At 53.6% G+C, this 69480-nt stretch overlaps 2 protein-coding genes, 1 long non-coding RNA gene and 2 pseudogenes across 5 annotated transcripts; 1 reads left to right on the forward strand and 4 right to left on the reverse strand.

The window, feature by feature from the left end:
* Positions 1-9389: 9389 nt before the first annotated feature.
* Positions 9390-12344, reverse strand: LOC131499407 (uncharacterized). Of its 2 annotated transcripts, none has more exons than XR_009255857.1 (3): positions 11946-12344; positions 11096-11368; positions 9390-9847 (listed from the first exon to the last, which is right to left on the reverse strand). It is a non-coding gene; the product is annotated as an uncharacterized LOC131499407 (long non-coding RNA). The 2 variants fall into 2 exon arrangements; XR_009255856.1 differs by having other exon boundaries at positions 11110-11368; positions 11946-12335.
* A 2476-nt stretch (positions 12345-14820) lies between these two features.
* Positions 14821-16176, reverse strand: LOC131500156 (paraneoplastic antigen-like protein 8B; annotated as a pseudogene).
* A 4393-nt stretch (positions 16177-20569) lies between these two features.
* On the reverse strand, positions 20570-49750 carry PNMA8C (PNMA family member 8C). 2 transcript variants are annotated; one of them, XM_058706110.1, is made up of 2 exons: positions 48648-49750; positions 20570-20956 (listed from the first exon to the last, which is right to left on the reverse strand). In XM_058706110.1, the coding sequence occupies exon 1, from the start codon at positions 49261-49263 to the stop codon at positions 48649-48651; it is 615 nt and encodes a 204-aa protein (XP_058562093.1). In that variant the 5' UTR covers positions 49264-49750; the 3' UTR covers positions 20570-20956; position 48648. The 2 variants fall into 2 exon arrangements, with proteins under 2 accessions (XP_058562093.1, XP_058562092.1); XM_058706109.1 differs by lacking the exon at positions 20570-20956 and adding an exon at positions 35706-35938.
* On the forward strand, positions 23720-25888 carry LOC131500157 (paraneoplastic antigen-like protein 8B; annotated as a pseudogene).
* CCDC8 (coiled-coil domain containing 8) lies at positions 32461-35339 on the reverse strand. The gene has a single exon (XM_058706107.1). The coding sequence runs from the start codon at positions 34633-34635 to the stop codon at positions 33169-33171; it is 1467 nt and encodes a 488-aa protein (XP_058562090.1). The 5' UTR covers positions 34636-35339; the 3' UTR covers positions 32461-33168.
* Positions 49751-69480: the final 19730 nt, after the last annotated feature.

A 69480-nucleotide genomic window follows, 5' to 3' on the forward strand; every position in this document is an offset into this window, starting at 1 on the left:
CGCACTGCGCCAGCTCCAGCTTGTGGGCAGTTCTGACGGGGACAGGGACCGTGAGCCTGGGTGACCCAGTTGTGGCAGCCCGTGTGCCCACAGGGGCAGGGAGCGACTCTGGCGCTGATAGAAATAGACGCCAGCCACAGCGGGGCCCCAGGCCGCCTTCGGCAATGCCAATCCTGCTCTGGTCCATGTCTGGCCCAGCTGGCTTCACCTGACCCCAAAGGCTGGGATCCAAAGGCTTTGTCCCCAAAGGCTGGGATCTCGGGCTGATGTTATTTGGTCTCCAGAACTACCCACTGCGTGATCCAGAGGTCTGTGGTAAGCCACCCAATAAAAAGAGGGTGCAGCCCGGGGACCCTCCCCGAAGAGATCAGCTCTCACCAAACGACACTTCCTGTCCTCAAAACAATTCTTAGATCCTTGTATTCTTAGAGCTCCAAGGCCAAGGCAACGCGGGATATTCAGCCTCCCATCTTTCCTCCCAGAAAGCGGGTAAGGAGAGACTGAGTGAGAGGTTTCACTCTACCCAACGCTGCCTTTATTTATTTTTATTTTGTTGAGATTTTATTTATTTAAAAAGTTTTTCGTGTTCATTGATTTATTTTTAATGCTTATTTATTTTTGAGAGACAGCGAGAGAGAGCACGAGCAGGGGAGGGGCAGAGAGAGGGGGAGACACGGAATCCGAAGCAGGCTCCAGGCTCTGAGCTGTCAGCACGGAGCCCAACGCGGGGCTCGAACTCGCAAACTGCGAGATCGTCACCTGAGCAGAGGTCTGATGCTTAACCGACTGAGCCACGCAGGCCCCCCGTATATCGTATTATTTAAAAAGAATTTTTTTATTTAAAAAAAAATTTTTTTTAACGTTATTTATTTTTGAGACAGAGAGACAGAGCATGAACAGGAGAGGGGCAGAGAAAGAGGGAGACACAGAATCTGAAACAGGCTCCAGGCTCTGAACTGTCAGCACAGAGCCTGACGCGGGGCTTGAACTCACGGACCATGAGATCATGACCTGAGCCAAAGTCGGACGCTCAACCGACCGAGCCACCCAGGCGCCCCTAAAAAGAATTTTTTTAAACATGTATTTATTTTTTTGAGAGACAGAGACAGAGCATGAGCAGGGGAGGGGCAGAGAGAGAGGGAGACACAGAATCCAAAGCAGGCTCTGGGCTCTGAGCTGTCAGCACGGAACCCGACGCGGGGCTCGAACCCATGAACCATGAGATCATGACCTGAGCCGAAATCAAGAGTCAGACGCTTAACCGACTGACCCACCCAGGCACCTCTAACATTTTATTGTTCTGTAACCTCTACACCGAACGTGGGGCTCGAACCTACAACCCTGAGATCAAGAGTCACACGCTCCACTCACTGACTGTGTCCATCAGGAGCCCCTAACCAAGGCTATCTTTAAAAGTGTGGTAGATTTTATTTTCCAAAGATGCTCACAACAATGTCCACATCCCACATCCTCTTCTAGAGCCCTGTCTCTCTGGCATTTAGAGGTGGATTCTGGGGCATGCCTGGGTGGCTCAGTCAGTTGAGCGCCCAACTTTGGCTCAGGTCATGATCTCGCGGTTCAGGGATTCGAGCCCCGTGTCGGGCTCTGTGCTGACAGCCCAGAGCCTGGGGCCTGCTCCGGATTCTGTGTGTGTGTCTCTCTCTCTCTCTCTCTCTGCCTCTCCCCTGCTTGTCTCTGTCTCTCAAAAATAAATGCACGTTTAAAAAATTAAAATATATTTCTCCTTAAGTTTGTTCCGAGGATTTGGTGAGATTATACACCTAAAGTGCCTGGCCAAGAACATGGGCCAGAGTAAGAGCTCATTCACTATTGGTCATGATTTACCGTGACTGGTGGACAGCTGGATGTTGACAGCCTCTTGCTGACAAGCCCAGTTGGTACTGGGTAGTCTCTCTTGAGCGATTAGGAACCTTCTTCTTGTTCTCTCATCGCCCACCAGTGGGCGCTCTGGTGACGTTACGATCACAGCTCAGTGCCCCTTGTGTGCAGATCCGACTGTTCTGGGGACTGAGGGCTTGCGTGTCTTTATTTGAAGGGCACAGGACTCTCCACGCCTTTGTTAAAAACAAGAAATCGAGCAGAACCACAGGCTTTTATTCCCCTTGTGTTGGTGGGAGAAACGTGCAACGATCTTCTTCCGATTGAGAGAGGGAGGAGGCAAACCCTGCGCGCAGTTACTCCTTTTAATAATAGAAAGATGATGTTATCACCATGGCAACAAATGATCAAAGAAGACGACCAATCGGAATCACAGTCTTCTCCGGGAGGTTATTTTTTCTCAAGAGAGAGCGACAATTTCTAGGCGACTCTCACAAGACTCTCTTGTTCACACGATCCTTCCAAGGACAGTCTTAAACGAACAGACCAGGTCGGTTCCAGGAACGCAAGCCTGGGGACGGCACCAGAAGAGATGGGTGTTCCTGGGAATGGTCACAGTTCGTCACCTTAGGGGGCAGGTTTTTTTCGATGGGCTTGATTATGCAAAAGAGTATCTGTGTGCACCTGCAGGGACGAGAGAACCTCCTCACCTCTTTGTTTACATTTAAAAAAATGATTTTTTTATTAAAAAGACCTTTTAATCCGGGCCCCTGGGTGGCTCGGTCGGTTAAGCGCCACACTTCAGCTCGGGTCATGATCTCCAGGTTCTGCGGGTTCGAGCCCCGCATGGGACTCTGTGCTGACGGCTCAGAGCCTGGAGCCTGCTTCGGATTCTGTGTCCCCCACCCTCTGTCTGCCCCTCCCCCACCCACACTCTCTCTCAAAAATAAACATGAAAAATGTCTTTCCAATTTTATTAATTTATATTTAAGACAAAGAGAGAGTGCAGGGGAGGGGGAGAGAGAGAGAGAGAATCCCAAGCAGGAGTTCACAATGACAGCACGGAGCCCTGAACTCATGAACCTCGAGATCATGACCTGAACCAAAGTCAAGAGTTGGTTGCTTAACCGACTGAGCCACCCAGGTGCCCCTGGCTGCTGCCATTTTGAAGCACTTAGTCTTGGGAGGGTTTGTCACACAGCAAGGGATACGTGACACACCTTTTGGGATCACGATCGGTGAGATCATATATATTAACCGTCTGATACGCTGAAAAATAGGAATTACCTTTATTATCACTTTCTACCTGCTGTGTCCCACCTCCACAGCCAACCCCTTCCAGATTCATATGTTGAAACCCTAACTCCCAACATCGTGGTATTTGGAGGTGGGGCCTTTGGGAGGTAATTCGGTTTCAATGAAGTCATGCGGGCAGGGACCCCAGGATGGGATTGGTGTCCTTATAAGAAGAGAAAGAGATCCCAGGGCTTTCTCTGTTCCTCTCTCTCTCTCTCTCTCTCTCTCTCTGCCATACGAGTGCACGATAAGAAGGCAGCCGTCTGCAAGCCAAGAAGCGGGGCTTCACCAGGAATCAAATCCACTAGCATTTTGATCTTGGACTTCCCGGCCTCCAGAAAATAAATGCCTGTTGTTTAAGCTCCCCCCAGCCTGTGGTATTTTATTAATGAAGCCTGAACAGACTAATACACTGAGTCCCCTTTTCTGCCCAGAGGCTCAGCAGCCCTTGGGGTAACACGCCTCTCTCGTCCACCGCCATCCTTTACATGCCCCGGAACAAGGCCGTGCCCCAGATCAGCCTGAGTGGGCAGGGTCGAGAAAACGTTCTGTTTTCCTAGAATCCTTCCTCGGTTGTGGCAGGTGTAACAACCGCCCTTCCTCTCGCTCCTTTTCCAGCCGGGCTCGGCCCAGAACAGAGATCCTCACATAGAAGCTGAGGGCGATGTAACAGAAGCCACTCTAGGTATTTCCAACCGAGGGAATTGAATGCCGGGGATTTATGACAACAGCATTGGAGAGGCCAGCAGAGCAAGAGCAAGACAAGGACGGTGGGGAGACCGAAAAGGAGGCGTGAGTTCCAGAGGCCAGGAGCCGCGGAAACAATTTTGCTTTAACGGTGACACCGTGTCCCCTTTATGGATGCTCCAGTTCAGTCCTTGCACCTGTGAGGTAGCAGGTCTTCCTGTTTTAGGGGCATCTCCCAATTTCGAAATTTAAAAAAAAAAATTAGAGGGACGCCTGGGTGGCTCAGTCGGTTAAGCGCCCGATTTTGTCTCAGGTCACGATCTCACGGGTCATGAGTTCAAGCCCTGCATCGGGCTCTGTGCTGATGGCTCAGAGCCTGGCGCCTGCTTCGGATTCTGGGTCTCCCTCTCTTTCTCTGCCCCTCCCCTGCTCGGACTCTGTCTCTCTCTTTCTCTCTCTCAAAAATAAGTAAACATTAAAAAAAGAAGAACATGCTGATGAAAATGTTCTAAAATTGATTGTGATGGTTGCACAAGTTGGTAAATATACCCCAAACCATTGAGTAAGTAGATGTTCAAAGGGTGGGTTTTATGGTATATGAGTCATATCTCAATAAAGCTCGACAAAGCTCAACAATGAAACTGCAATTGCTTTAACGTAAGTTTGTGTTTCCTTACATAAACTGACGAGAGGGGACATAGCACGCGGGTGCTTTCTTAACTCCAGAAGCTTCTCTGTCATTTGTGCTCAAGGCGAATTAATTATTATTTTTTTAAGTTTATTTATTTTGAGAGAGAGAGCGAGAGCACGCATGAGCAGGGGAGGGGCAGAGAGAGTGGGAGAGAGAGAATCCCAAGCAGGTTCCACTATCATCACAGAGCCTGACTTGGGACTCGATCCCACCAACCATGAGATCATGACTTGATCCAAAATCAAGAGTCAGACGCCTAACCTGACTAAGCCCCCCAGGCACCCCTGTTATTCCACTGTGTGTGGAGCCCAACGTGGGGCTTGAACTCTCAACGCGGAGATCGGGACCCCAGCCAAGATCAAGAATTGGACATTTATTGGGGCGCCTGGGTGGCGCAGTCGGTTAAGCGTCCGACTTCAGCCAGGTCACGATCTTGCGGTCTGTGAGTTCGAGCCCCGTGTCGGGCTCTGGGCTGATGGCTCGGAGCCTGGAGCCTGCTTCCGATTCTGTGTCTCCCTCTCTCTCTGCCCCTCCCCCGTTCATGCTCTGTCTCTCTCTGTCCCAAAAATAAATAAAAAACGTTGAAAAAAAAATTAAAAAAAAAAAAGAGTTGGACATTTATTTAAAAAAAAATTTTTTTTATGTTTATTTTTGAGACAGAGAGAGACAGAGCATGAATGGGGGAGGGTCAGAGAGAGGGAGACACAGAATCGTAAACAGGCTCCAGGCTCTGAGCGGTCAGCACAGAGCCTGACGCGGGGCTCGAACTCACGGACCGCGAGATCATGACCTGAGCCGAAGTCGGACGCTCAACCGACAGAGCCACCCAGGCTCCCCAAGAGTTGGACATTTAATCTACTGAGCCACTCAGGCGCCCCAAGACGAGTCAATTATAACTGGATTAGTGATGATATCATCGGGGTTAAATTTTACAAGCTTGAGGAATAAGTTCTAGCTCCTGTCAAAACCACTGAGTAATTAAACACACCTCCCTGTAGCAAACATGTCAGCCAAGTTTTGTGGTCTCCTCGGCCTCAAGGTCAAAGATGAAATGCCAGCTGGGATGAACAGAGATGCTTATGGGTAAAGACACCTCTTATTGGCTGGCCGTTGGCTAAGAAGCCAGCCGGGAGACACTATTTAGTCACGAAAATGAAGTCATCTGTACAGATTCAGCTTTCAATCATTCATGCCTTTAAGAATGTTTAAAATTCTTCCTAATGTTTATTTATTTATGAGAGACAGAGTGCAAGTCGGGGAGGGGCAGAGAGAGAGGGAGACACAGAATCCGAAGCAGGCTCCCGGCTCTGAGCTGTCAGCACGGAGCCCAGTCACTCAAACTCGCGAACCGCGAGATCATGACCTGAGCTGAAGTCGGACACTTAACCGACAGAGGCACCCAGGCGCCCCTGTTACGGTGTTAAAGATCAGAAGTGCAAGATGGACCTTTCACAAGCTAAGATCAAGATGTCAGCAGGGCTTTAGCGGAGAATCTGTTCTCTCTCTCCTTGTCTTTTCCAGTTTCTAGAAGCCACATGCTTTCCTTGGCCCGTGGGCCCTTCCTGCAATCCTCAAAGCTACAGGACAGGCCTTTCCCATGCGGCCACTCATCAGGTTCTCCCTTCCTGTCTCACCTCCACTGTTAAGGGTCCTTACACTGGCCACACTTGGGTAACCCAGGATAACTTTCGTATTTTTAGGGAACTTGAGTTAACAGCTTGCATTCATAGGTTCCGAGGAATAAGACTCGGACATCTGCGGGGTCTCTTGTTCTGCCCTGCATAGGGCAGGGTTATTCTTTGGCGTGCGTGTGGACCCTAAGCATCATCCCTGGCCTCTACCCCCTAGATGACGATAACCCTGCCCTTGAACCCAGCTGTGACACCCAGGAAATTCTCATTGCCAAATGTCTCTCAGCGTCAGCGCCCAGTTGCGACTCGCGGTTCCAGGCCCCGGGGACCCAGAGGTGAGCGACACAGGCCAGTTCTTGCTCTCATGGGTTTTATGTTTCCCCGGTCGACCCAGCACATGTATCACACGTCACTGGGAGACGCTGTGTCCCCAGTCGCTCCATGCCAGTCTCCCGTTTATACCTTTGGAACGTGCAACCTATGGGTTGCACGTAATTACAGCCAAGGCTGGATGGAACCTGGGCTCTGGTGACGGGGCTGGGCAGGAGAGCCACACAGGAAGCCATCAGCACAGAGGGGGACATCGGGACCTTCCCTGAGCCATGGAACTCCATGCTGCCTCATGAGTGACAGGTGTCAGCCTCTGACTTTTGTCCTTAGTGCCTCTGCTCTCTCTCTCTGATGGCTTCCTGTCTGCCTCCCTGGGGTCTCCTCTTCCATGGTCTGTGCCCCTCTCGCGGCTGCCCTGCCGAGGCCAGACCCTGACGCTGCTAATCCCACGCTTTTCTCTCTCCTCCCTCCCCTCCCCACCTGCACCTTTGTCCTTAGCCCGCTGCGTTCATTTCCTGGGGCTGCTGTGACGATCACCCCACACCGAGCAGCTTAAAACAACATATATGAATTCTCTTACCGTTCTGGGGCACAGAAGTCTGACACGGGTCACAGGGGGTTTATTTTAGCTGTTGGCCTGGCCGTGTTCCTTCTGGAGGCCCCAGGGGAGAACGCACCTCCCGACCTCTTCCAGCCTCCAGAGGCTCGCCTGCCTTCCTGGGCCGGCGGTCCCTCCACCTGCAGGGAAGCATCTTCCTCTCCTGTCCCACCTCTGCTTCCCTCCTTCCCCCCCACCTTGCACCCCTCTTCCCTTGTATTAGTCTTCTAGGACCGCTGTAACCGAGCGTCCCAAACAGGGTGGCTTGAGACAACAGAAGGGTATTGTCTCATGGTTCTGGAGACTAGAGGTTCAAAACTGAGTCCTTCCTTGCCTCTTCCAGCTTCTGGGGGTGGCCTTGGCGGTCCCTGGCTCGTGGCTCCCGTTGTGTTGCAAGTGGAACCACCCACCCAGATAACCCAGAAGATTCTCTCCGTCTCCACAACTTTTACCGATCTTACCTTTTTATTTAAAAATGTTTAATGTTAATTTTTGTGAGAGAGATAGACAGACTGCAGGCAGGGGAGGGGCAGAGAGAGAGGGAGACACAGAATCTGAAGCAGGCTGTCCAGACTCTGAGCTGTCAGCACAGAGTCTGACGTGGAGCTCGAACTCACAAACAGTGAGAGCATGACCTGAGCCAAAGTCGGATGCTTAACCCACTGAGCCACCCAGGCGCTTCTTATCTTATCTTATCTTATCTTATCTTATCTTATCTTATCTTATCTTATCATCTCAACTCATCTTATCTTATCTCATCTCATCTCATCTCATCCTGAGATCAAGATCTGAGCTGAGATCAAGAGTTGGACGCTTAACCCACTGAGCCACCCAGGCGCCCCCACAACCTTAATTTAAACATGGCCACACATTCCTTTTTGCCATGGAGGGTAACATTCATGGGTCCCAGGGATTAGGATGTAGGTATTTCTCGGGGGTCAGGATTCTGCGTACCACACAGCCGTCTCTCTGAGCTCTAGGCTTGGGTGGCCGAAGGCCTCCTGGATGCGCCCTCCCTGGATGCTCAATGCGTTATTTTTAGTATAAGTATATCCCAAGGGTTGCATGGGATATACTTATACTTTATACCAAAAACAATTTTGTTTTTCAAAATTCAAATTTAACTAGTCATCCTGTGTTTTTTCTGGCAACACAACTACGAAGTTAAAATTGTTATGGGGCACCTGGGTGGCTCAGTCGGTCAAGCGCCCAGCTCCCGATTTCGGCTCGGGTCACGATCTCACGGCGGTGAGATCGAGCCCCCAGTGGGGTTCCGTGCTGAAAATGGCGCCTGCTTGGGATTCTCTCTCCCTCCCTCCCTGCCACTGCTCCTGTGTGCATGCTCTCTCTCTCTCTCTCTCTCTCAAAAAAAAAATTTGTTAGAAATAAAACTTCCCGTCTTGTCACGTCCCCTGCTGTTCGCCATCCCTTCCCACCAGATGGAGCCCTGGTCACATTGATTATCACCTTAGCCTGTCTCCTTAGGAGAGGCGACCTCTAGCATGGCCTCCTGGTATTCGCACGATCCTGGGGTCTATGCCCCTGTGAGTGTAGGCTGGTCCTGGTGACAGGCTTCTAACAAATAAATGGCGAAAGGGACGGGATGTCCCTTCAGGGATTAGGTTACAAAAAGACTGACTTCTGTCCTGGCCACACTCCCTGTCTTGCGGGGCCTGGCTGTCATATTGGGATCTGCCGAATGGACAGGCCCTCGGGCGGGGACTCATGTCTGTGTCCAACAGCCTGCGAGCCCCTGAGGCCTGCCCACGGCCAGGTGAGTGAGTTTGGAAGCAGTCTTCCGCCTTGAGATGACAGCAACCTTTAAAAAAAATTTTTTTTTTTAATGTTTATTTATTTTTGGAAGGGGGGCGGGTAGGGGCACAGAGAGAGGGAGACACAGAATCAGAAGCAGGCTCCAGGCTCCGAGCCGTCAGCACAGAGCCGGACGCGGGCCTCGAACCCACGGACCGCGAGATCACGACCCGAGCCGAAGTCGGACGCTTCACCAGCCCAGCCACTGGGCACCCCAGACAAGTCCTCAGCTCTGTCCCTCCTACATGAACGCCCTTGACATTGGACACATAAGGATGAGTGGGAGAAACACTGTTCCATAGAAACTTCGCTTCTGATGGAAGGAATGATCAGAGGAAGGGTGGCTATTTTGGGGTCCAGAAACAACAAATCTAGAAGAGCCTTGGGCTCTTATTTCAACGTGCTCGTGGAAGGGAAGCGATCCTTTCCTGATGTGACGGAGAAGACCCACGACGATTTATTCTCACCTTCTTGAAGCCGATTCTTCCCCCCACCGGCCCCCGAAGCTGATTCTGTAGATGGATTTTATGATGCAAAATAGTATCTCTCCCACTGCCACTGTGGGAGAGAAAGAATATCTCCATCTCTCTCTCTCTTTCTCTCTCAATGTTTAAAAATTATTTTTGCAGTGGGCATGAGGTCACGTCAGTCACCGATAGTGTTGATTGGCTGATCTAACAGCCACTAACAACTCCTCTCCCATTTACCACCTCATACTAAAGTGGTGAAAAAAGCCAGCTCTCCTTTTTCCTAGACTCCTTTGTAGGGGCAGGTAGGCAGTGACCCAGTTCTGGCCAATGAGTGCGCTGGCCGCTTTTGGGAAATAGGTTTGTGACTGGATAAAAGAGGAGAAGCAGGATAGGAGAGGGCTGTCACCACCCCACCTATCCATTTTTTTACCCTGTTGTGGGAGAAGGTGATGTCCGGAGCTCAGCAGCCATGTTGTGACCGTGAGGCAATAAACTGGAAGGCAAAGAGCAACAATTGGAAGAATAGAACAATTCTGGGTTCTCAATAGCATACTTGACCTGCTAATTAAACCCAGAAGCTTCTTTCCTCCAAAGCTGTAATTGAGAAACTAAGAAATATCTTTATATCTTTATGCCTGCTATCAGTTTGGTTTTCTCTGATTTGTAACCAAAACATCCCTAGCTGACCCGTGCTCACACTCGAGCAGGGCTCCCAAACTCAGATATCCATAGAGAGACCAGGCAGCTGATGTGAGGAAGAGAAGTGGGCCGAACAGGGACTCTAGGCGCCTCTAGATTTTGTTCAAGTAGAAGACAGAACTTTGGGGGTGGCTGGGTGGCTCAGTCGGTTAAGCGTCTGACTTTAGCTCAGGTCACGATCTCCCTGTTTGTGAGTTTGAGCCCTACTTTGGCCTCTGCACTGTCAGCACAGAGCCCACTTTGGATCCTCGGTCTTCCTCTCTCTTTGTTCCTCCCCACTTGCGCGCATTCTCTCTCTCTCTCTAAAAAATAAACATTGAAAGAAAGAAGGAAAGAAAGAAAGAAGGGAAGAAGGAAAGAAAGAAGGAAAGGAGAGAAAGAAAGAAAGAAGGAAAGGAGAGAAAGGAAGAAAGGAAGAAATAAAGAAAGAAAAAAAGAAAAAAGGAAAGGAGAGAAAGAAAGAAAGAAAGAAAGAAAGAAAGAAAGAAAGAAAGCAAGCTTTTTTGACCTTAATCAGCCTCACCCTGGTCAGGGGGTAGTCAAGCGACTCAGTACTGGCTAAAGGTATATAAAAGGAGGTCTGCTGAGGAATTCTGGGAGAAGGTGTTCCCACCCTTAACAAAGAGAAATTTCCTGCTTTCTGCGGTCCCCTGCTTCCTGTCTTTGAACATGGTGTGTGATGTGATGTCTGGAGCTGCTGCAGCTATCTTGTGACTCTCCTCTTGTGAGGAGAGGCCAGGAGAATCACAGACACTGAAACTGACATTGTTGGGCTGCTAATTCAAACCCCAGCAACTTCCACGGCTTGACTTTCTTGCCTGTGTGTGAGCCACTATATGCTGAAGATTCTGTGGCTTGTCCCAGAAAATCTCTTTAATGGTGCACTGGGCTCCCTTTTTTGCCCCGTAATGATTCTCTGCTGTAATTTCACTGCCTGTCTCACTGTTCCCTAGATCTAGACAGGGCAGAAACTGCAGATTCCTGCACAGGCAGAAGGTGCTTTCCAGAAAAGAAGGAATTTGCCCGTGAGGCCATTACAGACCTTTTACCTCTTACCCCCAAGCCAAATCCTAATGCAGGAGCCCGCGCTGGGATGGAGAATTGGAGAAAATCAGCTAGCCCGTTGCTTTCGCAGGAACTCCTGAGGGAGCCACGTGTCCCCCGCTGCATGTGTGGCTTTCATTTTCATGAGTTAGGCAGAAGATGAACCAGGAATGGTCAGGATCTCCGTGCTGCTTTTATACTCTGCCCGGACACTCTCGGATGCTCTTCCCTTCCAGAGGTGGAGCTTACGTCTACTCCCGGTGAGTGAGGTCTGGACACAGAGGCTCACTTTCAACAAACGGAAAATGGCAGGAGTGGCTGCGTGTGGCTTCTGAGGCATTGTATGAGAAGGCATCGAGGCCTCCGTGCTCTCCCTCTGCCAACGCTCGTTCTGGGGGAAGCCGACTGCCGCGTCAGTCCCACGGGGAGGCCTACGTGAGGAGAGGCACTGGCTGTCCAGCCAACAGCCACGGGAGTGAGCCATCTGGGAAGCATGCCCTCCGGCCCCGTACAAGCCTTCGGATGACAGCGGCTCCAAGCCGACATCCTGATTGCAAATTCAGGACAGACCTCGAGCCAGAAGCACCCAGAGGCAGCTCCCAGATTCCTGACCCTCAGAAAATGTGAGATAGGAACCCACATTGTTGTTTTACGGTGCTAGGCTTGGGGACAATTTCCAACCCAGCAATAGGTGACCCGTATAGACTCTTTGTGGTTCCCCGTCCTGGTTCCGGGGAATATGCTGTTAATTTCTTCGGAGCAGTATCACTTAGGGGGATAGAGAATCTGTCATCCTCCTTGTTTTATGATTTTCCCTTCATCCCTAATCATGTCCAAAGATTCCACACCCGTGGATCATGAATGCTGCAGCAACAGAACTCGGAATCGGAGTCGGTGGTGGCTGAAGAAGCCATAAAGCCCACCGAGGAATCTTGGCATTGATAGGACGGATCCGAGACACGTGACTCCCTGCGTGGCCTTCACCCACAGTGAATACAGTGGGGGCCCAGACCCCAAAAGAGGGGGCCGGGGAAGAGAAGAGGAGGTGCCCCGCCCCCACTGCAAGTCCTGGGACCACAGCTGGAGAAAGAGAGAGAAGGAGGATGGAGTTTGAAACAGAATTGGATGGGGGTGCCTGGGAGGCTCAGTCAGTCGAGCGGCCGACTTCGGCTCAGGTCACCATCTCGCGGTTCGGGAGTTCGAGCCCCGCCTGGGGCTCTGTGCCGATGGCTCGGAGCCTGGAGCCTGCTTCGGATTCTGTGTCTCCCTCTCTCTCTGCCCCTCCCCCGCTTACACACACACACACACACACACACACACACACACACTCTCCCTCTCTCGAAAATTAAATGAATGTCAAAAAAATTTTTTTCATTTTAAAAAATAAACAGGATTGGAGGGACTTTTCTCCCACCAAATGTGATTGGGCTGGGCCCAAGAAGCCATTGAGGGATGGTAAAGGAAGACTGTAGGTGGTCCATACAGGTGCGGACATAAAATGAAAAGGTTTCGTGTCTCCCCACTCTGCACCCACTCGATTTCAGAGCTCTCAGTTACATCAGTGTGTACAGCCTGGAGCTGGGGAAGCCCATTTCCAACCTGCTTCCTCGGCCGGTCCCTGTTGGGGAGGGGACCAGGTCTTTCTGCTCTCTCTCCTTCGTCCAGAGAAGATGGATGCAGGCAGAAATGACACAAAAATACTTAAAACCCATATGGCCAGCACCCAGAGGGTCGCTGGCTAGAATCCCTGCTAGAGCACAGACCAAGGACCAGGGGGCCAAGTGGGTTATCAGCCTTGAACGTGGGGGCCTCTTATCTCCAAATTACAAATGCATCCCTGCTCTGGGCCTGAGAAGCCTGGGTGTGGACAAGGCTTGTACTGGGTGAGGCGGCCCGGGGCGGGGAGTGGTGGGTGTGTGTGGGGGAAACAGGCTGCAGATCGGTGACAGGGCAGTCCCAGGGTGGTGGCCCAACCTCAGACACTCCCCTCCCCCTTCGTCCAGAGCACATTGAGACCAGACCAGAAGGCTCCATTCGCTTTACTGATGGGCCCCAGGGGACAGGGACTCCAGGAGAGGAGCCCAGAGATGCTCCGCCCTCCTGCCCCGCCCCCAGGTGGCTGCAGAGGCCACTCAGACCAGGGCCATCGCCCCCTGGGAGGACAGGCTTCCTCCCCAGCCCCAGGGCATCCTGACTGCTGCCAGGTGATCTCAGTCACCGTCCCTTGGAGGTTCCTGCAGCCCTGAGGGAGACTCCTTCCGGCGCAACTGAAGCATTCTGGTGTCCCGAGGTGGGGGTAGGACAGTGCAGTCCGGCCATGGGGACACCCTCAGGCCCCGAGCCTTCCTTAAGACGTGGAGGGAGGGCCCTCCTGGCACGATGGGCCCGTCACCGCCTGGGGACGGGAACTCTGGCCCAGGCACACACGCAGCCCCAGGACGAGGGGACGAGAAACATCAGCCAGCCCAGAACCAGGGTCCACTTCCCCACCCAGACAGCGCCGGGCACCGAAGCAGCTACGCGGGGACAGCAGGTGCTGACCGGACAGCGCAGAGCCAAGAGCCTGGGGGATCAGGGCTGGGCTGCAGCTCCCTCCTGGGGACATTCCGGCCTCTCAACACTAGACCCTGGGCGGCTCCTGCACTGGCTGGACTGGCTCTGCCCCCTCAGGCGCCCCCTCAGGGTCCTTCCCGTGTTTAATTCACTCAGAGAGAGAAACGGGGACCCTTCATCCTCTTAAGCCTCTTAAGCGCTGCAAAGCCAGCGCCTAGGGGTCGGTCAGCCCACGGGACCCGAGGAAGGGGACAGCTGTAGGGACAACGGGGATGGGGGGTGAGGGGACCCCAGGCCTGTTGGAAGTGCGCTGCCCTCACTGCCACGGACAGAAGCCAGAAATCTGGATTTTATGTGATCTACCCAGAGGTGCAAATTTTGGCCAATAATTGAGATGTCTGGGAATCCCTGGGCGGCCTGAGTGGCAGATTCAGCCTGGGACGGTGGCAGGTGGCCGGCCTTGGCCTTGAGGAGCTGGGTCCCTTGCCTCAGCTGTGGCTGAGGGGGGCAGGGCTGGTGTTCTTTCCCTTTCTTCCTCCTCCTCCTCCTCTGCCCCCACCCTTCCCACCTCTCCTCTCTTCTCTTCTCCCATGGGACCTCTCCCCTCCCCTAGGGGCTGCCCCCTGTGCCCCTCACATTCCTCTCTCTGGAATCATCTCCTCCCCCAAGCAGGGAGGATCAACCTTCAGGCCTCGGCTACACGTGGGGAGAGTGGGTGTCAACCCACTGCCCAGCTGGGTGGCGGGGGCTCCATCCCAGATCCCAGGCCCCGTGAGACTGGCTGGAGTGGGGGGACAGTGGCCCACAGACGCTGGCCAGAAGCAGGTCTCCGGAACCATGGGGGCCTCACGCCTTCCGCAGGACCACGGCGTCCACCCGGCGGCCCGCCTCGTCCACCTTCTCGCGGGCTCCGCGAGTGTCCCGGCGCGGGACGGGCAAGACCGCGGGGAGGGCCTCTGTCTGGCCTCGCTTGTCGCTCCAGCCCAGTGACTCCATCACCCAAGCGACTTTCAGCATCTCCCCTCCCCGCCACGGGCCCACGGGGCCCACGGGTCCGCACAGGCCGCCATGGCCACAAACTCGGGACTGTCCGCCCTCTCGTCTCCTGGCTCCCCGCGTCGCTGTCCCTGGGCTCCTGCTGCCACGTGTCTCTCACCGCCAGCAGGGCCACTAAAGCCGGGCCGCGCCCCGCTGGGCGCCAGGCTTCTCGCTGTGGAGGCTGAGGGCCTCGCCCCCCCGGGGCTCTGCCTCCGCCCGCTCCTGCTTGGCTTTGTCCGTCCCGTCACCAGGGCCAAGAACTCGCGGGGACCCGCTCCTCCGCCCGCGTGGCTCTGCAGGGTCCACTCCTTCTTCCTGAGCTCCTTGGCGGCCTCCTGGAGCGGGCGTGGAGTCCTGGATCACCAGCCCCAGAGAGTCGTCCGACTCCCGCCTGGCTCTCTCTCCTGGCCCTGCTGGGCCCACCTGTTGCCTCTGGCTGTGTTTCTGCGAGGCCGGCGGCCCTTCCCTGGGGGGAGCCGGCCTGCCTGGGGGCGGGCCCTGAGCCCTGGGCCTGGGTCTCCCAAGCGAAGCGAAGCGGGAGAGGGGGCGTGCCCCCGGGGCCTCCAGCGCCTGCGGCCCGCCTCCGAGGGCCCCTCATCCAGCAGCAGGCCTTTTATCTGCCTCAAGACCCTTGTGTCCTCCGCGCGGTCGTGACACGGGACCCTCCGGACGCCGCCCTTGCCCGGGATCTGTCTGGGCACGGAGGCGTGATTTATGGCCTCGGCCAACTCCACCGGGCGGCCTCGGCCTTCTGGTCCCTCGCGGCCCTAGTGTTGCACAGCCTGCACGTGCTGGGGGGGAGGGCAGGAAGGCCGGCTGCAAGACGGCTTCGACGGCCGCCTCCTCCAGGCCCTCCGGGATGCCGGTGACCAGTAGGGCCCCGTGCGTGTCCGCGCGCAGCCCCCTGCCCCAGTGGCGCAAAGCCTGGTGGCCATGGTGCCTCCTGCCCCAGGGCGCAGATCGCAGCGGACTCGGGCTGGGCCGCCCTGTGCAAATCCAGCCCTGGAACAGCGCTGCAGGCCTTGGGGTGCAGGTTCCAGCGAATGTGGCAAGGCTGAGAGCTGGGGGTCTCGGGGCTCCCTCTGCCTCTAGCCGGCTGATGCGGAGGCCTTTCTGACGCCCCCTCTCCTGGGCTCTTGGAGGATCCGGGGGTGGGGGGGGAGCTTACGTGTCTTTGCTGGTTTGACCAGGCTCCCTGCAGGCTTGGCCTTGAGACCAGCCTGGGTGGGGTGTCTGGGAGCAGCACCCTTCCCCCCACCCCCTCCCCCCAACTGCTGGCCCCTCCTGGGTTGGATCCCTGGTCTCCCGCTCCAGCCAAGGGTGAAACAGGCACCGCCTTCTTCTTCATTCTGGCAGTTTCTCTCTGCCAAGCCTGGTGCTGGCATCCGTCTCTCTCCGAGGTGGCTGTTGCCATCTCCATGGCAACCACTTTTAGGCTGTTGCCAGGGGCTGAGCATTTGTGTTAAAGAGCTCACCGGGCCCTTTCATGATTCAGGACCGTGCATCTCACCCAGAGAACTGGGTCTCACTGACCCGGGGCCGATCTCCTGGAACCGGGCTTTTAATTGGGGGGGGGGGTTACTCTGCATCTGGGATGAGTTTAATGTTCAGGGCCGGAGGGCAGGGTCTGAATTGAAGCTAAACCTGGGTGTGACAGGGCAAGAGAAGCCTTGGTCAGGCAGGGCTGCATGCCCAGAGGTGGCCGGATGAGACCCAGGCTGAGCGGGCGGGGCTTTGGGCTTCCGGGGAGAGCCCCTGGGACACCACTAATAATCATATCATAGGGACCCCTAGGAGCTCACTTTAATAATATCTCAATAACTGTCCCCATGGACACTCAAAGCGCTGCCCCAGTGTGTTTCAGGGCTGCCACACCCCACGATGCTTCCAGAACGGTCTCCTCAAGCCCCGGGCCTTGCCCCTCCTCTCCCCGGCCCACCCCTCCTCTCTGGGCACACTGTGGTGGTGAGCCAGTCCCAGACCACAGGAGGAACGCCCCTCCTTCTATCTGGGCAAGATATGAGATGTGAAACCAGTGATTTTCTGTTTCTTTTTTAGGTTTATGTATTTTTGAAAGAGACAATGTTTGAGTGGGGGAGGGGCAGAGAGAGAGAGAGAGGGGACACAGAATCTGAAGCAGGCTCTGTGCTGTGCTGTCATCAGAGACCCGACGTGGGGCTCGAACTCACGAACCATGAGATCATGACCTGAGCTGAAGTTGGACACTTATCTGACTAAGCCACCTGGGCGTCCCTCTTTTTTTTGAGGGGGGGGAGGGAGCACGTGAGTGAAGGGCAGAGAGAGAGAGAGAGAATCCCATGAGGATCAGAGAGAGAGAAAGAAAGAGAGAGAGAGAAAGAGAAGCGGGTCTTGCCCGAAGCAGGGCTCGAACTCCCGAACCGTGAGACCATGACCTGAGCCCAAGTCAGATGCTTACCCGACTGAGCCACCCAGGCGCCCTCAGTGATGTCTTTCTCCTCAGCCTACCTGTGGCCGAGATGCCAGTCTGCCCAAGCATGGGTCTGTCTTGCAAACACCGTGTCTGACAAATTGCTCGCTGATGGTCTGCTCCAGCGGGGGCAGTGAGTGAGACTGCCTTCACTGGTCCCCTGTTGGTATGAGACCTGGGGTCCCTGGAGGGAAGCGAGAAGCCCCAAGAACGTATGGCAAGTGGTGGTGCTGGGTCTGAGAAATCGGGAAGACCCTTTTCTTTATCCCTCCAAGCCCTGTCCCAGCCCTTGGAGCCAGAGGTGTTATCTGCCAGGCACGGAGAGCCCCACTGTGCACCTTCTCTTGGGGCAGGGCTTGCAGAATGTTTTAGGGGGCACATTACACAGCACTCGTTGGGCCCCAAGTGCAGAAACCCAAATTATCCTGGATTAAGCAGAAAAGGAATTCATCGGCTCGTGTTACTATAAATGTTCGGGTTGATTGGCTTCAGGCATGGCTGGTTCCAGGGCCCTTTCATTCATTTTTATTCAGCCAGAGACTGAGGACCGACTCCCATTGGACCAGTTGGGTCACGTGCCTGCAATCACAGGGATTGGGAAGGGGAATGAGTTCTCTGATTGGCCAGGCTTGGGTGTGTGAGGGTTAGTGGTCCCCACAGGAACCACCTGGTCCGTGGTGGGGGAGGGGGTTCCCACAATCACATAGAGACGTGAGCATTAGCAGGGAAAGGCCTGGATTCTCAGGGAGAAATGGGTCGGAAGAGCTGAAGCCGGTTCTGGGTCAGGGAACAGCGGCTCCCTCCCCAGAACGGCTGCGCATCTCCTGGGTGAGGGTCACTGCTCTCCCTCCCTCAGGAGGTGACACTGAGCTGAGCCTGAAGGGAGGAGGTGGCCCTCTGCGGGGTAGCTTAAGGGAAGAAGTGCCTTCCAGGTGGCTGGTTTACAAGGGCCCCAGTGGCCAGATCGAACGGTTGGTGGGGGGGCGGAGTGTGGTTAAGGGGGGGAGTGCCAGGGCCAGGCCCGTGGGGACTGGTGGATGTGACCAAGGAGCACAACTTTGTTGGGTCGCCAAGGTCAGAGCTGGAAGCTTCTTTTCAGTTTAGCTGCTGTGTGACCCTGGGAAAGTTAAACAACGTCTCTGAGCCTTGCTTTCCTCCTTCGTAAGTTACTCTGAGCTGCTGCGTGGAGTTAGGCGCCTGGCGGCTGCAGCGCACTCCTAGGACGCAGTAGCGCTTTGGGTAGAAGGGCTCCGCGGCAATCCTCTCCGTTATGATCCATTTTCGTCTGTCAGGGAGCCTGAGGCCCCTGCAGGAGGGATGTGCTGGCTCAGCGCGCCCTCTGGTGGGCGCTTGGGGACACAGCTCAGAAAAGAAAGAAGCCAGAGCTTTACAGATCCTTCCTCCCTCTCTTCTTCCTCCTCTCCCCTCCTTTCTCCTGGCTTTCTTTGCTTATCTTCCTTCCCCACACGCTCTCACAGAGCCTGCTCCCGCCTAGCGGGAGACCCAGCCACGACTGAGATAGCCCAGGCCCTGCCCTCCTGGGGTTCACAGTCCCTTAGGCGGTGGGGTGGGGGGACACAGGGATCCCTCCCGAGGGGAGCTTCACGTGCGACCCCTGTGCTCCAGGCTGGACAGACCGCCGGGGAGGAGGGCAGGACTGCAGTGTGCAGGGGCCTCAAGGGCCGCCGCGAGGAGGGCACTGGAGCCATAGAAAGGGGAGAGGCAGGGTCAAGTTTGTGACGCCTTGTGGAGGACGGGTGTGAGCTCCCTGCCCCCCACCCCACCCTAGGGCGAGTTCTGGGTGGCTCTGCTGGGATTGAGGGAGAGTCTGGCAGGCCACTTGGGGCGGGCTCTGTCCTTGCACGGGCAGGAACGACCTCCTGGCTCCCATAGCGGGGCGAGAGTGGGCGAGGGATAGCGGACACTGGGTTTCTGTGTGTGTCTCTAGGTGTGTGTGATGTGTGTTAGAGGTGGGTGTGTGTGAGGGGTGCAGGGGTTTTTGTAAACGTGTTGGTCTGTGTGTCAGTGGGATCATGTCATGGGCAGGTGCGAGCCCAATGTCTCAACTTGAACGGAGCAAACCTCTGACACCAGCCCGCTTGGGTCCCCCCCCCCCGCCCCGGGGCGAGATAGATCTGATCCTTGAACCTGAGACCACGGTGTCCTGCCTGGGACCCCCTCCCCCAACTCTGTCCCCCGTCTTGGGCAAATGGCAGGTCCTACAACGGCGGGAAGGGAACAAGGAAGGAGCCATCACCTTGCACTCATTAGACAGACAAATCTTCGAAGGCTGGATGACGTCCCGCGTTGGGAGAGGGGGTCGGGGCCCTGGAATCCTCAAGCGCTAACGGTGGGGACGTGAACGGGGACAGTCCTTGCACTGGGTGGCTTGGGGGACTTGGGAGAGTGAGCAGTCCACAGACCCTACCTCCCGGCAATCTGCATCTGGGACGCGTGCCAGGGACTGCCCCACTCGGCCCAAGAGGATAGGGCGAGGGTGTGGATCGTCACGTCTTTAGCAGCGTGCCATAAAACCACAACTTTTGCCTACGTTCACGGATTCTGCGGTCAACAGAGCTGAAAGGGCGCCGTTGGGAACAGCTTCTCTCAGCCCTACGAGGTCTGGGGCCTTGGTCGAGGTGACACCAACATCAAAGGTCTGGGAGCCCTTGGAAGCTTCGTCTCTCCTGTGTCCAGGGCCTGGTGTGGGGTGGCCTGACCGGAGGACTGGCGTGCCTCCAAGTGGTCTATCCGTGTGAATCAGGCGTCCTCGCAGCCCAGCAGCTGAGTTGCACACAAAAGCCTTCCGTTGCTGGCCTTGGAAGCCCCAGGACATCCTTCCCGCCACACGTTATCACTGGGGGCAGCCGCAAAGCTCGCCCAGGTTCAGGTTCAAGGAAGGGGGATGCGGACCCGCACCTCTAGGGACGACCCGGAACTTGCAGCCGTGTCTTAAAACCATGATCGGTGTCTCGCCTTGGAGGAGGGGACGATAAAAAGGTAAAATGGGCTGAGTTCTCGTTGTGCAATTCCACCCGGCGGGCAGAATTACAGACGAGACGTATTAACGACGGTCCCTCTGAGACACGTTACCCACAAGGGCTCTAAGCAAAGGACGCTTTGAGTAACCAAAGCGGGGAACAGCTCTCAGACAAGTTATCCAGGGGCGCCCGGCTGGCTCAGTCGGTGAAGCGTCCGACTTCGGCTCAGGTCACGATCTCGCGGTCCGTGAGTTCGAGCCCCGGTTCGGGCTCTGTGCTGACAGCTCAGAGCCTGGAGCCTGTTTCCGATTCTGTGTCTCCCTCTCTCTCTGCCCCTCCCCCGTTCATGCTCTGTCTCTCTCTGTCCCAAAAATAAATAAAAAACGTTGAAAAAAAAAATTAAAAATAAAACTTCTGGGGCGCCTGGGTGGCTCAGTCGGTGAAGCGTCCGACTTCGGCTCAGGTCACGATCTCGCGGTCCGTGGGTTCGAGGCCCGCGTCGGGCTCTGTGCTGACGGCTCGGAGCCTGGAGCCTGCTTCCGATTCTGTGTCTCCCTCTCTCTCTGCCCCTCCCCTGCTCGCGCTCTGTCTCTCTCTTTCTCTCAAAGATGCATGAAAACATCAAAAAACTAAATTAATTAATTGATTAAATAGCTATTATTTTCCCAAATCAACCAATTCAAGAGGAGAACGGCGTTGTGTTACGTTCTTGCAAATCTCCTTCGTGTCTGATTCAACAGAGGTTACTGGACCCTCCTACCTGCTTCTGCATTCAGCCAGTTGCAACATCGCCACGCCGCGTAGCCTCTGGAGAATCCCACCGAACACTGGGGAGAGACTGAGAGTGAAAAAGGCAAATAACGCGTTAGTCCTCTCGTGACCACGGGTTTGATCCCATGGGCCCCCTGAAATGCCTCTGGGAACCCCTAAGGGTTCCTGGAACACACTATGAGAACCCCTGTCTCAATGGTTGCTTTTACCACTTAACAAGTAGGCTCGGGTTTTTTGTTTCGTTCTGTTTTCCTTCCCCTCAGACACAGGGAGGTGGGAGAAGAATTGTGCCAAGCATTCGATATGCCCTTCTCTTCCAGCTGTTTCTATGGGAACCGTGGAGGCAACAGCCAGGGCTGGGCAGGACATTCGGGCTTCCTATCGCCCTGCCTGGCTGGTGCCCGTGTGATCGTTCGCTCACAGGGCTCAGAGTTCAAGGCCTACTCCGATCCTGTGCCCTGGAGCTTCTGCAATGTTTCCGTTTCTTGGGTGCCACAGTCTTCTTCCGGAAGTTTCTGAGACTCTCTAATTCTCTACTTGGCTTCTGGGACCATGTCCCCACCCACTCTGCCCCACTTCCCGTCCCCCCCCCCCCCCCCGCCTCCCGGGAGAGAAATGAATGGGGCCAGCTTCTGGGGGGACACAGCAGCCAGAAAGTGGGGTGAAGAGGACAGATGATCGCACCTGCCGTTCATGACCAAGTGTGGATGTAGAGGTAAGGGGAGGGGAGGCCAGATGGAATTACTTGGAAGTGGGGCACAGACACTAGAATAAAAGCGGGCATGGTCAGTGGCAATGAAAACCGTGTTTGGAAAGACGTGTCGTGGGGGCGCCTGGGTGGTTCAGTCGGTTAAGCGTCCAACTTCAGCTCACGTTGTTGGACAAGTGAATAAAATACGCCAAAGGTGGCCCATGGGGCTAAAACAAACTCTGGTCTCTAGCTTAGAGACCCCTCGTCTGGATTCTTCTTCCTTTGTTTGCTGCGTGCGCGAACCCTCCCCCCCACCCCCCCGAAATATGGAGGCTTACAACTATAAATTACCCTTCCCACTCGCATTCGGGGCTCAGATCTTTGGAGAAACGGTCTCCTCTGAGCCCGCCGGTGTTAAATGAATCTCCGATCCACCAAGATCTCTGAGTGCCGCTTGGTTTTTCCGCCAGCGTTCCATCCAGCCTGGTTCCGTGACAACTTCAGGATCTCACGGTTTGTGGGTTCGAGCCCCGCATCGGGCTCTGTGCTGACAGCTCGGAGCCTGGAGCCTGCTTCGGATTCTGTGTCTCCCTCTCTCTCTGCCCCTCCCCTGCTTGCGCTCTGTCTCTCTCTCTCTGTGTCTCAAAAATGAAAAAAAAAAAAAACTTTTTAAAAAATTAAAAAAAAAAGATGCATCGTGTTTATGTATAAAGCAGAGTTGGATTCTGGGCTCAGATCCTTGTAAATCGATTCTGCACAGACGTGAATGCCTGGTGGTACATCTGAGGGGCATGGAAGATATGAAACAAGTCAGGGCTGTTCATGGGCGTCCCAGCAAGGAACCTGCTTGGGATTCCTTCTCTCCCTCTCTCTCTCTCCCTCAAGAATAATAAACTAAAAAAAATAATTGTTTCAAATTGATGATACGTAAATGGTCGTATTGTGTACATTTCAGGATACATGAAATCCATTCTTTTTTAAAAAAAAATCATTTTATTTTATTGTTAAGATAGGGCGGGCAGGGGAGGGGCAGAGAGAGAGAGAGAGGAGGACAGAGGATCCAAAGCAGGCTCAGCGCTCACGCGGGTCTCGAACTCAGGAACTGAGCCGTGAGGTCGTGACCTGAGCTGAAGTCGGTTGCTTACCCGACTGAGCCGCCCAGGCACCCCATGAAGCCTGTTCTTAGAATGAAATGAAATCCCCCTGCTTCCTTGTATTTACTGAAGGCGGCCAGAACAAATTCAACATTACACATGTGGCTTGCATTTGGGGCTCCAATTAGATTTCTGTTGGACCACTTTGCTCTGGAGACAAGGGTCCCATCCACTGGGGGATCAGGAAGGTAAGAGAAGGGAAAAGCAGGGAAAATAGGAAGGGCTTCAGGGGGGTTGGTAGGGAAGTGAGTAAGCAGTTTGGTCCCCCCCCCCGTTGCCATGGTAACATTGCTATAAACTCTCTTCCTACATAAAAGAGAAAGAAAAAAGAACAAAAAAAGCCCAAGGTGTTTGGATGCCTCGTTTTATTTAACAAATGCTTATATAATGCTAAGTTCTCAATAAATGATTTCCACGGCGGTGACCTTCTAGGGAACACCCACTCTGGGTCAGCATCTGTTCCAAAGGGTTTTCATGGATCGTCCACTTTAACCCCCATCAGAGTCCTAGGAGGTAGGGTTCATGGTTATTGCCGTATAACAGAGGAGCGGAACCCAGGCCTGGGGGCAGTTCAGAAACCTTCCCGGGATTGGGGGAGGCGGGGGGACTGGAGAAGGAGAACCAGGATAGACATGGGACGGCTGGACCACAGAGCCTGATTTACATAGAGTGGGCAGATAAACGACGTGAAAGAAACGTGTTTAGAGTACCTGTGATATTCACACCCGTGAATGGCCCCCGGCCAGGGGCAAATGCTTTCTCTGGGAACCGGAATTCAGGTCTGATCTCACTGAAGATCATACACATACAAAATGATATAGATATATATACACACACACGACTGATTGTAGGTGCCATTTCCGACCCAGGAATACGAGCAAGAATGAAGCGTGGTCTCCGGGAATGAGGTCTGTATACCCTCATGATATATACATCTCACATGTGAAGCCCGCGGACCCTTACTGATGCCTGGGTGACACCCGTCATGCTGAACAAGGCTCCTTCCCCGAGAATGAGTCCTGGTACCACTGTGTGAGGCCAAGGCCTCCTAGACTTCGGCGTCACATCCTGACTTCCACCTGTACACAGGGGACGGGATTACATCCGGCTGAAACCTGGACTGTCCCGAAGGGGACCATGGAGGTCCGGTCCTGACGTCTCGCTGTCCCCTGTGGATTTGGCCTTTTTGGGCTCATCAGTGCAGGTGGGACCGCCCGTCTCCACGTCCTTTCCTCCTGTCCTTTGGAGCAGCACTTGGGACCCCAGCCACGCTGACTCCCGCTCCAGCCCGCAGCGTTACCACGGAGACCCGGCCCAGCTGGGGGAGGGGCGCGCCCATCCGCGCAGGCGGAGGACCTAGAAGTCAGGTCGCCTCGCCACTGCTCGGATTGGATTGGAGAGCAGGTGAGCGCCCAGACTCGGCCGGGCCCGTTCCCCTCCCCTCGCCGCTAAGGTGGCCACGGCGCCGCCCTCCGGGGCACCTGAGCAGGAGCCGCGTCACTCAGGCCGCTGTCAGGGAAAAAGGGCATCGCAGCGGGCTGGCGGCATCCCTGAACGTGACACGTAGCCCCTCCCCCCCCGCCCCCCCCCCCCCCCCCCCCCGCGGATCCTCCAACAGCCCAGGAGAGGGGGCGTCAGAAAGGCCGCCGCATCAGCCGGCTAGAGGCAGAGGGAGCCCCGAGACCCCTAGCTCTCAGCCTTGCCACATTCGCTGGAACCTGCACCCCAAGGCCTGCAGCGCTGTTCCAGGGCCGGATTTGCACAGGGCGCCCCAGCCCGAGTCCGCTGCGATCTGCGCCCTGGGGCAGGAGGCACCATGGCCACCAGGCTTTGCGCCACTGGGGCAGGGGGCTGCGCGCGGACACGCACGGGGCCCTACTGGTCACCGGCATCCCAGAGGGCCTGGAGGAGGCGGCCGTCGAAGCCGTCTTGCAGCCGGCCTTCCTGCCCTCCCCCCCAGCACGTGCAGGCTGTGCAACACTAGGGCCGCGAGGGACCAGAAGGCCGAGGCCGCCCGGTGGAGTTGGCCGAGGCCATAAATCACGCCTCCGTGCCCAGACAGATCCCGGGCAAGGGCGGCGTCCGGAGGGTCCCGTGTCACGACCGCGCGGAGGACACAAGGGTCTTGAGGCAGATAAAAGGCCTGCTGCTGGATGAGGGGCCCTCGGAGGCGGGCCGCAGGCGCTGGAGGCCCCGGGGGCACGCCCCCTCTCCCGCTTCGCTTCGCTTGGGAGACCCAGGCCCAGGGCTCAGGGCCCGCCCCCAGGCAGGCCGGCTCCCCCCAGGGAAGGGCCGCCGGCCTCGCAGAAACACAGCCAGAGGCAACAGGTGGGCCCAGCAGGGCCAGGAGAGAGAGCCAGGCGGGAGTCGGACGACTCTCTGGGGCTGGTGATCCAGGACTCCACGCCCGCTCCAGGAGGCCGCCAAGGAGCTCAGGAAGAAGGAGTGGACCCTGCAGAGCGACGCGGGCGGAGGAGCGGGTCCCCGCGAGTTCTTGGCCCTGGTGACGGGACGGACAAAGCCAAGCAGGAGCGGGCGGAGGCAGAGCCCCGGGGGGGCGAGGCCCTCAGCCTCCACAGCGAGAAGCCTGGCGCCCAGCGGGGCGCGGCCCGGCTTTAGTGGCCCTGCTGGCGGTGAGAGACACGTGGCAGCAGGAGCCCAGGGACAGCGACGCGGGGAGCCAGGAGACGAGAGGGCGGACAGTCCCGAGTTTGTGGCCATGGCGGCCTGTGCGGACCCGTGGGCCCCGTGGGCCCGTGGCGGGGAGGGGAGATGCTGAAAGTCGCTTGGGTGATGGAGTCACTGGGCTGCAGCGACAAGCGAGGCCAGACAGAGGCCCTCCCCGCGGTCTTGCCCGTCCCGCGCCGGGACACTCGCGGAGCCCGCGAGAAGGTGGACGAGGCGGGCCGCCGGGTGGACGCCGTGGTCCTGCGGAAGGCCGCGGGCCGCGGGAGCCGCCGGGAGCGCATTTCCAGCCTGGCCGAGCCCGAGCCCCCCTCCACGGGCGCGGGGACCCGGCGGGGCTGACGAGCGACGCCAAGGAAGGCGCCTGGGAAGGCGGGAGGTGCGGGCGCGCGGGAGGCGAGCGGGGCGCGGGCTCGGAGGCGGCGCCGGAGGCCGCGGGGAGCGGGGAGTCGGGGCCCGAGGCCGGGGCGTCCAGGAGGCCGCGGGCCAAGCGGGCGCCGCCCCGTCGGGCTCGGGCAGGAGCCGGGGTGGGGGCAGGGGAGGCGGAGGCGGAGGCCGCGGCAGGGTGGGGGTGGGGTGGGGCTGGCGTCGCTCCCGAGGGGAAGGCGGTGAACCGGGAAAAGAAGGGGCGCCGGGGCCCTTGCGGAGGCCGGCGAGGCCAGGGGTCAGCTGCTCACCCTCCCCCACCCCCGTCTCCAAGTCGGCCGGTAGTGAGAAGGGTCGTGGCGGCCAGAGGTTGCCCCCCAGTGCCGCTAGGGGAACCCGGAGACGCGCGGCCTCACCCCCCCATCCCTGCAACGCCCTCCCGCGACGCCCTGCGACAGAGGCGGGCTCCTGGCTTCACCCTGGGACCCGCGCTCTGCTGAGCCACCCGCCGCCGGCCTCCCGGGTCCCTCTCTGTCCCTCCTTTGCAGGTGGCGGGACGATCCCCAGGGAAGAAGGGGAGAGATTCGGCCCCTCCGGAAGGCAGCAGCCCCAGGTGATGGGCCGGTGTCTCGGGCCACCCAGGTGGCACCCGGTTAGCATGGGGGGGGTTGACAGTGGGGGGACATGGGGCAGTGGGGAGGCCAGCCATGCCAGAGAGTTCCTTCTGGCTCTCCGTGAGGCCCTCATGGTTCTGGAGACCTGCTTCTGGCCAGCATCTGTGGGCCACTGTCCCCCCACTCCAGCCAGTGTCACGGGGCCTGGGAACTGGGATGGAGCCCCCGCCACCCAGCTGGGCAGGGTTGACACCCACTCTCCCCAAGTGTAGCCGAGGCCTGAAGGCTGATCCTCCCTGCTTGGGGGAGGAGATGATTCCAGAGAGAGGAATGTGAGGGACACAGGGGGCAGCCCCTAGGGGAGGGGAGAGGTCCCATGGGAGAAGAGAAGAGAGGAGAGGTGGGAAGGGTGGGGGCAGGGGAGGAGGAGGAGGAAGAAAGGGAAAGAGCACCAGCCCTGCCCCCCTCAGCCACAGCTGAGGCAAGGGACCCAGCTCCTCAAGGCCAAGGCCAGCCACCTGCCACCGTCCCAGGCTGAATCTGCCACTCAGGCCGCCCAGGGATTCCCAGACATCTCAATTATTGGCCAAAATTTGCACCTCTGGGTAGATCACATAAAATCCAGATTTCTGGCTTCTGTCCGTGGCAGTGAGGGCAGCGCACCTCCAACAGGCCTGGGGTCCCCTCACCCCCCATCCCCGTTGTCCCTACAGCTGTCCCCTTCCTCGGGTCCCGTGGGCTGACCGACCCCTAGGCGCTGGCTTTGCAGCCCCGGCTTAAGAAGATGAAGGGTCCCCGTTTCTCTCTCTGAGTGAATTAAACACGGGAAGGACCCTGAGGGGGCGCCTGAGGGGGCAGGGCCAGTCCAGCCAGTGCAGGAGCCGCCCAGGGTCTTGTGTTGAGAGGACGGAATGTCCCCAGGAGGGAGCTGCAGCCCAGCCCTGATCCCCCAGGCTCTTGGCTCTGCGCTGTCCAGTCAGCACCTGCTGTCCCCGCGTAGCTGCTTCGGTGCCCGGCGCTGTCTGGGTGGGGAAGTGGACCCTGGTTCTGGGCTGGCTGCTGTTTCTCGTCCCTTCATCCTGGGGCTGCGTGTGTGCCTGGGCCAGAGTTCCCGTCCCCAGGCGGTGACGGGCCCATCGTGCCAGGAGGGCCCTCCCTCCACGTCTCCAGGATGGCACAGGGGCCTGGGGGTGTCCCCATGGCCGGACTGCACTGTCCTACCCCCACCTCGGGACACCAGAATGCTTCAGTTGCACGGGAAGGAGTCTCCCTCAGGGCTGCAGGGACCTCCAAGGGACAGTGACTGAGATCACCTGGCAGCAGTCAGGATGCCCTGGGGCTGGGGAGGAAGCCTGTCCTCCCAGGGGGCGATGGCCCTGGTCTGAGTGGCCTCTGCAGCCGCCTGGGGGCGGGGCAGGAGGGCGGAGCATCTCTGGGCTCCTCTCCTGGAGCCCCTGTCCCCTGGGGCCCCTCAGGAAAGAGAATGGAGCCTTCTGGTCTGGCCTCAATGTGCTCTGGACGATGGGGGAGGGGAGTGTCTGAGGTTGGGCCACCACCCTGGGACTGCCCTGTCACTGCTTTGCCCCCAGTGTCCTTCCATGGCCGTACCCCCACCCAGGCCCCTGGCCTAACTGCAGCCGTATAAATCCTGCCATGCTTCGACTTTTCTCTGCCCCCACTCCTGGCCTCCTTCTCCACCTCCCACCTCAGGGTGCATGCTTCACCCTGCTCTGTGGCCTGTTGCTGTCTATGCCCAGCACCCAACTCCCACACTTCAGCTCAAGGCCTGTCCCCTGGCCCTTGTGCCATCGATCTGCCATGGACCCAGACTGAGGGGAACTATCTCCACTCCTCCCTGGGGGTCCTGCCTCCCTTCGGAGTCCTCATCCATACATGGCTACGGGCCACAGAGGGGCCCTTTTAGATCAGTCTGATGTGTGATTCGGTGTCTCCCTTCCCCAAACCCTTTAGAGTTTTTTTGTCCCCACAGATTAACATTTGGGGTCTATTCCTGCCTCAGGGCCTTTGCACCTGCTGCCCACCCCCACCCCCACCCCTTCCACAGCCTGGAATGCTTCTCCCCAGGATGTTTGCACGGCTCCATCCTTCACTTCATTCCAGCCTTTGTCCAACTGTCCCAGTCCCAGGGAGGGCTTCCCCGACCACCCCGCGAAAAATGTAACCCTCCCCTCACATGCCCCCTTTTTCAGAGCTCTGACAGCCACCTGCCACACCCACGCGTTTCCAGATGACCCACTGACTGTATCTGTCGGGGGGGGGGGTCGTGGAGGGAATGGGTGACGCGGCCATCGCGGGCCAAAGTGCAGAAGGACAGGGGAGGTGGCCCAGGGGCCCCCGGGGGAGGTACCGCCGCAGCCCGGAGCCCAGGTCGCCGCGCTGAAGGGTTCCACCAAGCAGCAGACTTCCCCGAGGAGAGACCCGGGAGCCCCGGGCCCGCGTCCCTGCCGCCCACGCCGCAGCGCGAGCGGCTCCCGGACACCGTCCCCCGCCCCCCGCCTTCCCGCTGTCCCCCGCGCCCGAGGGCCCGCGGCCCCGAGGACACCGAGGACACCTCTCGGTGGCGGCCGGGAGGAGGCGGGAGGGACGGGGCGGGCCGCGCGGGACCCGGAGCCAGGCCCGGTGCTCGGCGCTGGCGCGGCGGCAGGACGCACGCCAAGTGCAGACCCTTGCGGAGCGTTGTGGGCCCGGGGACGGACAAAAGACGCTGCCGGAGAAGTGCACGCGGATGCACGACACCGGGAGGCCGCGGGGCGAGCATGCGCGGCGCAGGGTTTGCGATCGGCGCCTAGTTCGGGGGCCGGGGGGCCAGGCAGCCCTCGCTGACAAGGCGACCTTTGAGCGAAGAGCCGAAGAGGTGAGGGCTGGGGCGGGCGGGCGCCCGAGGGAGGCTCCCTCGGGAGGCGCGAGCCCAGGGGGCGCTCACGTGGGATCACGGACCCCACCGGGGCCGGCCTCCCGCGCTGTTTGTGTCCCCGCGGGGTCACTTGGTGGGGGACAGATTCGGGCCGTCGTGTGCGTCCTTATTGGATTCTGCGCACAGACTAGGCGCGGGGGAATTGGAGGAAGGCAGGTTTTCACTGCCATTTCCCAGACGAGGAAAGTGAGCTCGAAGCCGGATTCGTCCTCCTCCGGGGCTCCCTCGCGGAACCGCGGAACCGTTCCAGCCCACGTGGCCGCGGTGTCCCTTTATCCCGTCCCCGACCCCACCTCGGCCCGCACGCTCGGGCCGGACCCGTCCGCCCCGTCGGCCAGCTCGGGTCCCGGCACTGCTGGGAATGGGGTGGGCTCCCACATCTTCCGGAGGGGAGGTCGAGGGCTCCAGGGCCGGCCGGCGCCGCCCCCTGCCCACGTCCCACCGCTCGCGAGAGGGGAGAGCGCCCGCACGACCTGCGGCTCCCGCGCCTCCCGCCAGGGGGCGCCCCAGGACCGCTGGTTAAAGGCGCGCGGCGCGGGCTCCCCCGGAGGGCGCCGGAGGCTGCAGCCACTGGCCCAGGACCTTAAAGGGCCAAAGCTCCACGTGGCCTTTGAACGTCAGGCAGCGGCCCGTCAAGGGAGGTCCCGAGATCAGCAGCGTCAGCCTCCGCTGGAGCTGGAGATGCATATCCTTGAGCCCACCCCAGACGGAAGGAATGACTTGGGGTTGGGATCCTGCAGTCTGTGTCTTAGAAGGCCTTCCAGATGATTCTGATGCACGCCCAGCTTGAGACGGGTCTGCTGTGGGGTCTGATTATCTCCCGGAGCCCTGGGGGGATCCGTTCGCAGTCCCGGGTGCACAGTGGAATCATCTGGAAGCCTTAGGGCTCTGGATGCCCCAGCCACACCTGCGCCAGTTCGGTGAGCGTCTCTGAGCGTGCGGGCTGGGCGGGGGGTGTTTGAAAGCTCCCGGGTCATTCCACACCAGCCAGGATGGGGAAAGCACCGTCCCCGGGGCCCCAATCAGGGCTGAGATGTCTCGTGAGGAACTGACCGCCTCTGATGTATAACAGGAATAGGACAGATGATGTCCGTTGGGGGCGGATTTGAATTCCAACACATTATATCTCCTTCAGTCCTTCACCAGCCCTGGGAGGAAAGCTTCGTATCTATAAAGATCCCCCTTTCAGATGAGTAAGTAGGGGCACAAAGAGGTTAAGTAACCAGCCAAGTTTGCACAGTTTGTAAGGGTTGGTGCTAGGGGTGACCCAGGCTCCAAATCCCTCCTTACTCTGTCCCCCCAAGACAGGTTTCTCCTGTCATATCACACCACCGTGTTGCAGGGTGGAGGTGTTCCATTATTTTTCCCTTTGGGGACGTCTAGGGGTGGCTGGGCACATCCAGACAAAGCCTGGTCTGGAGACGACATTCTAGTTTTCTGGGGCTTCTCTCCAGGACAATCCTGGTATGTGTGAAACCACAGCCCTGGAGGCATCAGGTGGGTTGCATTTGGGGACTGGGCCCTTCAAGCCGTAAATGAAATCCCCTTGGATTATAAATAGTATTGGGGCACCTGGGTGGCTCCGAGGGTCAAGCGTGGGAATCTTGATTCCGGCTCAGGTCGTGATCTCACGGTTTGTGAGTTTGAGCCTCGTGTTGGGCTTAGCCCTGACGTCGTGGAGCCTGCTTGGGATTCTCTGCCTCCCTCCCTCTGCCCCTCCCCTTTGTGCGTGCTCTCTCTCTCAAAATAAACAAGCTTAAAAAAAAATAGTATAAAAACCCTGGTAGAATTTCAGGTAACCCCAGGGACCTCTGCTTTCCGGGCCTTGATGTATGCTCGTGCCTGTAACGCTGGGGTGTGAGCGACAAACCGAGAATCGGCGGGTGTTTGGCTTTGCCCCAGACCCCTGAGCCTCTCCTGGTGTCTCTGGCAATCTCTGCTCCCACCTTCTGTCACCTCCCGGCAACCCAAGCCGGCTAGGCCCCCCCGTGGTCACATGGCTGCTGTTCTCCCAGACGGGCAGCAGTCACAGACCCCAGGCCACCACCACCTGGATGCCGGAAGGCTGGGCACTCCAGGAATGGCTGGGTCCAGCCTGGTTATTCCCTCGCCCGCAGCCAAGTCCATCCCTCCCGGTGGGGTCCACACCCTGTCTTTCTTCCAAACCCCACAGGTGCAAAGGGCCTCTTAGCAGCGACTACTTCCGGGGAGGGAGCAGGTGACAGCATGTCATTCTTTAGTTCCAAAACAAAACTGAGAAGCTCAGGCCAGGAGTGCAGGCACAGGACAGGGCTGGCCTTCAGGCCTCCCTGCTCCACGACCTCCCTTTCCTCCGGCCTTCAGCTAGGCTGGGGTGTGGCCGTTTGCTGGTTTTCCCTGGTGGAGCTGGGGTTGGGGGACACAGAGAGATGCCCGCCAGTGCCCACGGGGCCTTAGCAACCCAATCTCTCCCTGATTATAAGCGCCAGTCACAGCCCACTACATGCTACGCCGCAATCCTGCTTTTTGGACTGTTTCTATTGCAAAGAGTTTTTTTAACGTTTATTCATTTTTGAGAGACAGAGCGCGAGCGGGGGAGGGGTGGAGAGCGAGGGAGACACAGAATCCGAAGCAGGCTCCGGGCTCCGAGCTGTCAGCACAGAGCCCGACGTGAGGTTCAAACCCGCGAACCATAGTGATCATGACCGGAGCTGAAGTCAAGGACGCTCGACGGACTGAGCCACCCAGGCGCCCTGCAAAGCGTTTCCAATGTGGCCTGTGGCCAGTCTGCCCCTGGGGATGTTGGTGGGGCTTAATGGAAACAGATTCCTGGGCCGCACAGCCACCTTCAGCGAATCCGCAGCTCTGGTGTGAAGGGACCCGGAATCTGAATTGTGGACAGGGTCCCCTTCTTCTCTACCTTGTAACCAGGGTCAGGTGAAATGTGTAAATTGCAGGCCCTGGGCCCGAACCCAGGGGGCACAGCCGGGGGCGGGGGATGGGGGGGGCGGGGAAGGGAGGGAATGGCCCGCAAAGTGACATAAACACAGGTCACCATCTTAGAGGGTGGGACTGGAGGGGACACAAGGGAGTGACAAGATCACCCTGGCGCATTCCTCAGTGGCCAGGCCCAAAGCCAGGAAAAGATCGCTTTGTAAACATTTTTATTTGCATGTTGGCTTGCGCCCATTTTTTAAGTTCAAGGAGGCCGTCAATGCTAAGTGCGCAGGCAGAAAGGAGAGGGGGAAAGGGGAGGGGAGGGAATTTCTCCCCAGCCTTCCCCCCCTCCCTTTTTTTTTTCAAGCCAAGCACCTAAAGCTGCATATGAGCAAGTTCAGATCATAGGTGATGCAACTCTTCCCCATGGGTCTCTTTCTTTACATTTTTTGGGTGTCCAGAAAGAGTCTGTATTTAAAAACGCTCAATGCATGAACGAATTTTAGCAAGAAAGAGGGATGTGGGGTAGAGGGGGGAGGTCCATGGCCTGGCCCTTGCTTCACCTCCATTTTCTTTCTTTTTTTTAAATTTTTTTTATTTTTTTAACGTTTATTTATTATTGAGAGACAGAGCGCAAGCAGGGGAGGGGCAGAGAGAGAGGGAGACACAGAATCCGAAGCAGGCTCCGAGCTGTCAGCACAGAGCCCGACGCGGGGCTCGAACTCACAAACCGCGAGATCATGACCTGAGCCGAAGTCGGATGCCCCACCGACTGAGCCACCCAGGCGCCCCAACCTCCATTTTCAAGTACGGAGGCAGGAAGAGCGTCTCCATCCAAGTGCGGGAGAGGAGGACCGTGCCTTGCGTGGCCGAGAGCGTGGCCGGTGGCGGTGTGGTCTGGGGCACCCTGCCCTCACCTCACAGCTGGTCTTCTCGTTCTCCCTGCTCCGCTTCTGCTCTGGCCTCTGCCCTCAACACCCTAAGGCTCCTGGCCTCGCCTGCCCTGGGGACTCTCTCCGGCAGGGTTGGCAACCGAGGAGTGTGCCAGAAGGCTCTCCGCCGCTTGCGAAACCATGAGAAACGTCCAGGAGTCTGGAACCTCACTGTCTTGACCTGTTTCCGGGCCCTAGCTCCCTGGGTTGCCCCTGTGGCCACCCGGGCAGCTGAGGCTTCAGCTTCCTGGACAACTGGGGCCTCTGCCCTCTGATTATCTGCAGCCCCTTCCCTCCGATTATTTGCAACCTCTGCCCTCTGGACAGCTATGGCTTCTGCCCCGGGATTATCCTCAGCCTCTGCCCCCTGGACGGGTATGGCTTCTGCCCTCTGATTAGCTATAGCCTCCACCCTCTGATTACCTGCAGCCTCCGCCCTCTGATTACCTGCAGCCTCTGCCCCCTGATCGTCTGCAGCCTCTGCCCCCTGATCGTCTGCAGCCTCTGCCCTCTGATCGTCTGCAGCCTCTGCCCTCTGATCGTCTGCAGCCTCTGCCCTCTGATCGTCTGCAGCCTCTGCCACCTGAACTGTGCATGCTGCTGCCTCCTCCCTCCTATGACGGCGGAAAGAGGCCCAGTTGATTCTGGGCCTCCATCGTCTTGGGGCAGTCTCGGGCGCCTGGCCGCCTCCTGCGTTGCCCACATTATCCCCCAGGCTGGCGCTGCCTGGCGCCCATGCCCCGTCCCTCTCCACCCTGGGAGAGGCCTGCCGGGCCTCGCCCACCTCGGGGCTGGACCTCGGCGCCCAGCCCTTCACCCTCCGCTTCAGCTTCCCCCAGGACACCTGGCTGACGTACTCTCGCCACCTGTCCGCCTTGGACAGCTGCGGCCTGGGGTTGTCCTCAAACATGGGCACCGGCAGGTTCACGCGGCGGCGGGCAGGTGGCGCGCTGGGCTTCTTCTCCCCTCGCTGCAGGAAGGCTTCCACCAGTTCCTCGTCATCCCCGCTTTCCAGGTCGCTCCCCAGAAATTTGCTGCCCAGGTAACTGACAGGCATCTTGCGCACCCTCCTGCCGCGCCCCGGGCCGTTGTGACCCTTGTCGCCCTTGCGTCTGGAGGTCTCGAAGTCACTGAACTCGCTGTCGCTGGCGTTGCTGCTGTCATAGGTGCCCACGACCAGCCGCGGGGGAGGGGTCACCATTTGCGGGACTCTCCTCCTCACTCGGGGCTCCTTGGGCTTTTTGGGGGGCTGGGGCGGGTGTGGGGTGCTCTTCTCGATGATGCGGGCCACGTCCTCCAGCGTGCGGCCTTCTTCCTCCAGAAACTGGGTCAGCCGCTCCCGAAATTCGGCCTCCTTGGTGGCCGGCTTGGAGATGACCCTCCACACGCCCCCGGCCAGCCTGACCTCCCGGGGGATGAGCAAATAGTCGACGTCCTCCCCGATCTGCAGCATCCCCACCGTGGAGTCCTCCTCCCTGCGGAACACCTTGCCAATCTTCTTAAAGGTCCCCACGGGTTTCAAGGCTTCCACGAGGACATCCAGGTCCACGTCTTTGCAGACATCTGGGACGCTCCACAGGATCAGGCAGTCGGGGGATGGGAGGAAGCCCCAGGGGAACCAGCCCCCCACGTGGCTTTTCTCGAGGGTCTTTAAGATCTCCAGGGTGAAAGCTGGGGTGGGGGCAAAGACCCCAAACTACAAGTAGGCCTGGGTCTTGGGGGTGGGGGGTCCTAGCCGAACTGCCCGGAGGGTCTCACCTCTCCAGCCAAGGAGGAGCCAGCCCCTCCTAACTTCTCTGCCCGCAACCGAGTCCAGTCTTGGTCAAGTCCGGCTCCCCACCAAGGACTGGCGGGAATCAACCCCGGGGATGCTTACGTGGGCCGGGGGTGAGATGGGTCCTGAGGCTCGAAGCCCACCGGCCAGCTGCGAACGCGGTGTCCGGGCTCCGAGTTGGGGCGCACGGGCTGCCCCGTGGCTCTTCCTGCCTCGGGGACTCGCCTGCAGCTTGGGAGAGGACTTCGCAGACAAAGACGACTCAGCCGTGGCTGTTCAATATGGCCGAGGCGCTCGGAGGCCGCAGCCCAGCCCCCCGGGAGGGTCTCCCGCCCCCAGGCAGGCGGCCACCCCCGTCCAGGCTGACCTTGACGCGCCTACAGCCTCCCAGCCCGTGCGCTCGGCACCGAGGAGCGCGCGCGCGGGCAGGAAGTTCCTCCTCGCTCTCTCCCCGAGGGTGAGGCCCACCTTCCCCCTTCTCATCTTACACTCCCCGACTCGGGAAGACTGACAGGGGGGCTGTCCACTCCCTTCGGGGCGCCCTCGCTCCCCTCCCGCACAGGGGTGTGGCCGCGCTGCGGGCCTCGCTGGGGCCGTCGCTTCCCAGCCCATCGCCCGCCGAGGCCCACGTCAGCACCTTTCCCCAGAAAGGCGGCAGTTCCCCAACCTGCCATTCTAAACGTGCGGGTTCCAGCCAAGCCCTGGAAGGTGGGTGCGCTAACGGGGCAGTCCTTTTGAAGGCCACTGGCGGTGTCCGTTACCCTTTCGCACCATGGGACTTTGGGTACCTGCCATGCGTCTTGGCGGAGGAATTGGTACCAGGGCCTTCTTGTGCCAGCCTCCAGCGTGGGACTCCGCACACAGTAGGGGCTCAGTAAAGATGTTCGCGTGAATGAATGGACTTCAGTGTTCATCAGGAGGGACTGGCCCGGTTGACCGGTTCTCCCAGTGAAATACTATGCAGCCACGTAAAAAGAAGTAACTAGTGGAAAGAAGGATGGTCAGGTTTCGTATGTCCTAGGTACGGTTGTAGGTGTTTTCTACGAATCAACTCATGACATCCTCGCTGTAACACTATGATGTAGGTAGAGTGGTGATGACTCTGATTTTATAGCTGAGAATGTAAAATCCCTGCCTCAAGGTCCCACTACCGGAAACGATGGGACCTGGCTTTGAATCTGAAACAGTATGATGTGTGTGTGTGTGTGTGTGGGGGGGGGGCAAAGGACCTAGGTGTGTGCATGTACTCCTCACAGGGACAAACACTGACAGGGGCTCCTGGGTGGCCCAGTCGGTTGGGCGTCCAACTTTGGCTCAGGTCATGATCTCACAGTTGGTGAGTTCAAGCCCTGCGTCGGGCTCTGTGCTGGCCGTGTGCAGAGCCGGGAGCCTGCTTCCAGTTCGGTGTCTCCCTCTCTCTCTGCCCCTCCCCTGCCCCTGCTCACTCTGTCTCTCTCTCTCTCTCTCAAAAATAAACATTAAAAAAAAAACAACACTACCAACAGTGACTGTTTCTGGGGAGGGAGACTGGGGATCCCCAGAGGTGGCAGAAACCTGCATTTTTTACTCTTTATCTTCTTGCTTGAATTATTGCTTGGATTTTTAGCTGTCAGAAATGTTCCAAAAAAATGTTCACTAAGTTAAATTAACTCAAAGGTCCTCAGACTCAGACGGACATAGTAGGTCGGGATCCCTGGAATGTGGGGCCCAGGATGTGCCCCACACAGGGGGCCCCACTCAGAGAACTCTGAGGCAGGTAGCCGAGCACGAGTACGCATCACGGTGGCATTGGTAATAGTAACATTTAACTTGCGTGGAGAGTTTCCTTGGAAGCAGGCACCCTGCTGAATGGGCCCAGAATGAATTCTCAGAGCTACAAGGTCACTGGACCCTTGCAAACAGCTCCTTGCTTCCCTCTCACCGCCTGCAATCCTTCCCAACCCGGCAGCTGGAGGGATCTTTTAACAACTTAAGTCAGCGCCGTCTCTATTCTTTCAAAAATCCTCCAGTTTACTCAGTAAAATCGAAGTCCTCACCACCGTCCACAAAGCCCTAGCACACCTCCTCCTCTTTCCTTCTCTCCTCCTCGCCGACTCCATCACCTCCAGACACACCTGCCTCTTCGCTGTTCATCAGAGACACCAGCCTCAGGGCCTTTGCACTTGCTGCTCCCAATGCCCAGAATGTCATGGGCCCACCTTCTCTTGGCAATTTCCTTCTGCTCAAGGTCATTCTACACTCCCTACACCTGCCAAATATAGGGTGGCCTCTACCCTCTCCAAGGTCCTTCATCTCAGGAATCCTTAACCCTTTCTTTGAAAAGAAATGTTTTTTAATGTTTATTTCTGAGACAGAGCATGAGCAGGAGAGGGGCAGAGAGAGAGGGAGGCACAGAACCCAAAGCAGGCTCCAGGCTCTGAGCTATCAGCACAGGGCCCGACTCAGGGCTCGAACTCACAGACCGCGAGATCATGACCTGAGCTGGTCAGTAGCTCAGCCGACTGAGACACCCAGGCGCCCAACCCTTCCTAAGTGCTATGGGTCGCATTTCAAGATAAAGTTTTTCAGTGCATAGAATTGCGTCCACTGGGACTCCTGGGTGACTCAGTTGGTTAAGGTTCCACTTCCGCTCAGGTCATGATCTTGCGGTTGGTGACACTGAGCCCCGCATCCGGCTCCGTCCTGACAGCTCAGAGCCTGGAGCCTGCTTCGGATTCTGTGTCTCCCTCTCTCTCTACCCCTCCCGCTCTCGCATTCTGTCTCGCTCCCCAAAATAAATAAACACTAAAAAAAAAAAAAAGGAATTACATTCACTGGATTACAAAGGAAACCAATTATAATGAAATATACAATCTGTTTAAAAAGAAAAATTTCAGCAATAGTTAAAAAAAAACCTGTGAAATAATGACATAAATACAAAGTGTAAAAATGAACACATGTAATTAAAAAAATTTTTTTAACATTTTTTTTTTTGAGAGAGAGCGAAGGGGGGCGGAACAAGTGGGGAAGGGGCAGAGAGCAGGAGACACAGGATCCGAAGAAGGCTGGGAGCTGTGAGCACAGAACCCAATGTGGGGCTGGAACCCACAAACCGTGAGATCACGATCAGAGCCGAAATCAAGCGTCGGCTGCCTAACCGATCTGAGCCACCCAAGCGCCCTATGAATACGTGTGATTGTATTTAACTCACGACGTGGGATTTTATTTAATTCTTGAAGGAACCAGGCAGATGTGTAGAGAGAGGGAAGGGAAGGGAGATGCTCGGCGGGCGGGGGTTGGTGAAGATCTCCGCGAGGCCTGTGCGCAAGTATTGGCTCGTTCGGGTTGTTTTCGCCTTTGCAGAGCCAGGCCGTTGGGCTTTGCCGGATTTTCTCGCTCACACCAGCTCCTTCCCGGCGGGCGCGCTCAGGCCCCGCCCAGCCTCCCACCGCCCCGCCCCTCCCTGGTGCGAGGTTTGGAGCCTCGCGAGCGGTCTCCCCGGCAACGAGGAGACGCGCTCCGCAGCGCGAGTGTGCCCACGGAGGGGAGGGGAGGGCTGGGGCGGCGGGGGCGGGGCAGAGCCTTTTCTAGGCTTCATCTCCTTTCTCTAGGCCCGATTCCCCAATCAGCCTCCCTGAAAAGCCACCCGAAACTAAGAATCCCGAGGCCCCCCGTTTGAGAAATACTGGTTTAAGAATCCAAGTCGGAAAAGTCAAGACTTGCGAGCGGAATGACCTCTCGCAGATGAGACATTTGGTTTCTGTAATTGGTAAAAAGCTTGAGGGCGGGGGGGGGGGGGGGGGGGGCGGGGAGGGGAGAGGAGGGAGGGGAACGTTATCTTAGAAATGAAAACCGCAAACGGTCAAGGCTCTTACAAAAATTGCCAACCCTGGGGCGCCTGGGTGGCTCGGTTGAGTGTCTGACTCTTGATTTTGGCTCAGGTAGTGATCTGGTTCAAGCCCAGTGCAGAGACTGCTTGGGATTCTCTCTCTCTCTCTCTCTCTCCCTCTCTCTCGTTCCTCCCCCGATTGTTCTCCCTCTCTCTGTCTCTCTAAAACAAACTAAAAAAAAAAAAAAAAAAAAAAAAAAAAAAGAAGAAGAAGAAGAGAGAAAATGAAGTTAGAGAAAGGTATAAAATGAAAAACAAGTCTCCCTCTGCCAGCCTCCGGCCTCCCCCTGCCCCAAAGTAACCACAGTGAAATACCTCTGTACTTTTCCAAAAAAAAATAATAATAATTATTATAAATCAATAATAATAAATAAAATATAATAAAAATAAAATATATATAAAATATAAAATATAATAAAATATAATAAATAAATAAAGCTTACATGTGTAATTATAGAATTTCCCCCCGGGGGAGGGTGGATTTTCCACATCATTCTGAATTATTTTTATCATAGTACTTACCACTTCCTAGTATTTTCTTATTTATTTGTTGTCTCACACTATTAGAATACATGCCTCGTGAGGGGTGGGCTATTTTTCTAGTTTGTTCGCTGTTAAATTCTCAGAACCTGGAACAGTACTGACAGGTGCTTCAAATATTAAAAAAAATTTTTTTAAACGTTTATTTATTTTTGAGTCAGAGAGAGACAGAGAGAGAGAGACAGAGCACAGCGAGGAGGTGGGCAGGGAACAAGAGAGAGGGAGACACAGAATCCGAAGCAGGCTCCAGGCTCTGAGCCATCAGCACAGAGCCCAACGGCGGGGGGGGGGGGGGGGGGCTCTAACTCATGGTCCACGAGATCATGACCTGAGCCGAAGTCGGACACTCAACCGACTGAGCCTCCCAGGCACCCCAGGCGCTCAAAATGTTTGTTGAGTGAATGAACGAGAGGATTGCACCAGATCTATTAACTATAAATTTTGCTTTTTTCACTTCATAGCCTGTCTTGAAGCCTTTCTGTATCTGTGTATGCAGATCAATCTTGATTTTCTTTTTTTGTGACAACTCCCCCCTTCGTCGGTGTGCCCAAAAGCAGGGAACATGATGATACGGATAATTATTCACTTTGGACACCTACGTTGTCTCTGTCCCTATGCATTTTTTTTCTTTTCCTCCTTAGAACCCCTCTTAAAGTATTTATTCCCATTTTTCTGATGAGAAAAGATGAGGCCAAAGAAAGCCACACAACTAGTAAGTGACAGAGCCTTGAAACACTCAGGTTCCTTACGTTCCACCCCCTGTACCTTTAACGGCTCCTTTATTTTCTCAGTTGCCTGTGGCAGGTTGCGGATGGGGAACAAGGTTGGTGGGCAATCCGCGAAGACTTCCTCCCCCACCGCCCCGGGCTGCCCCAGGTGACATTTGTAACCTTGGCACAGTCACTAGACTTGTCCTCCGTCTCAAACGCCCAGAAATCAGATCCCTGTCTGGGATGAACAGGATGTTAATTACCTACAGTTTTTAATCAATGGGTTAATTGACAAGACGTAGTAGGTGCTCAACAAACAAGGCAGGAAACAGCCTTGTGATCCCCGTTCTGACCACCAGAACCAGCCACATATCGGGCCACTCCTGCCTCTCCCCTCTTCAACCCAGAATCTGGAGCTTGTTTGGCAAGTGTAGAAGCAAAGCCAGCAGTTAGAATAGCTGTACTTTTGAAAAATCATTCATTCATTCATTCATTCATCCATTCACGCGACACGTTTCTCTAAGGCAGTGATTCGCAAATCTGGTTTGCACATTAGAATCACTGGGGAGAGTTTTAGAAATCACTCAATTTCCCGAGCTCACCCTTTTGGATCAGAATATCTCAGGGTGGGGAGCGGGGTACTGTGTTAAAAAAAATAATCTTCCTGGGGCGCCTGGCTGGCTTAATCGCGTAAGCGTCCAACTTCAGTTCAGGTCATGATCTCAGGGTTCAGTTCAGGTTCATGATCTCAGGTTCAGTTTGAGCCCCTCATCAGGCCCTCTGCTGTCAGCGTGGAGCCTGCTTCGGATGCTCTCCTTCCCTCTCTGCCCCTCCCCCACTCACAATCTCCCTCTCTCTCTCTCAAAAATAAATGAATAAACACTTTAAAAAATCTCTCCAAGTGACTCTGACAGAGGTGATGGGTGGTGGGGCTGGGCAGAAACAGGGGAGGAACTTGGAAATACCACACAGCACCTGCAAAGAGCCACGTTGGACATTAGGGTTTCTCCCATTTGAGCAACATAGAGGGACCCTTAAAAGAGGGGTGGGAGTTGCAGAGATCTTGTAATAGTTTGAATAGTGGCTACCGACAGATTTCAAGTCCAAATCCCTGGAATTTGAAATTGTTACTTTATTTGGAAAAGGATCTTTGCAGATGTAATGAAGGATTTTGAGATGAGATTACCCTAGATTATCTGGGTGGGGCATCAGGAGTGTCCTTTTTTTTTTTTTTTAAAGTTTATTTATTTTGAGAGAGAGAATGTGAGCAGGGGAGGGACAGAGAGAGAGGGAGAGAGTGAGAGAGAATCCCCAGCAGGCTCTGCGCTCCCTACAGAGCCCAATGCAGGGCTCGAACTCATGAACAGTGAGCTCATGACATGAGCCGAAACCGAGAGTCCGTCGCTTAACCAACTGAGCCACCAGGCGCCCCAGAAAACGCCAGGAGCCACCAGAAGCTGGAAGAAGGAAGGAAGGATCCTCTCCTAGAGGCTTCACAGGGAGCTCAGCCTCGCCGACACCTTGGTGTTGCACTTCTGGCCCCCAGGACCACAAGGGAATAAACTGCTGCTCTTCTGAGCTGTCCGGTTTGTGGTAATTTGTTACCACAGGCGCAAGGAACAAATCTAGACCCCGGCGGTGTGGCAGGTAATTCCCCAGCCTCGGATGAGGCAAATTCCAAATGAAAACATCCACGTTTTCTTCTGTGACCTTGTCTTTCAAGAACCATCATCCCCGAAGTGAAGGTGTTACCGTTGTAGTCTCCTGACCCCCAGAATCAGGTACGGGTGTTACCTGCTTCTATGACTCTCTCAAGAATAAAGAAACATTAAAAAAAAAAAAAAAGAAAAGATATGGAAGACTCAATCACCCCCCAGAAAGTTCCTTAGTGTCTTCCGTGGCATCCCCCTTCTGCCTACTCCCAACCACGGATCTGATTTCTGTCCCTAGAGGGTTCCTTTTTCAGGAGTTTTCTTTTTTCTTTTTTTTTAATTAAAAAACTTTATTCTTTTTTTTTTTTTTTGAGAGAGAGAGAGAGGGGGTGGGGAGGGGCAGAGAGAGAGGAGAGAGAGAGGGAGACACAGAATCCAAAGCAGGCTCCAGGCTCTGAGCTGTCAGCACAGAGCCCCACACAGGGCTCAAACGGACGAACCATGAGATCATGACCTGAGCTGAAGTCGGACATTTAACCGACTGAGCCCCCCACCCCCCACCCCGCCGCCAGGCACCCCCAGAGCCTGTGTTGTTTTTTTTTTAATTTTTTTAACATTTATTTATTTTTGAGACAGAGACAGACAGAGCATGAACGGGGGAGGGGCAGAGAGAGAGAGGGAGACACAGAATCGGAAGCAGGCTCCAGGCTCTGAGCCATCAGCCCAGAGCCTGACACGGGGCTCGAACTCACAGACCGCAAGATTGTGACCTGAGCTGAAGTCGGACGCTCAACCGACTGAGCCACCCAGGCGCCCCCAGAGCCTGTGGGTCTGTATTCTCTCTGATGCAAAGAAACTGTGGCATGGGTCATATTAGCCCCACTTTACCAATGAGGAGACCGAGGCCCAGAGAGGTGAAGTCACCTCCCTGAAGGCACACAGCTAGTCGGTGGCAGAGTCAGGATTTGAACCCAGGTCTGTCTGCACTGCTCTGAAGCCTTGGACACTCTCTCCGTCATGTGTCCCGTTGATGCTGGAGGCGCGGGTCGGGTACTGTCTCCTGAGGGGTATTACCTCGGTGTATTCGCTACTCTGTTCGGGTTCCAAAGCAGCCGCTTGTCATTACCCAGAGACCAGATTGTCTTCTGAGGACGCTGGAGACACATTTAGTTCAGGAGTCTGAGATGTAAAACCAGGCTAATGCGTTCTTTGTCCGTGCGAAACACAACAGTCACCAGACCCAGGATCCCAGTGGCCAACGCTCAACAGCTTTCTCCCTCTTAGCCGCTGTGCTAAGTCGTTTACAGGTCTGCATGGGTACACTCCTCCCCACCCTCGGGGAACTAAGTTACCACTACCCCCATTTTATAAGTAAGCAACCTGAGACACAGGAGGTCACGTGGCTTGCCCAGGCCCATGCTCTGGGAAGCGGAGGAATCGGGACTTGAACCCAGGCCATAAGTCCAACTCTGTTCTTCACCGTACACGGGACAGATGCATTTGCTTCCTGAACTGGCAGGTTGCCTAGTGAGCCAATGCGAGGAATTTCAGATTCAGTTCCACTATTGACGTGCATGGATATTTGTCTGTGTTCTATGTGTGTTATCGTAACAACTGTGTCTTTTATTTTCCGTATTCTTTTTTAATGTTTATTTATTTCAAGAGATGGAGAAGGGGCAGAGAGAGAGAGAGAGAGAGAGAGAGAACCCCAAGCAGGCTCTTCGCTGTAGGTGCCGAGCCCGACGTGGGGCTCGATCCCACTACCGTGAGACCATGACCTGAGCCGAAATCAAGAGGCAGATGCCTAACCGACTGCGCCACTGAGGTGCCCTATTTTCTGTATTCTGCCACTCTGATGTCTGGGGCCTTGCTGACTCTTGAGGGGCTGCCCCGCTGGGGTTAAGAAATTTCTAGAGAAAGTAAGCAGTGCCGGCCTTGGAGCATGTTCCTTAAATGCAAACCGACCAGCCCAGAGCCCACACCCCCACCTATGTCCTTTATCAGGCCCTCACACTCTGGCACCACCCACCTGCTCTGTTCACCCCAGGGCCAGGTCCCGGACAAGAAGGGACAGCCCCCACACCCCAGAATCTGCTGAAATTATTCAACCTAGCCAATCATAATACTGCCTACCCTGTCTCACCCATTCCTTCCCGCAGAAACCACAATAAAAGCTCTTGCCCACGGTTTCCCCTGCTCTTCCCTCTGCCTCCTGACCAATGCTGGTGTTTCGTCATATGGCACCCCATGGTGTGACATGTCCCATCCTCTTGATAGAATATGGAATGTAACAAACTATCTTTTCTTTCTTTCTTTCAAAAAAATTTTTTAATGCTTTTCATTTTTGAGAGAGTACAAGCGGGGGTGGGGCAGAGAGAAAGAGAGACAGAGAATCCAAAGCAGGTTCCGGGCTCTGAGCTGTCAGCACAGAGCCCGACGCGGGGCTCGAACTCACAAACCAGGAGATCATCACCCGAGCCGAAGTTGGACGCTCAACCGACTGAGCCACCCAGGTGCCCCTATCTTTTCAATGACAGCCATCTCCTTATCTCATGGCTTTACCGTTTCTGAATGAAAATACAACCTATAGGAAAACAGTCACACGTGTATATGCATTTCTTGAGTACCTACTATGTGCCAGATACAGTGCTGGGCCCAGAGGATATAGTGGGCAACGAGATAGACCCAGCTCTGCCTTCTGGGAGCTCATAGTCTTACAAGGAAGACTGGCATTCAACAGATCTATACAAATAAATTAATCACCATCGGGAGACATACCAAGCCAGAAAAATACAGGGGAGCTATAAGGAGATAAACTAGGGGGAACAATCCATCCTGGGGGTGGCCTGGAAGGCTTCCTGGAAAAAGGGACCTAAGGGGGTAAGAGTCAGTGGGAGTCATACAAGAGTGTCCCAGGCAGAGGCAATAACACGGGGCAAAAGTTCTGAGGTGGCTAGGAGTGTGTCTGGGGATGGCTAGTGTCGTCAGATGGTGTGCTGAGGTGGGCGGGTTATGAAGATGTCGAGCTTCTTTCTGAAGGGGGATGGAAGTCAAGGAGGAGTGTGGGCAGAGGAGTGACCACACAGACAGATGTATCACTGTAGAAGGATACGACAATTTCCAGAAAACAGAGGGAGCCCAGCAGCGAGAGAGCGGGGAAGAAACACCCCGACCTCTCTTTCTCCTCCCGCCCCCCTGCCTCCGCTGCTGCCTCCCATTGGCTGATCCCATCCGGAAGTCATGGGCAAAGGAGCTTGGGTAATGTAGTGCAGGGTGGTCAGTCTCCCAGGGCGCAGAGCAGGGTGCAGAAGCACAGAGAAGCAATCTGGGGAACCCATGGGGAGTCACCAGCGCCAGTCCCATGGGAATCGGATACAGCTTGGCCTCTCCAAGGTTCAGAGCCCTCCTTCAGGATCCATGGTCCTCAGGGAGCACTGTTGGAGGAGCCGCAGAGAGACCCAGCCCTGCGTCAGGAGCACAGACTGTCCACAGAAAGACCCGGGCTTTGGTCCTTCTTGAGTTTTCCTGTGTGGTTCTGGCAGGTCACCTAACCTGAGCTTTGTTTTCCTTATCCGTAGTGTGAGTAGTACAACTCATCATCCCTAACCTTCTGAGGTCCAAAAAATTCCGAGAGCTTTGCATCACCCCTCCCCCCCCCCCCCAAGAAGGAGGAAAACATTTAGAGACAAGATCTAGGAGGACACGGGGCTAGTTATAGTCTTAATTTATTTCCGTTAATGTCAAAATCCTACATTTCCCTGCAGAACACTAATATAATAGGCTTGATTATGGGAGGTGCCCAAACCTGTCCATGGGGTGAATTACACAGTATAAAACGTAGACACTGTCTCACTTTTCTGAAATTCCTGAATTCCAACTCTCTGAATTCTGAAGTACCTCTGGCCCAAGGGTTTTGGATAAGGGATTGTGGATCCATAGTGCCATACCTTGGGGGTTGGGAAGATACAATGAATTAATGAGTACTGAAAACTGGGCACAGTCCCTGGAACACAGCCTGGATCTTGTTTTTATCCCAGATAAACCATTTCACCTTTTCCCTCAGCCCCTGGGAGCCACTGGGAGAGAAGAGCGTTGCGTGTTTTGTGTTCCGTTGGCCATGAGATAGGATGACGCCCCTTACAAAAAATCATCCAGCCCTGGAAAACTTCAGGCAACTCATGGACGCAGTTTTCAAAATGCTTTTTTAGGGGCATGTGGCTGGCTCAGTCGGTTAAGCATCTGACTCTTGATTTTAGCTCAGGTCACGATCTCTCGGTGGTGAGATCGAGCCCTGCATCAGGCTCTGCGCCCACAGCCTGCTTGGGGTTGGTTTTCTCTCTCTCAGCCTCTCTCCACGTGCGCGCTCTCTCTCAAAATAAATAAACTTAAAAAAAAAAAAGCCCTAAATGTTGTTTTGGCAGCTAGATTGTTTTTCCAAATGAGATCTCCCATGGATTCCCCCCACATATCAAAGAGCATACTGTGTGTGCATCCGAATACGTTTATTTTACACATTCATATTTGTACAATAGGGCCTGAGCCGCAAAGAACAATGAAGCGTTTTAACTGAACCCGCTTTCGAAAATGGGGGTTTACAGAGGCCAGCCGCAGGCTTCTCTCAGCCAGCGTGTCCCATCCCCTGGGGAATTTTCGCTCAGGATTTGCTGTGTGCCAGCCATGCCTCGAGTCACAGATAACTGGCTTCAAACCGTAACAGTTCTGCACAACCGCTTGCTTTGCTCTGTCCGGAAATTCTTCCGGAAAACCTTGAGAAGCGGTAGATTCGGTTTCAGGGGCAACGTTGAACGACCACTCAACGTCGTGGATCACAAATATGAACGGTGGAGAGGAAACACGTGAAACTCACAATCAGCACAAAGAAGAGCCCTGACACTGCGATTAGACGGTAAGAAATGTCACACTGTCCCTTGTTACGATGCAATGATTGTGCCTTGACGGGAGACCAGCATGCAACAAACAAACGTGAGGTCTGTGTAGCATTTGTTCCAGTTGGGACTCCGCGGAAAAGGAAACGGTGAACACAGTAGAAGGATACACTGTGAGTGGCTTTGCCCAGGCTGGAAACTTACAAGGGCGAAAAAGATCAATAGAAAACTACAAACTTCTAGACCCTGGATGCACTTGGCAAGAAGATCAAATACACACGTGGGGAGGGCAGGGAAATCTTTACACCATAAAGGGATGTCGAGGCTGCTGGTGCAGAGTCAGCTTGGGGAGTTTACAGAAATCAGAGTCTTTCGGGTTTTGGGTTGTCACTGCAAGCGAACTCTAGAAACTCCTTCGGTCTTGACACTTGCTGGGAATGCAAGGACCTGAGAGGAATTTCTGACCGCCTGCGGGGGGGTCCTGCACCCTGCACCTTGGCTGCCAAGGTGAAGGGGTGGGTAGAGAGAGAATCTCCACCTCTGGGCTCTGCTAAGGGGGCCACGGGGGGCAGCCCCATAGAAATGAGAACAGAGGTTGGATGCTGGAAGTCAAGGACATTTGGATGTCACCTGACTAATTTTGTTGTTGTTCTTCACCGTCACGGGGGGACTCAAGGTTCATGTCGTTAATCGATAACCCTTGAAGGTGACCTCTTTAATTATTTACCTCCTTTTGGACTCTTTCCTGGGAGTCTTGCCTTTTGCTCTGTAGAGCCGAGCGCCCCCTCTGTGCAAGTCAGAGCTTCTGGAGGTGGATCTGGGGAGACCCACATCCCAAGCCCAGGCGCCAATCAGAGCAGAAGAGTTCCCCGTCTGACCATCCCTGTAAGGGACACCGAGCGAGTACAGAACAGCGACAGCTTTTGAGAGTCAAGCGCCAGAGCACGGAGCTCCTCAGGTGTGGCGAGCAGGCATCTCACTTTGTCAGGCATGGTTTCTGCTTGCCGTGTGTAAAACAGGGTGGTCCACCCTGGATGACTTTCTGCCAGAGGCACATTCAAGGTACATCCTTTTAAAAGACAAAACAACAACAACAACAACAACAACAACAACAACAAAACCAAAAACAACCCCCCCAGCAAACCAACCAAAAACCAAAAACCAAACGAAACCGCTGAAAAACCAAAATGGGTCTAGACTTTGCAATGGCGGGATTTCCAGCAGGGCTCAAAGCCAGAAGGTTCTGGGTGTCTTCCTGGCAACACATGCTTCGCTGTCCCCCAACCTCAGCCCACAGAGAGGGGACGGCGGTGCTGAAGGGGACAGTGGCCTTTCCCCAGAGCAGGGAGCTCCCTGACACGTTCCTCCTTCTTGGCTTTTCCTCAATTCTGGCGCGAGACCTCTTGCACAACCTTGGACTCCCGGGCCCTGTTTCTCCTCTCTGTTTCCTGTAAACACCTGCTCACGCGAGGTGGGGGAGGGGGAGGACGGCCCTCGGTCTCCAGGGAGAGGCGCTTCTGGGCTCGGCCTGTGACCTCGCGGCCGCTCCCTTGGGGTCTCCAGGTTGTCAGACGTTGTTGGAGGGTCTCTGAGACCCTTCTTCACCCAGAAGTTACCCTCAGCCCCCTCAACTGATACTCCCGCACATACCCAGGTGTTCCCCCCACACTTACATGTTGCCCCCCGCTACGCCCACATCCCGTTCATACTCAGATGCCACCCACACATCCAAATGGTACCTGGGTCACTCGTATGGTCAAGCGACTCAGGTGTTCCCCGCACCTACTCGGATACTGAATTGGGAGTGTCGCCAGGGCAAGGCGTGGGTCCGTTTGTTCCCGGCTGTATGGCCAGTGCCCGAAGCTGTGCCTCGGACCCCGTGGGTGCCCAGAAAACATTGGTTGAGTGAGTGAGTTTGCGCAAGCAAATATTACCTACATCCGCTCAAACGGCACCCGCACCCACTCAGATGACACCCACCTCCCGCTCTGCCGCGCCCTCCCCGCTCCCCGGGCCCGCGCCCTCCCCATGTCACCTCACAGCTTGTCAGATGCATGGTGCCTTCGCCGGTTTTTCTTATGCTTCCTCTTGCCTCTCTTGTCATCTCCAGGCTTGCTCGGCTTCTCCGTGGAGTCCAGAGGCGGCGCCGCATCCGCCCTGGCGGTCCCAGCCCCGGGCTGCTTCTCCCCGGCCCCGGGGGGCGCGCGGCACTTTCTGGCAGGTGGCTCTCTGGGGCCCGTCACTGCGGGGCACAATTCCTGCCTCAGGACCCGGGCCATGTCCTCCACCGTCCTGCCCTCGCTCTGCAGGAAGAGGTTCAGCTTGGTCAGGAATTCAATGTCCTGCTTCCGGGGCATGTAGACCACCCTCCACAGGCCGCCCTTGCCCTTGATCTCCCTGGGGATGACGGCATAATTGAGGTCCTCCGCCAGCCTGATGATGGCTGCCTTGGACCTCTCTTCTTCCAGAAAGGCCTTCCCAGCCACTTCGAACTTGCCCAGAGGTCTCAGGGGGGCCCGTATGATGTCTTCGAATTCCTCGTGGTCGCAGTCTTCCGGGATATCCAGGATCATCAGGGACTTGTAACTGTCCACCTCCAGAGCCTTGCACCCGTGCTCCAACAGGGCGATGTCCTTCACCCCGAACAGCATCCTGCCCAGCTCGCGGAGGCAGCAGTATGCCCGCTGGGGCACCCCCGAGCTGCCTCGGGGATCCGGAAGGCGATCCAGGATGCCACGATCCCCTCGCAAAGGCTGAGCCGGAGAGAGGCCGCAAGGGGCCCGGTCGGTCCCTCTAGTCGACGAGGCCCCTGGCCCTGCCCACAGGGCCCCGGGGTCCAGGTTTCTTGTAAACCTTCCCCTGAGGGGGCTCTCGGGAGATCCCGGGGACTGAGGCCGAGTGAAATGGAGGTGCCGTCTGCCAGCCGGCTGGGGGCTCCCCCCCCAGCCTGGGCAAGGCCGCACCGAGGAGGGCCCGGAGATGCGCTGTCCTTTCTTGGGGATGGTCTCCAAAGGTCTCGCCGGCCCTGGCGGTCTCAGCGGATCTGGGAGGCCGGATCTCCCTGGGGCTGCTGCCACCGGGGTGTCGTGGGTGGGGGCCCAGAAGGCAAGCTGGCTGGCCCAGCGGCCGCCCTCAGTGCCCCGTGGCCCGGAGAAGACAAGGATGTGGCTGTGGCCGCGGCACTTGTTCCCGCAGTGACGTCACCGGCTCGGGCGCCCCAGAAGGTCTCCATGGCAACCGCTAGAGCATCGCCTCTGCCATTGGCCGGGGCCAGCCGCATTGAAATCGGAGTCGGAGGGGGTCATTCAGGGGTGAGGGGTCAGCCCCCTGCCTTCAACAGCACCCTCCCTTCTCCTTGGAGAGAATGGCTGATTCCAGGGAGAGGGGACAGAGGAGATACAAGGTTATCCGGGAGCATCTTTTTGGGGGGGTCGAGAAAGTCAGGAAATGGCCAAAGAATGAGGAGAACAGGTGGAAGGACCGAGAGCCAGCTCGGAGGGCTCCCGCTGGCCCCATCTGGGACAATTTGAGCACCGAGGTGACAAATGAGACCATAACCCCCTGATAAAATCAGAATCCAGGAGTCTGTGTAGACACAAACACGTGAGTAAATGGGAAGTGTGGTGGAGGAACGTGGGCTGTACGTTGGCTCATATAAAACTTAGGGACCAGGGGAGGATTCTGTTTCGGATTCTGTGTCTCCCTCTCTCTCTGCCCCTCCCCCGTTCATGCTCTGTCTCTCTCTGTCTCAAAAATAAATAAACGTTAAAAAAAATTTTTTTTAAACTTAGGGACTGAAAAGAACATAAGTCTCTTTACCTCGGAATGTCTTTGAAGGACACACCCACTGCAACATTCAGGGCACCGCACTGGCCATTTTCTCTCAAAATGGTTCAGGAGGGAAACAGAATGCTTTGTGCCCCACTTGCAACTTTCCTGTAAGTCTGTGATTGTTTCAAAATACATACATTTTTTGAAACAGGCTCCAGGCTCCGAGCTGTCAGCGCAGAGCCTGAGGCGGGGCTCGAACCCACCAACCGTGAGATCATGACCTGAGCCAAAGCTGGATGCTTAACAGACCGAGCCACCCAGGAGCCCCTCAACTGTATTTTTAAAAAAGAAAACAAGAGGGGCCCCTGAGTGGCTCAGTCCATTAAGTGTCCGACTTGGGCTCAGGTCACCATCTCCCCCCCACCCCACCCCACCCCGTTCCTGAGTTTGAGCCCCTGCATCAGGCTCTGCGCTGACAGTGAGCCTGCTTGGGATTCCTCCTCTCTCTCTCTCTCTCTCTCTCTCTCTCTCTCTCTCTCTCTCCCCCTCCTCCACTTGCTCTCTCTCTCTCTCTCAAAATAAATAAATTAATTAAAAAAAAAAAAGAAAAAGAAATGGCTTGCACATACGATCACCTTCACAATGTCCATTCGCCCCCCTCCCCAGCCCAGTAATAAAAGCCATAAAGTTTGAGTTGGATTGACTTCCTCCGAACCCCCAGGTCCAGACTGGGCCAATAAGCTTGGACTAATCATCATAATCCCACCCCCCTGCCACAGTGATTGGTTCAGAAATGGTCACCCAGGTAACCCAGGCCTAAGCCAATCAGCGTGTTTCATCTCCCAGCTCACAGAGAATGGTTAAGGGCTGGATACCTCAACCCAGTCCGATCAGAATGAAGTTTAGGATGAAAACAATTATTTTTATGTTTATTCCATTTTTTGAGAGGGGCAGAGCGTGAGCAGGGGAGGGGCAGAGAGAGAGGGAGACATGGAATCTGAAGCAGGTTCCAGGCTTCGAGCTGTCAGCCTAGAGCATAGAGCCCAGGAGAGGGGGCTCGAACCCACGAACTATGAGATTATGACCAGATACACTCCGCCAGGGGCCCTCAGGTTCTTTCACGTCCTCGCCAACACTAGCTACTGTCAGAACTTTCCACGTGGGCAACCTGGGTGTGTTTCTCAGCGCAGTGTCTGGGGAGTGGAGTCTCGTTGTGTTTTTAACTTGAATATTCCTGATGGCCAGTGGCGTTGACGATATTTGAGAGAGAGACAGAGAGCGAGCGGAAGAGGGGCGAGAGACAGAGAGAGAGAGACAGAGAGAGAGAGGCTCCACACTGTCAGCACAGAGCCCAGTGCAGGGCTCGAACTCATGAACCGTGAGATCATGACCTGAGCCAAGTCAAGAGTCGGTCGCCCAATGGACTGAACCACCCAGTCGCCCCTTGTTTGTTTGTTTGTTTGTTTTAATTAGATTGTCATCTTTTCCTTATCGATTTGTAGTTCTTTATGTAATCTGCATATTGTCTTGGTTGTTTGAAGCTGATCGGACCTGGACCTTCTGTAACTCGCATCCAAAATGCAGCTTTAGGGGCGCCTGGGTGGCGCAGTCGGTTAAGCGTCCGACTTCAGCCAGGTCACGATCTCGCGGTCCGTGAGTTCGAGCCCCGCGTCAGGCTCTGGGCTGATGGCTCGGAGCCTGGAGCCTGTTTCCGATTCTGTGTCTCCCTCTTTCTCTGCCCCTCCCCCGTTCATGCTCTGTCTCTCTCTGTCCCAAAAATAAATAAAAAACGTTGAAAAAAACCAAAATGCAGCTTTATTAACACAGAAAGAGTCACGAGTATTTACTGCATACAACCTTTTGCTTTGTCTTTTTCACACCTTGGAGTTGTCGTGGCCACGATTATATTGTAATATATGACGTGGGCACAATATTGGGCTGGCGTTTATTGTGCGATTTCTCTCTCTCTCGCTTAAGTTTCAAAGACACTTCTCCAGCTCTCAAAGTATTCCCCCCCCCCCCTTGGTCACCCTGGGAGCAGACTGGACAAGTAGAATGTGTGAACTTGAGGGCAGGACTGGCGGGGACCCCAGGGGTGACCCGGGATGTGAAAAGTCCTTTCACTGGAAATCAACCTGAACTCCAAATTTGGCCCCTCCGTGAGACTTTAGACCCAGCACCTCACAACGGCACCCTCGTCCCCCCGTGAGTGTCCGCACTGAATGATGGAGTGTTACGTCAGCGAGAACGCGGGGCGGCACCTGGTGATAGGATGACCTTGGACAACGTCTTGGCAAAGGTCCATTGTTAGTTGGAGGGAATCTTTCAGGTCCGAGGCCACTGACGGCAAGCCTCAGCCTGGGAAATGGGACTTCAGGCCGGTTTTAATTTGGCTCCGTCTACTTCTCAAAAATTTGAATCGATAGCTAACTTTTCAATTCCCAATTCAGACGAAAAGACAGATTTCTGGCTTTCCTTCAAAATAAGAGAATCTGGGGGTTCCTGGGTGGCTCCGTCGGTTAGGCGTCAGGCTCTCGCTTTCGGCTCAGGTCATGATCCCGGGGTCAGGGGAGCCCCAGACGCCGTGCTTGGCCCCATGCTGGCCGCGGAAACTGCTTAAGATTCTCTCTCTCTTGAGGTGCCTGGGTGGCTCCGTCGGTTAAGTGTCTGGCTCTTGATTTCAGCTCAGGTCGTGATCTCACGGTTCGTGAGATCAAGCCCCCGTGTCAGGCTCTGTGCTGACTGCACAAGCCTGCTTGGGATTCTCTCTCCTCCCCTTTCTATGCCCCTCCCCGGCTCACACACACTCTCTCTCTCAAAGTAAATAAATAAAACTTTAAAAAAAAGAGACAGAGAGAGAGTCTCTCTCCCTCTGCCCCTCTTCCCTACTCGCATGTACTCTCTCTCTCTCTAAAATAAAAAAACAAATGCCATCACAAATACTATGACTAAATTACTAAAACAGTTTCTAGTACTTTTAACATTCACTGGTTAACTTCTGTATCAGTCAGGATAAATTAGGTTCTGCGGCTAGTAACAGCTAAGCCCCCACATCCCGGTGGTTTGACATAAGAAAGCTTTATTTTTTTCTCACCGGCAAAGTGCAAAGTCGGCTGTGGGTCCAGGTGCCTCTCGGGACAACCTCCTTCGTGCCGTGGTTTAGTGACCCAGGCTGCTTTGATCTCCATGTCACGTGTGTTCCCATGGTCACCACAGCAAGGGGAGAGAGAGCACGGGGGACGCACTCGCAGGAGCATCCGGACGTTTCCACTGGGAGGGGACACAGGTGACTGTTGCTCTCCTTTCATTGGTCAAAGCAAATCACAGGACCACACCGAAACTTCAAGGGCGGGTGGGGGAGGGAAGGTGCCATCACCCATGGACCCGGAAGTGCAGGGCACTTGGAAATAACAGTAACACAGGAATGCCCCCCCATCCCCCAAAACTCTCATAATGTGTCCGGCACCAGGCTAAGCTTGGCACATGTATCTCATTTTGCAACAGCCCGATGACATGGATACTATTAATGTCCCCAATTTTATAGTCAGGAAAACTGGGGACCAGAGAAGTTAATTCAGTTACCTAAGGCCACACAGCTAATGAATGGCAAAGCCAAGGCTTCCTTCTTCAGCGCCCTGACTCCCGGGCCCAAACATCCGACCTCAGACAACATCACGCCGTCCCCTGAGAAAAGGGGGTCTGGGGGGTGTCACCTGGCTTAGTTCCTGCTCTTTTCAGGCAGTTGGTGTGTGATGTTGGGCAGGCGGCTTTCCTTCTCTGGACCATGTGATTTTGTTCTCATTTAGTCAAGCTGGGTTTACGCATTTCAGAATTCCTTTCCCCCAAGTGCCTCTGGCTTAGAGTTATCTGCAAGAGAGATCTGCATGGGGTTTAGGTGGCAAGATGGGCCTTATGGAGGGAAGGTCTGCGCGAGCCCCAGGCCTCACATTGGTTCCTGCACGCTGTCACTGATCTGCCGGCTCACCTTGCTGGACTGGGACACCTTCAGACCTCAGCTCCACCTACTCCCGCTGGCTTTTCCTTTCCTTTCTGTGAATTTGGCGCCAGCCCCCCCCTCCCCCCAGCAGCTCCGTGGGGGGCAGGGCACCAGCTCTTCCCATAGATCATGCAGAGAATTGAAGCCGGCGGTGGGGCTTTCCGTTCATTCTCATGGGTTCCAGGTTGTCCTTGTGGGCTGCAGTTTCCCAACTCCCGGAGTCCCCCCTTCTCGGCGGGGGATCCGCTCCGTGGGTGCCTGAAACCGTGGATGGGACCGAACCCTCGGATACTATGTGTCTTCCTATCCACACGCACCTACGGTAAAATTTAACTTGTCAGTTTCGCACGGGACGAGGTCAACAACAAGGACAGTAAAATAGGACAATTAGAGCAATCCACTGTAATAAAAGTTATGTGGATGTGGTCTCTCTCTCTCAAAATGTCTTATAATTATACCGCGCTGGCCCTTTTTCTTCCTTCCGCGGGGGGTTGAAGCGAGAGGAATGGTACAGGCGTGGTGAGGCTTGGGCACCACGAAGGAGGACCGGCTGCTTCCCCATCGCGGTTGATTGTGGGTAACTAAACCCGCAGACGGTGGGCCCGCAATTAAGGGGCGACTGCTGTATCCATCTGACTGACCCACGGACACTTAAAAACCCACTTACGATACCGGGGCACCTGGGTGGCTCAGTTGGTTAAGCCTCTGCCTCTTGGTTTCAGCGCACATCGTGATCTCACAGTCCGTGAATTCGAGCCCCCCCGGCAGGCTCTGCGCAGGCTCTGGGTGCCGGCGGCTCGGAGCCTGCTTGGGATTCTCTCTCTCTCTTTCCCTCTCTCTCTCTCTCTCTCTCTGCCCCTCCCCCACTCGTGCTGTCTCTGTCTCTCAAAATAAAATTAAAAAAAAAAAAAAAAAAAAAAAGCTTCCAACTCATTAAAAACAACAAACCCCAAACCCAATACTAGCTACAGAGGGACAGACCTCGCACATAGATACATTTTTAGCAACACCCCCCCCAGCTCCCTATTTGGTAACTTAAAAAAAAAAGTTTCCTTTCTTTATTTGGAGAGAGAGAGAAAGCGCCAGTGAGGGAGGGGCAGAGAGAGTGGGAGCCAGAGAGAATCCCAAGCAGGCTCCGCACTGTCGGGGGGGGGGGGAGGGGGGGAGGGGGGGAGGGGAAGGGGAGGGGGAGGGGGGAAGGGGGAGGGGAGGGGGGGAAGGGGGGAGGGGAAGGGGAGGGGGGAAGGGGGAGGGGAAGGGGAGGGGGAAGGGGGGAGGGGAAGGGGAGGGGGGAAGGGGGGAAGGGGGGGCCTCAAACTCACCAACTTGAGATCATGACCCAAGATGAAGTCAGAAGCTTAACAGGCTGAACCACCCAGCTCCCCCCTCCCACCCTCATATTTAGTAACTTTTGATGTTCCCACCTCTCCTTTCTGGGTCTGCCCTCCCCCCAGCTTCCTCCACGTGGACGATTGCCCCAGTCCCGCGGGTCCCCAGAACGAGGGCCTCACCCCGGGTCACTCACAGTGCACCTGCCTCGCCTGAGCACTGACTGATCATAAACAACCAGGACTCTTCCTTTATGAAATGGCACGTTTGGACGAATGCATGGCCTTTCAAGTTTTCCGGAAAAGAAGGAAAATGTGCCCTCTCATCTAGGGGTGAAAGGAACCAGCTGTTCGATAGGCCTTTCTTCGGCGTCTCGGATTTTGGCATCCAAAATTCACGTTTGGCTGCATAGCACAACGGTTCATTTTAACACAAAGATGAGTTTTCCCTCAAAGTATGAAGTACAATCAGCAACCAAAACTATCTGCCCCCCCGGGGAATGGAAAGCGGTGCAGCCACTATGGAAGGTCCTGAAAAAACAAACCACCGTGGGGGAAAAAAAGGGCGGGGGGGGGGGGAGCCTGGGTGGCTCCTCGGTTAACCTGCTGACTCTTGATTTCCGCCCAGGTCATGGTCTCCTGGTTGCAAGATCGAGCCCCGCAAGGGGCTCTGTGCTGGACGTGCAGCCTGCTAAGATTCTCTTTCTCCCTCTCCCTCTGTCCCTTCTCCAGGAAAGGAAGGAAGGAGGGAGGGAGGGAGAGAGAGAAAGGAAGAAAGAAAGAAAGAAAGAAAGAAAGAAAGAAAGAAAGAAAGAAAGAAAAGAAAGAAAGAAAGAAAGAAAGAAAGAAAGAAAGAAAGAAAGAAAAGAAAGAAAGAAAGAAAGAAAGAAAAGAAAAGAAAGAAAGAAAGAAAGAAAGAAAGAAAGAAAGAAAGAAAGAAAGAAAGAAAAGAAAGAAAAGAAAGAAAGAAAGAAAGAAAGAAAGAAAGAAAGAAAGAAAGAAAGAAAGAAAAGAAAAAGAAAAGAAAGAAAAGAAAAGAAAGGAAAACTACCATAGGATCCAACAATTCTACTGCTGGGTATTTATCCAAAGAAAATGCAAGCACTTAACTAGAAAAGGTGTCTGTACCCCCAAGTTCATTGTGTATTGTGAAATACACAATAGCCAGGCTGGAAACAACCTAAGTGTCCATCTAGTCATTCATATGTATGTTAATATATATGAATATTCATATGCAAATGAATATTCATATACAAACGAATATTATACATAGGACTATAACTCAGCCATTAAAAAGAAGGAAATCCTGGGGCGCCTGGGTGGCTCAGTCGGTTAAGCGTCCGACTTGGACTCGGATCATGATCTCGCGGTCCGTGAGTTCAAGCCCCGCGTTGGGCTCTGTGCCGACAGCTCAGAGCCTGGAGCCTGTTTCCGATTCTGTGTCTCCCTCTCTCTCTGCCCCTCCCCTGTTCATGCTCTGTCTCTCTCTGTCTCAAAAATAAATAAATGTTAAAAAAAAATTTAAAAAGAAGGAAATCCTGCCATTTGCCACAGCAAGGATAGATCTGGAGGGCATTATGCTGAGTGAAATAGGCAGAGAGAGAGAGAGAGAGAGAGAGAGAGGCAGAGAGAGGCAGAACAAGAGAGAGAGAGAGAGAGAGAGAGAGAGAGAGAGAGAGGGAATACCTTATGATCTCGCTTATATGTGGAATCTTAAAAACACAAAAACAAACAAAAAAGAAACACCAAAACTGAGAACAGTCTAGTGGTTTCCACGGATGGGGATTGGCTAAGGTAGTCAAAAGGTACACACCCTTCCTCTTACAACATAAAGGAGTCCTGGGAATGCGAGGTCCAGCATGGTAACTGTCGTTAAGAACACTGGACCATATATCTGAAAGTTGCTAAGAGGAGATCTGGAAAATTCTCGCCACAAGAAAAAAAAATTGTCGTTAACCATGTGCTGTGAGGGATGTCAAGGAGAATCTGCCGTAGATTCGTGAGTCCTTGGGGTGCCATTGCCATCGCCACATCCCTGGGCTTAGGCACATTCCAAATTGCGAAGCAGGAGGCAGAAAGGTCCATTGATTCGATCCCCCGACATCGACTGAGAAGTTTCCCTGTCCCAGGCTCTGGGCAACGTGCTGGGCATACTTGAGTGAGTGAGACAAGCTCTGCTTTTAGGAGCTTGGTCTGGTGGTTGGGACAGGCTGGGTCAGCCTGTTGACAGTCAGACAGAGGAGCCCTGTAATTATCATGAAGATGTGTTCTGATCCCCGGTGTGGGGCATAAAATACAGAATTCGCTAACCGGGGCATGTTTTGCCACAGTTTAAAGTTCCGCGGGGGCTTGGAGCCACGAATCTTGCCTAGGCTCATCCAGGAAAGCTTCCTGGTAGAGCTGGGATCTTGAAGGATGCGTATAACCACAACAGATATATTAGTTTTTATTTTTTACTTATCTTTTTTAATTTTTTTTTTTAACATTTATTTATTTTTGAGACAGAGAGAGACAGAGCATGAACGGGGGAGGGTCAGAGAGAGAGAGAGAGGGAGACACAGAATCTGAAACAGGCTCCAGGCTCTGAGCTGTCAGCACAGAGCCCGACGCGGGGCTCGAACTCATGAACCGCGAGATCGTGACCTGAGCCGAAACGATACCACTTGGATTAGATACCCAACATAGATGGATCCGGAGTTTGAAGGTGGATCAGCGGCTGCCAGGGACTGAGCAGGGGGAGAAGGGGGACCCTCTGCTTCATGGTGTCGAGATTTCTTTGTGGGGGATGACAGTTCTTGCAACTAGACGGAGGGGATGGTTGCACAAGATTGTGAATGCACTAAAGGCCACTTCACGTGCAACTTCAAAGGGTTCGTTTTCTAGTATGTGACTTTCACCTCGGTTAAAAAAAATTTCTTTACTGACTTCGTTTTTGGCTTACGTGGTGGTGGGTTCATTCACCACGATGGGGAAGCTGTAGGGAGAAACGAGCTGTGGGAGATCAGGAGTCCCATTTTTAGAGGTCTTAAATTTGATATGCCCAGCAGACAGCCAAGCAGAGTTGGGCACGCGAGCCAGGAGTTCAGGGGAGACATAGGGTGGGGTATAAATTTAGAAGCCATGGGGACATGGGAGGAATTTTAAGCCACGGAGCTGGATGAGATCATCTAGACGGAGGGTGTTCAGAGGGGAGAGAAAATGGTCGAGGCCCAACCCCCCAGGCCCCACTAGGGGTCAATGTCAGGCAGAAGAGGAGGAATCGTGGAAAGGGATTGTACAAGAGGAAGGGCAGGAGAACCCAAAGAGTGTGAGTTTGAAAAGCAAAGAGAGCATTAGCCCAAGATTGCAGTTAGACCAAATATCCATTCATAGAGGACAGTTTAGCATCCATAGTATGGAACAAATTGCTGTGTTAAGAAAAAAAAAATATATATATATATCTATCTCAGGAAGGGCGTCTCTCTATGCTGACATGGAAAGATTCCTTTTCTGTGAAACGATATGCTGAAATCCTCAAGAGGTATTGCTTACATAATAAAGCAAGGTGTATGATGCCATGGTTTTAAGTTTTTTATTAAAAATTTTTTAATGTTTATTTATTTTTGACAGAGAGAGAGAGAGCACAAGCCAGGGGAGGGACAGAGAGAGAGAGGGAGACACAGAATCCGAAGCGGGTTCCAGGCCCTGAGCGGTCAGCACAGAGCCTGACGTGGGGCTTGCCTCCACAATCCGTGAGATCATGACCTGAGCCGAAGTCGGACATTTAACCCGCTGAGCCGCCCAGGTGCCTCTCTCTTCAATTCATCTAAAGATTCAATGCAACTTCCCTGAAGTTCTCCCAATGACAGTTTAGCAATGCCTGTGATGTTTCCTTTGGACATGTTAACGCTCCTTGAGCACGGTAAGAAAATGCATTTAGTACACCACTCAAGTGAAAGATATGAATATTTAATGAGAGAGAGAGAGAGAGAGAGAGAGGGGAAGAAATCTGAAGGCTGACAGCTCAGGGCTGCATGTGGCTCCACAATCGTGAGAGACCCAAGCTCCTTTTAACTTGTGGCTCTGCCATTCTGTCAGGTAGCTTCCACCTCATGGCCCAATGTAGCTGCTCAAGCTCCAGTCATCACATCTGAATTCCAATCATTCAGAAAGAGGACCAGACAGAGTCCCTTCCTTCTCATTTACAATACTTTCCAGAATAGGAATTTAATAGTTGTTTCCACACAGCAACAGGGACAGAGTTCAGAGACAAAACACCTATGGGAAAGGGTAGGGAACAATGAGATGTACGGCAGGATCAGCATGGCCTATTTCAGACAGATGTGACACTTTGGGCCCCCCCCCCCCCAGCCTTCAGGTTGAGTGTTTGGAGAGCCAAGCAGCCATCTCTGCCCCCACCCTGAGCCCAGCAGCATCAGCGATGCTCTGGTTGCCTAGGTGACCATCCGTCTAATCCCATCCGTGGTGGGGACCCAGCCACTACCGTCATTTCCATCGACTGTCCTTATCTGAACACACGGTGTCCCATTTAGAATTCAGCTCTTGGTGTAACAAGGAACAAAACTCTCCTCATGTTGTTTATATGTTGAAATTCTTTCAGTTGAAATATAAAAGAATAATTTGCGGTTTAAGAGCCAAATGCTAGGGGCGCCTGGGTGGCTCAGTCGGTTGAGGGTCCGACTTCCGCTCAGGTCATGATCTCTTGGTTCGTGAGTTCGAGCCCTGCGTCGGGCTCTGTGCTGACAGCTCGGAGCCTGGAACCTGCTTCGGATTCTGTGTCTCCCTCTCGCTCTGCCCCTCCCCCGCTCACGCTCTGTCTCTCTCTGTCTGTCAAAAACAAGTAAACATTAAAAAAAAATTTTTTAAGAGTAAAACGCTAAAAGGATAGATGATTATTATAAAAGCAGCTGATTTTGTGACAAAGCAAACTTTGAAAGGCTTACACGTATTTAAAAAGAGTAGTAAATGCAAATATTAGGGAATGGGGTCGCACACATTCGAGAAGGACAGACCGCCAACCAAATCTGAAATTAATTTTTAAATTTTTTTTTCAACGTTTTTTATTTATTTTTGGGACAGAGAGAGACAGAGCATGAACGGGGGAGGGGCAGAGAGAGAGGGAGACACAGAATCGGAAACAGGCTCCAGGCTCCGAGCCGTCAGCCCAGAGCCTGACGCGGGGCTCGAACTCACGGACCGCGAGATCGTGACCTGGCTGAAGTCGGACGCTTAACCGACTGCGCCACCCAGGCGCCCCTGAAATTAATTTTTAAAGTAACGAAAGAACAAACGATAAAGACTGGATAAAATAACCACTGTATTTAAGGGGCACCTGGGTGGCCTTTAAGTGTCTTACTCCTGATTTGGGCCCAGGTCATGATCTCAGAGTTGGTGGGTTCGAGCCCCGCGTAGGGCTCTGTGCTGACAGCCTAGAGCCTACTTCAGACTCTGGCTCCCTCTCTCTCTGCCCTTCCCCCACTCACGCTCTTTGTCTCTTTCAAAAATAAATAAGCGTTAACAAAACTTGTTCAAAAGTTGGAGGAGATGCTCCAAAATCCACGGGAACATCCATGATGAATCGTCTTTGATCTGGATATATGAAGTGTGAACGAGAAATAGAGAATTTTGTTTTTAATTCTGGACCTCGATGCGGAGAATTCAGTTACTCCTAAAACCCTTTCTGTTTTCGCTGGCACTCTTTAGTTTCTGCTTTATGTATGCACCCATCTGTTTGTTCCGTTTAGGATAAACACTCTTGAATCCGCTACTCAACGGGTAAAGCACCGAAAATGCGGTACAATAATTAACTGTGCTGGATGGTGAAAATAATGGCCCCGGAGGAAGCCCGCCTCCTTGGGCCACACCCCTTTGCTGTGTGCCTTTGCCATTGACCGGGCTAGTCCGCTTCCTGCCTCCTGGATCTGGGCGGGTCTTGCGACTGCTTTGACCCCTAGCAGGGGGCAGAGGTGAGGGGGTTGTAAGTTCCAAGGCGAGGTCCTGAGACGCCTTGCTGTTGTCACACAATCATATACACACATATACATGAAAACATACATGCGCACACACTCATATATACAGACGTTTATACACACATACACATAAATGCAAACATTTACACACGTATAGACACAAACGAGGCACATATAAATACACATACATTCACACAAATGCATGCACCTACACAGAGACGTGCTAGTATAAACACAAGCATTTTTTCCCTTTGGAAGGGAAAGCGAGGACGTGTTACGAGCGTTGGTTTTGGGGGGCGGCAGAGGAGCGCGATGGTGGAGTGCCCCCTCTTTTCAATTCTGCACAGTTTGGATGTTTAACACTGTGCATATTTTGTTTTCAAATGTCCACGGGGGGCTATTTTGGCAGTGGGGTTGCGGGTCACTTCTTGTTTCCTTCTTTATACGCACACGGATTAAATAAAAACCAAACGGCCACAAGCTAAAAATAAAATGTGCTAGAAGCCAAGACCACGTTACTGGCTTCAGCAACAGTGTTTCTTTTTTTCTTTCTTTCACTTTCTTTCTCTTTCTTTTTCTTTTCTCTTTCTTTCTCTTTTTCTTTTCTCTTCCTTCCTTTCTTTCTCTTTCTTTCTTTCTTTCTTCCTTTCTTTCTTTTCTTTTTCTTTCTTTCTTTTCTTCTTTCTTTCTTTCTTTCTTTCTTCCTTTCTTTCTCTTTTCTCTTCCTTCCTTCCTTTCTTTTTCTTTCTTCCTTCCTTTCTTTCTTTTCTTTTTCTTTTTTTTCTTTCTTTTCTTTCTTTCTTTTTTGTTCCTTTTTTCTTTTTCTGCAGGCGTGATCCCTCCTTGCAAATCTGCTGCCCGAATAAGACACAGAGCCCTATCTGAATATCCCGGCCCGAACACGTCCGCACATGTGAGACTGTCCCGGCCGGCAGCTGCCACCCTGCCCACATTCCTCAGGCTCCGAGAAATGACAGGAGCATCTGTCCAGGATTTATTCAGCCATGGTGACATAAGAACTCTATAGCAACAAGTGGCTGTGGAAAGAGCTCGAACACAAGGGTTTTGCTGTCCTAAATGGCCCCATCCTGGCAAAGTCAGGGTATCTCCCTCATGACTTTTTCATCTGTGATAACAAATGACAAGAGTGTTGCAATTCTGGTCAGAAATTAAATAAATTAAATAAATAAACAAACAAAACATTCCCCCACTGTCACACTTTGAATCCTTCTGGATCTGTGCAACTGAGATTAGAAGAGGCAGCTGTTTAAAACCAGGGGCACGAGGGGCGCCTGGGTGGCTCAGTCGGTTAAGCGTCCGACTTGGGCTCAGGTCATGATCTCACGGTCTGTGAGTTCGAGCCCCGCGTCGGGATCTGTGCTGACAGCTCGGAGCCTGGAGCCTGTTTCAGATTCTGTGTCTCCCTCTCTCTGACCCTCCCCGTTCATGCTCTGTCTCTCTCTGTCTCAAAAATAAATAAACGTTAAAAAAAAAATTTCAAACCAGGGGCACGAGACAGGACATTGTTGAAAAGAAAATGGGACCCGCTCATTTAACAACCATTTAAACATTCAAGAAAAAGACAATAAAAAAAAATACAATAAATGAACGTTTTGGGGGCGCCTGGCTGGCTGGGTCAGTAAAGCGAGTGACTCCTGATCTCGGGGTTGTGAGTTCGAGCCCCACATTGGGTGCAGAAATTAGTTAAAATAAAGAGATACTTCTTTAGAAAAAAAAAAAAAAGGTTTTGAGGAGCGCCTGGGTGGCTCAGTCAGTTAAGTGTCCCACATCGGCTCAGGTCACGATCTTGGGGTTCACGAGTTCAAGCCCTGCGTCGGGCTCTGTGCTGACAGCTCAGAGCCTGGAGCCTGCTTCTGATTGTGTGTCCCCCTCTCTGCTCCTCCCCCACTCGTGCTCTGTCTCTCTCTCTCTCTCAAAAATAAATAAACATTAGAAAAACAAAGTTTTGAAAATAGAAGGGGAAAAACACATCAGCGGGAGTATTTTAAATACAGCATTCACAGCTAATTAGTTTTTAAAACGTTCTTTATGAGGGGCGCCTGGGTGGCTCAGTCAGTTACGCTTCCCGACTCTTGGGTTTGGCTCGGGTCATGATCTCAAGGTTTGTGGGTGCGAGCCCCGCATCTGCCTTTCTGCTGTCAGCGTGGAGCCCGCTTTGGATCCTCTGTCTCCCTCCCTCTGCCTCTCCCCCCACTCGCACTCTCTCTCAAAAATGAAAAAAAAAAAAAACCTTTTAAATAAATAAATAAATCTTCCTTTAGAATTCTTTGGTCATGTACAAGCTTTAGACTATAAATGTATCAAGCTTGCTTCTAATACCTTCTGGGTTTTGTTTTTCTGCCTAGGAAAATATTTCCTCCACTTCTAAGAGCGCCTATTAATTCACATTTATTTTGCTTTACTTTTATTTTATTATTTTATCATTTTATTTTATTTTATTTTATTTCCAGTATAGTTAACACAATTCACTGTTTTGTTTTGCTTTGGTTTTGAGCCTCCTTGAAGCCTCCATGGTTTGCATTTAAGTTTTTGACCCCTTTGGAATTTGTTTCCATGGAAGGAACACAGGAATCTGGTTTTCATTTCTCTATTCTCCAAAGGTTTGGCCCCTGGGTTCTGATCTCGCCTGCTGACTTGCAATACTGCCTTCATCCACCCCGAAAATCTCGTATGTGGGGGCACCAAACTGTTAGGAATCCCATACATTTATAATGCATCTTACTGTCCGATGGGGCTTACTCTGCACCCCAGCCAACCCCCCTCCCCTTGCCATTACACTTCTTTCCAAAAATTCTCCTTTACTCTCACAGGGCAACAAGGTTTCATCTCGCACTCCTACGTTGGCTTCCAGGAGCTGGAAGAGGTAGTGGAGACCTTTTGGGTTTTGGTTATGTTCTCAAGACCACTGACAGCTGTTCGCATTGCTTAGCCTGAATGTCAAAGTCAGGGGGAGGCTCCTAGCCCGTGCAGCCCCCCCCCCCCCCCCCCCCCCCCCCCGTGGCACATGAGCTCCCACTCAGTTCTTATACATCCATTTGCTTTTATGGACTAATCACGCTCACGGCAGCTGTCCCCGCGGTTTACTTGTCATTGAATTAAGCGTGACAAGGCATGTGTTTTGCAGAAATAGCTGTCGGAGTTTTTCAGGCATGGCATGGCCGGACCCCAAACCTAATCTAAAACCTGGTGTCCACAGGGATACACTTTCCAAGACAAAGACGCTTTATAAGGAGTGCAAATATTTGTTCAGAAACGGCAGCAGACACGTCTAAGAACTGTAGAAAAAAACTGGTTAACTTAGCAATATCTGTGAATGTGGCTTGGGGGTAATTTAACTTTTTTTTTTAAGTGTTTTTATTTTTATTTTATCTTTTATTTTATTTTTACTTGTTATTTTATTAAAAAATTTTTAATGTTTTATTTATTTTTGAGAGAGAGAGAGCATGAGCAGAGGAAGGGCAGAGAGAGAGAATCCGAAGCAGGCTCCAGGCTCTGAGCTGTTAGCACAGAACCCGACGTGCGGCCCGAATTCACAAGCTATGAGATCATGACCTGAGTCGAAGTCAGACACTTAACTGACTGAGCCACCCAGGGGCCCCTATTTTATTTTTTTAATGTTTATTTTTGACAGAGAGAAAGAGAGACACAGGTGGGTGGGGGAGGGCCAGAGAGAGAGGGAGACACAGAATCCACAGCAGGCTCCAGGCTCTGAGCTGTCAGCACTGAGCCTAACATGGGGCTCGAACTCACGAGCTGTGAGACCATGACCTGAGCCGAAGTCAGATGCTTAACCAACTGAGCCACCCCCGGTGCCCCTCTCTGTTACTTCTAATTAGTGAATTCATTCATTGTTTAATTAGTTATTGTGTGTGTGTGTGTGTGTGTGTGTGTGTGTGTGTGATTGTAATATTCAAAGAGTATTTAAAAGCATAATGTGAAAAGTAAGACTCTCCATATCGCTATTCCTCCCGTGGTCCCTCTCCCCAAAATGTAACAGTGACCGTTTCTTATTACTGCTTATTTACTTATCACTTCCGGAGAATAAATTACCCACAGATCAGCATTCACATACAAATCTTTCACCTTTAAACAAACGCAGTCTTAATATGCATTCTTGTGAATTTCTCCTTAAACGATGGCCTGGAAAGCTTTTCCCCTCAGCACATGGTAATTCATCCCAAGAATGCCCAATGATTGATTTCATCAGCCCTGAAATCACAGGCATCTAGACTACCTCCAGAGTGGACAAATCCACCTTCCCACCAAGAGTGGGTAAGACTGCCCATTTCTCCACAGCTTCACCAGCAGTGGGTTTTTACCCAACTTTTAAATTTCTGATTGGTGAACAACTGTGTAATTCATTGCTTTAAAAAACACTTTTTTTAAGATTTTACTTTTAAGTAATCTCTAAACCCAACATGGAGCTCGAACTTACAGCCCTGAGATCAAGAGTTTCATGCTCTACTGACTGGGCCGGCCAGGCACCCCCATATAATTCATTGCTTTTGATTTTAATTCTTAAATAAGAATGGCGTTGAACATTGTGTTTTCACACACTTATTAGCCATCTTGATTTATTTTCTGTAAACTCTCTGTTCATGTCCTTTGCCTATTCTTCTGCCAGGTTGTCGAATTATTCCATGATTAGCTTTTGGTAAACGAATTAGCCTGTGTCTGTTACATGTGCTGTGAACATTTTTCCCAATTTGTGGTTTATCTCTTTTCTTTTCCCCTACTGTCTTTCCAGCGACCAAAAGCACAGACTCTACACTTCTAAATGAATTACACTACGTAAAATAAGTTTGCATGTTTGTGTGTTGTGTACGTATTTTTGGATTATAGGGTAGCTCCTCCCAGTACATTCTTTCCCAGACATTTCCGTATCTTCTCATATGAGAACAATCTTTCAACAGCTCGTGTTGTCAACCCAGGATATGGCTCTGGTTAAACAGAGCCAGCAGCTTGAAAGTGGAAATCCCAGGAAACGTGGTATCATAACGGAAGCACTAAGCCTCCGACAACTCCTTATCTTCCTCGAAATTGCAAAAGTCGCAGGAGAAATGCCCATCTCACACGAAGCACTAAGATAATCCCTAAGACCATGCTGCTTGGCAGAGACCTGCCCCACATTCTCTTGCTAGTACGTGGCCATTAGGCCTGGACACGAGCCAGGACCGGATCTGTGAGAGCTGCATCTGACATTTCATTGAGCGGGACACGTGCGCTGGGTACAGCCAGGACTCCCGGGGGCAACATTACAGGCCCCGACATGGCCTGTGGTGAGCTTTAGCACAGATCAGCACAGCTCTCTGGTCTTCCCTAGCACCCCTTCCATCACAAAAAGTGCAAATCGATAAGCAGTGGTAGATAGAATTACTGTGTAATCTATAGGGGAACGAGTTAATCCGACCACACTAGCTCATGTCGTTTGGAGTAAATAATGTATTCGTTTGGGTGCTTTTTACATGTCCGTGACGTGGTATTTTTTTCATATGGGGAAATTATATATATATATATATATATATATATATATATATATATATGAAGGAAATATAAGACATGTGACTCATAATCCCATCAACCGATGGAGCACCATCAAATTGATATTTTGTAAAAGCAACACAGGTTTACCAGTGTTCTTTGGAAGTATTAGTTGTAATTGTCAGAAATCAATAAAAACTCCAGAAATTTGGCCTCAACTTAAGCAAACAAATATGCTCTATGAGACTTCTCCCTGATACTTTTGCAGCAGGGAATACGTACAGTGTAAAACCTTTTGCCCATCAGGTGGCAAAATGCTACCCTGTTTTGATTGTGTTGATCGCAACATGAGTGCGGTGAGGCAATTTCTCAGTCATTAGTGGATTGCCTGTTCAGACGCTTTGCCCGTGTTTCTATTAGGTTGTTTGTCTTTTGCTTATTAATTTGAATTAGTTGTCAATAAAGTTTAAAAAGTAGATCTTTGCTGTGATATATAGTGGAAATATTTTCCATGTGAGCCATTTGTCTTTTTGTTTATAGTAACGTTTGCCGTGAGGTGGGTTAAAAATTTTTATGTTGACAATTGATTTTCTTCCTTTCATGGCCCTGAGGTTTTATATCCTGCTCAGAAAAGGCTTTCTCACACCAGAATGATGGATGAACTCACCTATATTTTCTTCTACCACTTTTGTAATGTCATTTTAAGTATTTTATTCTTCCATGTGTCCAGTTTCTTTTTAAGTTTCTTTCTTTATTTTGAGAGAGACGGAGACAGCGTGAGTCGGGGAGGGGCACAGAGAGAGGGAGAGAGATTCCCAAGAAGGCTCCACACTGCCAGCACAGAACCCGATGTGGGGCTCTAACCCATGAAGCCGTGAGATCATGACCTAAGAGTCAGACACTTAACCGACTGAGCCACCCAGGTATCCCTCAAATTTATTTTTTTTTTAAGGGAAACTAGCCCCTTTCCCCGCTGCTGGCACAACACCACTCTTTATCTCTCTTTTCCCTCTGATCTGCAAAACCACCAAATGAAATGCCCCAAATCTATGTGTTTCTTCCTGGATTTGCTCTCTCCTGTGCTACTGGTTCATCTGTGACTCTGGATTCATAACATATGTGTATAATATCTTTTAATAACCCACAAGCCCATCCTCTTGCCTTGTCTGTTCTAGAATTTTCTTGGCTACCCCAGCTGTAAAAATGTTAAGCCATTCGTCCTGCAATCACAGGACATGCAGGAAATGCCCAAGTTAAACCCGATCCAGAGGCTTGGAGGAATAACGGTAGTTTTGCTTTGTTTTGTTTTCAGTGTTGAATCTTTAACCCGGACAACTGCTTCCATTCCTTCCCACAAAGCAGTATCGGGAGAACACCTCAACTGACAACTGGCACAGAGTCAGCTATAATGGCAGACCGTGCCAGTAAAATTGGTTCCAGGTTCGCTCATAATCCCTGCGGTGAAACTGAAGCAGTTGGTAGATGGGCTGGAGAAGTTTCTGCCACGTGGCTGAGCACCCTCGCTTCTATAATTGCATTGTAGAGGGCATGCTTGGGCTGGGATTTTAAAATCGAGGCAGCCCAATGAGAACCAACATGGCGTTTCTTCAAACTACGACAAGTCGAACGACCATATGATCCAGCAGATACATCTGGGCACGTACCCCAAAGAACGGAAAGCAGGGACTCAAAGACGTATTTGTACGCCCACGTTCTTGGGAGCTCTGTTTGCAACAGCCCAAAGGTGGAAGCCACCCAAATGCCCATCAGTAGATGAAGGGATGAATGAAAAATGCGCTGCATACTCGCAATGCATCTTGTTCAACCGTGAGAAAGAAGGGAATTCTGACACGGGCTACAACAGAGATGAACCTTGAGGATGTTTTCCTAAGAAGCAAGCCAGTCACAAAGAGACCAATACTGTGTGATGCCACTTACAGGAAGTACCCAGGCTTGTCAGAGTGGAGAGATTGAAAGGAGAATGGCGGTGGGACACGCGACTCTTGACCTGGGGGTCATGAGTTCGAGCCCCACGGTGGGCAGAGAACTAAAGAAAGAAAGAAAGAAAGAAAGAAAGAAAGAAAGAAAGAAAGAAAGAAAGAAAGAAAGAAAGAAAGAAAGAAAAGAGGAAGGAAGGAAGGAAGGAAAGAAAGAGGAAGGAAGGAAGGAAGGAAGGAAGGAAGGAAGAGAAAGAAAGAAAGAAAGAAAGAAAGAAAAGAGGAAGGAAGGAAGGAAGGAAGAGAAAGAAAGAAAGAAAGAAAGAAAAGAGGAAGGAAGGAAGGAAGGAAGGAAGGAAGGAAG

This window comes from Neofelis nebulosa, chromosome 17 (assembly GCF_028018385.1).
Source record: "Neofelis nebulosa isolate mNeoNeb1 chromosome 17, mNeoNeb1.pri, whole genome shotgun sequence".
NCBI classification, from domain to species: domain Eukaryota; kingdom Metazoa; phylum Chordata; class Mammalia; order Carnivora; family Felidae; genus Neofelis; species Neofelis nebulosa.

Excerpts from the sequence above, each read along its gene's own strand:
- CCDC8 (XM_058706107.1), bottom strand. The coding sequence starts at position 34,635 with ATGCTGCAGATCGGGGAGGACGTCGACTATTTGCTCATCCCCCGGGAG.
- PNMA8C (XM_058706110.1), bottom strand. The coding sequence starts at position 49,263 with ATGCTGTTCGGGGTGAAGGACATCGCCCTGTTGGAGCACGGGTGCAAG.